Source organism: Nicotiana tabacum, chromosome 9 (assembly GCF_000715075.1).
Source record: "Nicotiana tabacum cultivar K326 chromosome 9, ASM71507v2, whole genome shotgun sequence".
NCBI lineage: Eukaryota > Viridiplantae > Streptophyta > Magnoliopsida > Solanales > Solanaceae > Nicotiana > Nicotiana tabacum.
The window spans coordinates 123,297,938-123,358,885 of record NC_134088.1 but is presented as its reverse complement, the minus strand read 5'-3'; the positions used below and the strand labels follow the sequence as shown (position 1 = coordinate 123,358,885).

The following is a 60,948-nucleotide window of genomic DNA, read 5'->3' as shown; positions in this document are numbered from 1 at the left end:
ACTAATAATACCAAACCTAATAAATATATTATTTTTCCTCTTTCACCATATCAAACAACCCCTAAGTATATTCTTAATAATAAGAAACTCACCTTCATCTTTAGTAGTACTATAAAACAAAGGTATGTGGAAAAAAAAATCCAAATGACATATAAGATGATTTTTAATACCACAAATCTAAAAGCTTTTCTTAGTAGGTCCTACAAAAGATTTTCTGCAACCTAAACTTTTCTATATAACATCCAAACTCTAACCTCCATCACTCCCTTCAACCAATTTTCCCTTTTTTAAACCTTCTTTCCCTTTACTCTTCTTTATTTTAAGTAATTTGCTTCCATTTCTCACTACACTTTTCAGATACAAAACCTGCAAAAACTGACAGTGGCAGTTAGTATAAAACATTTTAAGGTAGTTAAACTTTTGTGTGAATGAAGCTAAGAAAGAAAATACTCAATTATATATAACTAGTCAAATATCTGAAGTAGTTTGAGTAAAGTTAAAAGAGTTTTGGAAAATGAAGGAGAGTGGTAGAAAACAAAGTGCAGCTTCTCCTTGTGCAGCTTGTAAATTGCTAAGGAGGAGATGTGCACAAGATTGTGTTTTTGCACCTTATTTTCCAGCTGATGAGCCACAGAAATTTGCTAGTGTGCATAAAGTTTTTGGTGCTAGCAATGTCAACAAGATGCTTCAGGTAAGAGAGCCAATTCTAGCAATTTTAATTTTATTTTATTCCTTCCTGCATTATGTCTAATTAAGCGAAGGGGAGCATTGGAACAACGATAAAGTTGACATTGTTTCGTTTGACTTATATATAGGTTACAGGTTCGTGTCACGAAACTAGCTAGTGATTGTATCAGGATAGACTGTCTACATTACACCTCCTTGGAATGCTGTCCTTCCCCGAAACTATATGCGAATAATTTTAATTTAATTTCCTTCCTGCATCATGGCTAATTAAGGATGGAAACCTTGGAACAACGATAAAGTTACATTGTTTCTTTTGACCTATATATTGGTTACGGGTTCGTACCATGAAACTAGCTAATTTATTAGAGTATACTGCCTATATTACACCATCTTAAAATGTGACATTTTTCCGAGACCTTAAGTAAACGGGGATGCTCTTTTTTTATTTATTTTTAATAATGTCTAAAAGCCTATTCATGCATTTTACCTTGCTTATTAAAGAATGTCGTTATTGGAAGTGAGATATAGTTATTGTTAGTATTGTACGGAAAAATGTATTTATAAAAAATCTAAGTACGAAATATAACTTAGATTTTAGGACAAAGTGTCAACTGCTAAAAGAAGGCCATTTTTTATAGATTTGTATTTATGTGCACCAGTATAAAAATATGTTTAAAATATTTATGAAGTTTTATCTGTGATAGCATATTATTTATTTTGTTTTTCAGTTTTCTAGTAATAGAGACTCACCTAAAGTTTATTATAAAACTTATGATTATATGAATTGGCTAGTCTAAATTTACACAGCACGTTAATTGCATAACTTTTTGGCATTTTATCATAGAACACTATTTCAAATGCTAACTCTCGTCATTTCGCTTTTAATATCATGATTTTTGGCATGATTTACCTCTAATTTTGTATCTTCCTTATTTTAAGTGGGCCATTCTTTATTAACACGTTGAGTATCCCCTTTATATTTATGAAAAAATGGATTTCTGACCCACAAAGATTTGTTTGTTTTGCATTTGAGAACCCAATTTAACGTTATATCACACCCCAAGTATGACTACTAGTATGAAAATTTTGACCCAAAAAACTTTAACGTGATAAAAGTAAAATACACCGATAAGATTACTGTAAATATTTTTCTTTTCTCTTATTTGCGGGAACAGTATTTTTTTAAATTTTAATATTCTCCATTATTGGCTCTATAACGGCTGAAAACGGTCCAAACAAAGACAAGCTATGTGTGGCTAAAATTGGTCAACTGAACATCCACCGTCGAAAACTTATACTGTATATAGGGTAAACTATTACTTGTTATTGATTTTATAGACTTTGAATATCCTAATTAAATTTTCTAGCTTCGCCACCGGATCCAAAGACCCCACTTTTATTACATTTAGGTAACATCATGCCTTTCATTTTATTTATTATATACAGATATATTAAATCTAAAAATTTACTGAAATTTTTGACGTTGTCTCTGTCTTGACACATCTTTGAGTCTAATACATTATATTATTTTAACTTAATTAATTTGTTAAAATAAGTCAAGAACGTGTTCCAAATAATTAATTAGGAACAGAAGAGATAGAAATTGGAAGAAGAATAAAGAAAAGTGAGTCTTTGTAAACAGTCTTTTAACATTTGTCTTATTTTTCTCTTGTGGTACATAAGCATAAGAATATAGTCAAAGAAAGATTTGTTATTCCAAAGTAATTTTAGAAAAGTACTTAGATCACTTTGCGTTTTTTCATCGCTTTAATAGGGTGAGTTCACACTTAAAAGACAGAAATTCTATGTTAAAAGTTCAGGTTTTTACTTTACTCTTTTCTTTGAGGGGTTAAACAAAATTTCTTTAGGTGTAATTATGACATCGCTATTGCGTATATTATTTATCAAGTTTTGGGGCCCTAGTGTGATGACAATACTTGGTGCAACTAGAAATTAAATATATGCCAAGCAAAAAATAAGTTCCATCCATGTTATTTCTGACTAATAGCCAGTTTGGCCAAGTTTTTTTGTCGGCCAGAAGTACTTTTTTGGGTAAAAAGTATTTTTTTCTTTCAAAATTAAGGTATTTGACCAAACTTTCAGAAAAAAAAAATTCTTTTGAGTAAAAGTAGAAGCAGAGGCATTATTTGAGAAGCAAAGAAAAAGTAGCTTCTTCCCAAAATTACTTTTTTGAAGAGAATTTTTGAGAAAAATATACTTAGAAATAATTTTTAAAATCTTGGTCAAACACTAATTATTAGTTCAAAAGTGTTTTTCAAATTAATTATCCAAACACAAACTTGTGAGAAAAACATACATGTTATAAAATTCCTTAAGCTTACCCTTTTTGATTGGGGAGGCATATTAATAGAAAAGAGAATACAAAATAAAATAATTAATTAAGTTTCTACCATGGATGTTGATTGTACAACATTATATGGACAAACTATGGTATATTGCCGAAAACATTGAATCCTTACATTAAATAAATGGTTAAGTGATATGTATGGTCAGTTTAATTTGCAATAAAGAGTCAAATTGCTTGAATTGATATAAATATTATGACTAATTGTTTTTAATGTTTTTGCAGGAATTACCGGAGCATCAACGGGGCGATGCCGTAAGTTCAATGGTGTATGAAGCTAATGCTAGAGTTAGGGATCCAGTTTATGGTTGTGTTGGAGCTATATCATCTTTGCAACAACAAATTGATCATCTCCAAACACAATTGGCAATTGCACAAGCTGAGGTTGTACACATGAGGATGCGACAATTTTCGTCGATGTCTAGCGGTGGCGGAACGGCCGGAAACTCACCGGAAAATGTGTCGCCGTCGTCCCGACACACTCAAACTCAACCAATCATGTCCCTTTTTACCATGGACATTCTACACCAAAAAAGTAAGTGACATTGTCCTTTCTCACTCACTCTTAACCTATATTGTTCGGACTTTTCAAATATATATGTTACTGTAGGTGTGCAACCATATTGGATCCTCCATTTTTAAAGAATCCGATACAAGCGTGACAATATTTTTGAAGAGTACGACAACATATCTGGTAACTATTTAGCGAGTTGCTTGACTAGCATGCTTGCCTAGTCTTTTCTAATATTTGCTATCAAGATCTTACTTTATTGTCTGCTTCTTTTTTTTCTTCTCTTTTTTCTTACTATACATCTTTATTTAGCACATCTCTACCTGACCCCTCAAGAGATGATGATGACCATTATTAACCATATTGTAAATGTCTAAACATATAATTATTATGAGCTATAATTATGATATGTAGTTATGTATGCTGAGTTGACTACTTTATAATTAGTTTCCTCTTTTGCCTTTGTTGTGGCGTGGAGAATCAGTTCAAGATTTTTGTATCTAATGCTTTTAATGTTTGTACCTTACTTTTGAGGAAACTGCAAGAACATTTTTAACATAATGTTTGTCCTTTTTTTTTTTTTTTTTCATTTTTCTTGTTTCCTTTTGGCCCCCATGTTGGAATATGGTGTTATCATTAAGGCAAAGTATCAAATATGAAGTGACTATAATTATAGGCCATGGCTTTTTAAAATATCAAGTTCCTTTTTTTTTAAATGGCTTCTCCACTATTATATTTTTTTTCATTACTGTTATGATTATACTTTTCTTGAGCCGATAATCTATCGGAAATAACATCTCTATCTTTATAAGGTCGGAGTAAGATCTGTATTCGCACTACCCTCCTCAAAACTCACTTATTGGATTACATCGAGTTTGTTGTTATTGTTGTATAATTATAGGCCATAACACTTTAAATGACATTCTCAATATCCTCTACATCATGAAAAGATGTCATGTCTCTGAAGCTATTTTATTTCCATCAACCCAAATGGTATCCTTAGAGACAAAAGCCAGAGAAACAGATCTAATTATAGGGGGTGGCAAAATTTGATTTTTCAAGATTACTTCATTCCACACTCTTTCATGAACAATGTGAATTGAAATTGCAAATTTAATACCTTTTGGAACTATGCTCAAGTTGTAAGGTAGTTGAGACTTGCTTTTCATGTGTCTATGCTCAAGTGTGTGGTTGTGTAGGTATGTGTTCTAAGACTTTCATAGAAAGACAGAATTGTATAAGGGGACTCTCCAATAGTTTTCGAGGATCTATCAGAAATAATTTCTCAACCTTCACAAATTATGACTAGTATCTGCATACACATTACCCTCTTCATATTTCGTTTGTGAGAATATACGGGGTATATTATTGTTGTTGTAAACTGATGTAAAAGAAGATTCTATATTAAATTTTATTAATTTTGGCCAAGATCATATTTTAGAGCTCAAGTTCAAACATATGGACTTATTTTCAAGAAGTGCAAGAAGTTCAAGAAGCTCAAGATTGATTTCAAGAATGTAAAAGAAGAATCTATATTAAATTTTATTAATTTTGGCCAAGATCATGTTTTAGAGCTCAAGTTCAAACATATGGACTTATTTTCAAGAAGGGCAAGAAGTTCAAGAAGTCAAGATTCTTTCCTTCTTAAAATAGGATTTATTTAATTCCTTTTAGAATAAGGATTTTCCTTTTAGTAGGGTTCTAGTTTCTTTTTACTGTAGAATAGGGATTTTGCTTTCGTCGTCTTTAGTTATTTTATTTCCTTATTAGAATAGGAATTTTAGTCGTGAAAGAAGAGACTTTAGGCTTATATAAAGGGTTCCCTTGCCTTGTAGAAAGAATCCACGTTTTTAGGCTTGCCTTAGTTTTATAATAGAGTATTTTCCTCTATTTTGTCTTCTTTATCCTTGTTTTTGGTTCCAAGCAAGGCGATGATAGTCTTTATCTTGTTTTCAATTGCGTGTGGTATTTCTTTATCACGTTAATTGATTTCAAGTGGTGACTTTATAAACTTGTTTAGTTCTTGATCTTTCAAGAACACGTTTCTTGATCTAAATTCATTCTTTTGATATCATAGAATCATAACTTTCATTGAACTGACGCATTATCAATATTTACTTGTTTTGAATGATTAAATGGTTTTTCTTATAGTTTAGATTGTCATCTTTCACCTTATTTTTGAATAATTAAATTCCGAGTCCTAAAATTTGAGATACGTTGTTTATTGAAATCGACCCACAAATCACATTTTCGTTTCAAGATCTTGATCCTGGTCGGTTGGTTCTTTGTTAACTCGAAGAATCACATCATTTCCTTAACATGTAAATCCTTATTTAAACCACAATCTACACATGCATTTTGGATTTAAGGAAAGAGGAGGAACAAGAAAGGAAAAGAAAAGGTGAGAAGGGTGAGTTTTGTAATGGCTCAAGTAAATAAAGATCATAATCAGAAGTAATTTTCAAAAACATGATTGTTGTGGAGTTGCAATATTTGATAACAACAGGTCTACTATACTAACACAGCATCAATAGCTCAAATTGAAAATATTTACATCTATATGCCTTTGTGTTAAAGGTTACCTGTCAGTTAATTAAGTACAACATGCTTGATTCAAACATTGCCCTATCATTATTATTATCATGCTTTAATTTTTAGTTCTTTTTTCACATTAATCTTGCTGTCAAATATTCTATATTCCATATGAAATAGCTGGAATCAGGTCTTTTTTTTGGTATAATTGGTGTTGGCTCTATTATAGAGGTCAACTTAAAAAAGGGCAGTCCGGTGCATTAAGCTCCCGCTATGCGCGGGGAAGGGGAAGAGTCGAACCACAAAGGTGTATTGTACGCGGTTTTACTTTGCATTTTTGCAAGAGGTTGTTTCCACGGCTCGAACCCGCGACCTCCTGGTCACATGACAACAACTTTACCAGTTACGCCAAAGCTCCCCTTCATACGAGTCAACTTTGATATCGGCAATTTCCTTTGGTAAATATGAAATGGTGATATGAGTTCATATAGCATCTTTCATTGTAACAAATCTTTGGCTTCTCCTTAATTTGCATGTAAGTTATTACTTTCTGCAAATTTCAATAGCCATAGGCAGATTATAGCCAGATGCTAATCTACTTTTGTTTGTCCTATAAAGACCTTACATCTTTATTGGTATACCAGAAAATTGGTAGAAGCATACATTGTGTTGTGTGCTACAAATATAGTTATTAAATGGTTAGCACAGCATAAAAAGCCAATTAAGCTAATTTATTTAACACTAAAAATTCTCTATATTTGCTGATAACATATAAATCTCTAATAAGTTAAATTTTTTTATTAACAAACAATAGACCTAAATAAAGGCACTAAGATAACTAAAATTCAATCCTAACTAATTAAGATATCACCACACACACATATGTTTTCCTTATATTGGATCATTTTATATTCTAAGTCTATTGATACTAACAGCTTTTTTGGATTGTTGTTACGTATCGTTTCATAATGAATCGTACTGTATTATAATGCACAGTACTATAATGTTTGATGATACAATGTTTGAATATATTATATCGTTTATCATCATTTTATGATGTCACACGCCAACAATATGAAAAATAAACTTGTAACACTACTAAGAAAAAATAGGATACATAGTAGAATTATTTATATAAAAAAGTAAGGTAAAGTATAAAATATGATTATTTAAAAATAAGAAAAAGCAAGATAGAGAAAAAAGTAAGATAACGATGACACTACATCAAATCTATCGTTCCATAAAGTGACATTTTTCGTCTTTACGTAATAATGAATTTAACGATACGATATCATAAAATTAACAATCGAAATAAGAATTATATTTAAAGTACAATATAATACAATGCAATAGGTAACGATCCGGAGAAGAAGCCACAAGAGATTGTAAGTCTTTCAGTGTACAAAAAATTAAATAATAATAATAGATAAAATATATTTCTATCATATTCAAATTTGGAGCGAATAGTAAAAAAGAAATTTAATTTATAATAAAGAAAATATTTATTTCAGTCTACTACTGTTTTCTCTCTCTTTTTCTCTTGCGGGAAAAGAATCAGTCAAAATCATGAATATTCTCTTGATCTCTTCTCCTTCCTTACACCTTCCTCACAACTGCTCCATCTTCTACTCTTCTACTCCTCACTGATTTTGGATTTCATATTAGAAGCAAAATTAAAGCTGAATTAAATACTTGGGCTACAGTGAAAATGGCAGGTGCAAATAAAGCTTTCAAAATATGTAGTAGTGTATCTGAAGCACTGAGTTACATGCCATTTTCGCTGCAATACACTGAGCCTAACACTAAGAATGACCTCTGGGTATTTTGGAGCCAACACAATAACGAGTTTCCTACTGTCTTCCCCAGCAGTAAGTGTCTTTTCCCCTTTATGTCTATGGTCTATGGATTGGTATTTACACTATATAACATCCAGATTATATGATACTAGGGTTGCAAACTGGCGGGTCGGGCCAGATATGGGCGGGTAAAAAAAAAACGTATAATGCAAAAAACGGATAAATTATTTGACCCATATTTAATACGGATAAGAAACAGGTTAACCGGTGGATGAGATCGATCATGTGGTGATTTCTTGAATATGATCACTTTTGGGAGAATTTCTAATCTCACAAACTTGAGGAACCCCAATTTGAAGATTAGTTATCTGAATAATATGCTTATTATCCATATCTGACATGTTTTTAAAAAGTACATTATCCAACCCAGATGGATAACTATATTTTTAATCCATTTTGCCACCACTATACTCAACTCACTTATTTGGAGAATGATGCCTATGGCCTATGGGTTCTCACTTTGTCCCTTCTTTTAGTTTTACCCCTGGCTAGATTCTTGTGTTTGGTTAATGAATAGGAGTAGTGACACTCATTGTGTTTATTGGGTACCTTTTTTGCTTACGGAGGTCAATTTGACAGATTTTGATACTAAATTGGACTATATTAATTTATTTTGGACTAAAATTTGGAAATTATGTTATGATATGGAACTTAAGCCTAATTAAATCTCAAAAGCTAGTTCACAAGATAACGATTGTGCAAGACCATATAAGAAGTCCAAGTCCCCCATCCACTACCAATTTGGGAATCTAACACGTGAAACGTACCATAAATATATGTACCCAACGGTGTGGCCTAGTAGTCAATAAAGTGGGTGCAAATCAATCTCAGGGTTCAAATCCTAGCAGTGACAAAATATGTGCTAGACGATTTCTTCCCATTTGTCTAAGCTTTGGTTGGTAGAGTTACCTGGGAGATATCATGTAGCGGATGGAATAGTTGAGGTGTATGCAGGCTGACCCGAACACCAATGTCATAAAAAAAAGTTCCATGAAGACAAATTTCTTCATATCAGATGGCAAAACGTTGAATTTTCCTCTTACTCAATGTTCACTTAGTTGAATCAGAGGAGCAGAAAAGTGACAAACCTTTTGCCACATAGGTTGTAGTACTCTCTAAAATCTTAATAATGTTGGACTTCAATCTTATCAAAGTAAGTGATTAAAGTAGTAGTCAATCAATGCATCTAGCTTAGAGATTATTTTCTGGTACTTCTCTTGATCTGACTTATGGAACTTTAAGGGATGCCTAGGACTTGATATACTCCAACCATCCTAATACTTCAAAACAGTCAGTTTGCACAATTTATGAAGATTGGTTCATGTCATTGTTAGATTTTAATCAAGTTTTAGTGATATAATAGTTAGAGCAGTTAAAGTAAAAATTCAGGCTTGTATGTTTAGAACACTAAATAATAGTTTCAAATCATGGTGCAAAAGCTCTCTGAATCAGAGAAAGGAAAATACCAGAGCAAAGTGAAGCCAGTAAAGCGAACAAGGGGAGGTAGTAGCTAACTTGCAACTCTCATTCATGTTACTCTGCGGAGCACTGCATAACAGAGGCGGACCTACTCTATAGGTTGAGGGGTCACCGGCAACCGGAATATTCGGCAAAAACTCCATATATACTTGCAAATCTCTTTCAAAATATAGTCAGATATTAGCATAAGCCCCTGTACCAATCTACATGAGCATTAATAAATTTATATTGAACGCCATAGTGCCCCCGCCACCACCGAATCCTGGGTCCGCTCCTGCTGCATAAGTATTCTTAAGTGTAAACTTGGGCTTGTTATTCACTCCTATAACTAATGCAATCATGTTGAAGTTCTAATATTGTTCTTTTTAGGAGTGCACCATTGGTGGAGCTGCTTATTTGTTTCATCTGTTATCTGTTAATCTAAATTCCCAAGGATTTGATTATGATAACTTTTGTTACTCGATAAATGAGCGACTTTTAAATGAGTTGGGTTTAGATTGGGGAATATGAAGTCTTTGAGCTTATGGATTAAGTCTTGAATATTGAGGAGTTTGAATTGTATATTTAACCAGTTTTTCAATATGATTGTTACGTATCCATCTTTCTGAATGAGTCAAGTGACTAATATCATAAATAACTTCTTACAGCTGCTTACACTACTATCTATCATGATACCATCAAGGAGAAAATCACATCCGCTCTCAAGAATGCCTACATTTCTGACAACTTCGGATGCTGGTTGGTTCAATTTTGGGCACCTATAACCACTAACGATCAGATTTTTCTAACAACTTGTGACCTACCTTTTGGTCTTACGAAACTCCATGAAGGACTTTGTTTTTATAGGTCAGAGTGTCTGAAATTTAGAATTCCTATTATAACTGATTGTTCTGAGAATGAGTATCGACTTGGTCCTGCTGGACGCGTGTTCCAACATGGTTTGCCTGAAATGAGTCCAGATGTTTCTCGTCATTCTGCCAATGATTATCCTCAGCATGACTTGGCTGCAGCTGCTGGTTTAGGGAACTACTTGGCTGTACCGATTTTTGAGCCTCTTAGTAATCAGTGCATTGGAGTACTTGAGATCATAGGGGATAAGAAGGGAAGCTTCTCTCAAGATTTTGTTCAAATGGTCTATGAGATGCTCAATGTATGGCTTTCCTCTCTACTTTTCTTGCCATTTCTCTCTCGCTCGCTCTCTCTTTCAGTTTGTTTGAGTTAGTTTTACTGTAGAGAAAGGAAAGGTTGTTCGAAACTTTGCTTGATTTTAGTGTGGTAGCTAAAGTATAAAAAAACATGAATTTAGTGAAGAGTTTGGTCATTTTTAAATGTCACAATTACCACTTCAATTTTCTAGAGATAGATTAAAAGACGTTTTCTCTTCAGGAGATATGCCTAGTAGCCTACTAGTTTCTCATAACCTCTATATATTTCTCTGAGCATGGCATCTTGTTCTTAACAGAAGGTGGACTTGAGATCATCAAACATGTATGGCCACCCCGACAAGAAGGTATGTTCATGAAGATGCTCTATGCCTGAATCCCCCAAGCCAGGAAAAGAATATATTTACTAAACTACAGTGTACCTCTTTAAATGAAATAAACTAAAGCACCTGTATCAACTGTCTGTTTTTAGCAGGGCCTTAGAGGGCTAGAACGCGCCCTAAAAGAGATCGAGGAGCAGTTGAGTTTTATATGCAGAACACATCAATTACCTCTAGCTCAGACATGGCTACCTATCCTTGACGGAAGCAATGTTGAAAGATTCACGACCACAGAGGAACAGTTCTGCATATGCACGTCAGCTGGCTACGAGTTCAGAGCTGCTTGTGATATGTTTCACTTAGGGAAGAGTCAGGGGGTTGTTAGTAAGGCCTTTTTAACCCGTAGTTCATGCTTCTGCAGTGACATCACACAGTTAAGCATGACTGAGTACCCCTTGGCACATGTGGCACACAGAGTTGGATTACATAGCTCGTTTGCTATATGTTTGCAAAGTTCCTACACAGGGGACTATGTATACCTATTGGAGTTCTTTTTACCCCAAGATAACAAGTCAGATTGCAGGAGTCCACAAACCATATTGAATATGCTATTGGCCTCGATGAAGCGACAATTTCGAAGTTTCAAGCTTGCTTCTGGACAAAAACTGGGAGAGAAATTATCTGTTGAAATTATACCTGTTCCTTCAGATGATGGACTCAACTCTTTTGAGATATGCCATAGTGTGAAACCTTTATCTGATATTGAGGCAGTAGCACATCCGGGAAAAATAGAGTGGTTTGACCCATTAAACAGATTACTGAAATGTGGAAATACAGTAAATATCTGTCCTAAAAATATTGATCTAACAACATCATCAAGAACTGCTAACACTACAACAAAACTAACAAATGTGAGGGTGCTAACTAATAGAGCTGTTTCCAATAGCTCTGAGGAAGAAAGCATGATGAAAATATCCGAAGGACACCACAGAATTAACAGTGTAGTGCTTCAACAATTAGTTGGCGCAAAAGTTGGCACTGAAACCACTCTTGGTAATAAAAATAAATTCTTTTAAACAGATCTATTGCATCTCTGATTGTATGCAGTAATATTTTCACGTATGTTGATGTTATTCTAAGTAATTTCTTACTATATTTGCAGCCAGCCAATCTGCTCCAAATAGTCTTGGCACAAAGCATCTTGAAATTAACGGCATGAATTGCTCCAGTGATCATCTTGAATCTGCCAAGGTTGCTGATAGACATTGTGAAGAATCCAGTGGAGGTGACCAGTCATGTCGCGACACCACAACTTCCTTGACTCATGCTGCAAAGCCTACCACACAAGCTGCAGGAGTGCAGAACGAAAGCATCATTCCAAGAAAATGTCCAAATTTTCTACTCTCTGGGGTTCGTGCTGATGATCTAGAAAGGTTAGCCAAGGTGTCTAAGCTTTATGATCGTGAGGAGCTCCAGGTTTGAGCTCTTTCCAAACAATTACTGATTTTCTAACAGTATCATTAAGTCAAAATTGTTGATTGATGCACATGATTTACGTTGATTTGATTTGATTACTCTAAGTCAGCCATTTGTTAGTGGACAGGTTGTGTTCGTACTATTTTTCCGTTCCGGTTTCCTAGTACCTGCCACTGTACTGATTATTGATATTGCTTTTTCCATTTATTTTTTCTGATTCTTAGCTCGCTGGTACTATCTTTTTGGTATATGTTGTTTTTACTGTTATATCGTCTCATTTCATCTTCTTCTGCCTAGGATCTATCGAAAAGAACCTCTCTACCCCCAGGGTAGGGGTAAGGGTTGCGTACACTCTACCCTCCCTAGACCCCACTTGTAGGATTATACTGGGTTGTTGTTGTTGTTGTTGTTGTTGTTGTACTCTAAGTCAGACATAGATTTGGAGATATTGATATCCTAGGTGAAAAGTTCAAATATGGTGAACTTTGGCAACCATTGGTTTATAGATTTGAGAGATGATTGGAGGGATGGATGACGATACTTGTCAAAAAGGGGAAGAATCATGCTATAAGTTCTTACATTACCTTATCAAAAAAAAAATCATGCTATAAAATTGCAATTCCATTTTCGGTGGGTAAGTTTGAAAGCTAATGAGAGACTTCTGACAAGAGTGGGTTGCTCAAGTGGTGAGCACCCTCCACTTCCAACCAATAGGTTGTGAGTTCGAGTCACCCCAAGAGCAAGGTGGGGAGCAGTGTTTTTAAGAGCGAGAAGCGCAAAAAAGCGACAAGGGCTCGCAGCGCTTCAAAAGCGAAGCGCAAAGCGAAGCGTACGCTTTATTAAAGTGAAGCGCAATTCTTAAAAAACATAATGTAAACCTTGCAAAGACACAATATAAAATTATAAATAATCAAAAAGTTCAAATTGTCAAAATCAAAGCTACTAAATTACTAGAATCAACCTCTTATTTTTCTACTCTTCTTGTTCTTCTTCAAGATTGTCAAAATCTTGAATTCCTCTATTATCTTCATATTGCTCGTCATCTTCCTCCTCCCCCTCCTCTTCCTCTTCATGATCACTTTCATCTTCATCAATTAGGGATAGGGATCGACTTGTAGTAGCCATACTTTTTCCCTTCCTAATCGAGCTTGAACTTGAAGTATTCCCCCTTAAACCATAAGGATTCTCCCCAACTCCACTAGCAACCGCAACATCACCCCAAGTGAAATTAGAATCGCCTTCAAATACTTCTTCATCTTCACAATTTTCGGGGACTCCGGTTAGCCACTCATTAGCCTCATCAATATTGTCCAAAAGAATTGGATCAATTAGATTGCGGTGGTTGTAGCGACGCCTCAATGCTCTATTGTATTTTATGAACACTAGATTATGGAGGCGCTTCAAGGTTAGTCGATTCCTCTTCTTTGTATGAATCTGCAAACAAGATGTGTCAACTAATTAGTAGGAGTTGGGACAATTGAGATATAATTTACTTTATCTCAAAACACGAAATAATTCTTTTTATTTCTCACGTGTTCAAAAACGCTCCAGTTCCTTTCACATCCGGATGAGCTACAAGTTAAACTTAGAACTCTGATGGCGAAAGTCTGTAAATCCGGAGTCTCTACACCATATTGGTCCCACCAATCAACTATAGAAGTGAAAAAAAAAATTCAAGAGTTAATAAGTATAAAAAATACATTAAAGTTAGAGCTATAAAATATAGAAGCACTTGGTCACCTGGCGATTTCGTCTTTCTTTTTGTTTAATAGCAAGTCGGAGCTTAAAAAGTCCCTCAGTTGCCTTGTAAATAGCAAGCTGATCTACTATCTTTTCTTGCATGTCTTCATCTGGGGTCAACTTGATAACAACCTCATGGAATCCTGTCCACACTTCTCTAGCCAATGAATTATTCTCATGCTGATCATAAAAGAGTGACGGGTTCAGAATAAGTCCAGCTGCATGCAAAGGTCTATGAAGTTGCTCACTCCATCTTGCATCAATGATCTGAAAGACCTTTGCATATTTCTGCTCATCAGTGAATGATGCTTGAATAGCCTCCTTGGCCTTATCCATAGCTTCGTAGAGGTAGCCCATTGGTGGTTTTTGCTCCCCATCCACCAAACGGAGTACTTTAACCAAAGGGCCACCAATTTTAAGAGCATGAAGGACATTATTCCAAAAAGAATAAGAAAGAATAATGCGTGCAACATCTTTCCCTGCACTTTCCTTTGCAAATTTACTCTTGCTCCATTCCTCTGAAGTGAACAACTTTCTCAAATTGGATTTTTGCAAGTGGATACTATGTAAAGTCAAGAAAGCAGTGGCGAACCTTGTCTTGCCCGGTTTCACCAAATTTTTTTGTCCGGTGAATCTTCTCATCATATTCAATAACAAGGGCCGCTGAGAAATATAAGAATGTACCCTAACGCCCTGGCCAAAAACTGTAGAGAAGGGTTTTTCCTTGAAAATGTCCCCGAAGATTAAGTTGATACAATGAGCCGCACATGGAGTCCAATCGACATTCTTGTACGCTCCTTCCACCATGCCACCCGCTTTCACATTTTCACTCGCATTATCAGTGACCACTTGAACAACTTTGCTTGGGCCAATCTTTTCAATGGTGTTCTGAAACAAGGTGAACATTTTGATGTGGTCAGTGGATGAGTCGCTAGCATCAATGGACTCAAGAAACAAACTTCCCTTGGGAGAATTCACCAACACGTTAATAATCATTTTCCCAGTTCTTGCCGTCCACTTATCCATCATAATGGAGCAGCCATACTTGTTCCACGCAACTTTATGTTCCTCCACAATTTTATTAGTCTCCTCCACTTCCTTATTTAGATAAGGACCTCTGATTTCATGATAAGTGGGAGGCTTCATTCCAGGTCCGTATTGACCAACGGCCTCAATAAAGTCTCCAAAAGTGTCAGTATAGTTGACACAATTGAAGGGGAACCCAACATCATAGACCCATCGTGCAAAAGCTCTAACTGCACGATCCCTCAAAATGTCCTTAGCAATTTTTTGTACATCTTTTCCACCGCTCTTTCCTTCCGGCTTCTTTGGGAAATAGCAATCTATAGGACCTTTAGTCCTACTCGTACCCGTCGATCCATGGCTTGAAGAGATTGCATCTCTTCCCCGTTTTGTTGGAAGTGACAATTCTTCAATATCATCATCACCATCATCATCAAGATTGGTCACCAATGGTTGATGACTCATTTGATTTTTTTGCTCCTTCTTCTTCTCAACAAAATTCTTTATTTCATCCCTCACCTCCGATGGATATTTCGGATAACTTGTGACGTTTCTATCGCCACCAATAAGATGGAATTTAAAGCGATAAATTCCACCCGTTGTAATCTTGTTACAAAACTTGCATACAATATTTGTATTCTTCTCATTAACTCTATCGCCATATCGCCAAGCCGGGTCTTTATCTTTCGATCTTTGAGACATTTTGAAATCCCTATTAAGATATAAGAAAATACATAATCAAATAAACTGAAAATACATATAATATATATAATAATTAATTTTATAAACCGAAATACACATTAAAAAAATCAAATAAACTAAAATATAACATATATAATTTTCTAAAATGAAATACATATAAAATTAATCAAATAAACTGAAAACATAACATATATATAATAATTAATTTTATATACTGAAAAATACATTAAGAAAATCAAATAAACTGAAAAATATAACATATATAAATAATAATTAACTTTATATACTGAAATATACATTAAAAAATCAAATAAACTAAAATATAACATATATATATAATAATTAATTTTCTAAAATGAAATACATATAAAATTAATCAAATAAACTGAAAATATAACATATATAAATAATAATTAATATTATATACTGAAATATACATTAAAAAATCAAATAAACTGAAAAATATAACATATATAAATAATAATTAATTTTATATGCTGAAATATACATTAAAAAAATCAAATAAACTGAAAAATATAACATATATAAATAATAATTAATTTTATAAACTAAAATACATATTAAAAGTAATAAATAAGAAGAATAAAAGGGGGAAAAAAACAAAATGGGTTAGAGATAAAAGGAAGAAGAAGACGCTGAAGTTTGAACAGTGCAAACTGGACTGTCAGAGTCTCAGAGATAAACAAAGAAGAAGAAGGAAGAAAGAAGGAAAAAGAAAGAAAAAAAAGCAGAATCTGACGGGACCAAGAAGAAGAAAGAAAGAAGAAAGAAAAAAAAGAGAAGAAGAAAATTACCTGGACTGGTCAGCAATGTCAATGAAGTTGAACCCTAGGCTTTGGTCGACCTCGATCGAAGAAGAGAGAAGAAGAAATGGCCAATTTTTGTCAATTTAGGGTCTGTTTTGTATAATAGAAAAACAGACCCAAAGTTTTTTTTTTTAAAAAAAGGGCCCTCTGCGCTTTTTTAACAAAAGCGATCGCTTCGTCGCTTTACTCGCTTCGTCGCTTCCTCCGTTGAAGCGTGCGCTTCCCTCGGTCGAGTCGCCTCAGGCAGCTAGAAGCGACACTGAGTCGCGTCGCTTCGCGCTTAAAGCGACGAAGCGATCGCTTTTCTAAACACTGGTGGGGAGCTCTTGGAGAGGGAATAAAAATAAAAATAAAAATGAGAGACTTCTCGTGGGATGGAAAAAATGGGAAAAGAGATGCCACTTTGTCCGGTAGGAGAAGGCATCAAGCTATATATTCAAGGGCTAGTCATTTTAATATACATTTCCGCATTAAAAATGGTTATCGAGATTCAGATACAAAGAAGAGATTTTATTGATGTAGGCAATTAGCACAAAGTACAGATGCAGTCAATATGGCTAGTTTTCTAAAGATGTCAAATTATTGTGTGGGACGGGTCTACAAAAAGGTCGTGTAAAAGAAAGAGTGAACTTCTCAAAGTTCATGGGGTCTTTGATTGGAACTAGTAGTCGAATAAGATTTTGGCTAGATTTTATGGTGTTTGTGATGCTTAGTTAATAGTTGCCATACATTTTCTTGGTGCCTTATAATTAAAATTACATTTCTATTAGGTAGCCGAGTGTCGTCCTTGCTTGTAACAGTAGCTTTGATTCACCAGTGGGTGTTTTTTTTCATATCCCTAGACTTTTGTTGCTACTTGCTGTTGTCTTTGTTTCGGTTTTCTGATTGCATTACCTATTGCTATTTTTGTATCTTCACTTCGGTTGTCAGATCGGTTTGTTTGTTATTGCCCCTCCCTTTTTCACCTTCCGATGATCTTTCGGAAACAGACTCTCTGCCTTCTTGAAGGCAGGGGTAAGGTCTGCGTATGCTCTACCCTTCCCAGACCCCACTTGTGAGATTACACTGGGTTGTTGTTGTTATTATTGTACATTTCTATTATTTAAAAAAAATGGAAAAGGCAAAGACCATTTTCGCAAATAATTCGTTAGGATTCTAAGCAGAGAATGGAAGTTGGAAGAAGTGTAAAGAGAATTATGCCAAGAGTCAAGTTTTTTGGGAAGAAAGTCATATCATCTGTCTTTTTCATGGTGTGGTGCATAAGAATTTATTCAAAAATTTGTTCCATAGTAATTCTAGAGAAATGTTCCGATCATTTGTGTTGTCTAGGTGAGTTTACACACAAACAACAGAAATTTTAAGGTTAAGTACTTTACTCTTTCTTGATAGTTAAACCAGCTTTGTGTTGGTATAATAATGACATCTCTATAGTATTTTTTGTCAAGGCTTAGGGCTTTAATCATGACATCTCTATAGTTCATTGTTGTTTTACATAAGAATACCATAACTACTAGGGCAGCCCGTTGCACTAATCTCCCGCTACGCGCGGGGTCCGGGGAAGGGCCAGACCACTAGGATCTATTGTAAGCAACCTTACCCTGCATCTCTGCAAGAGGCTGTTTTTAGGCTCGAACCCGTGATCTCCTGGTCACATGACATCTCTATAGTATTATTTGCATTTTGTTTGTTTGTTCGAGTAGATTTCTACAATTTTAGGTTCGGATTTCATTGTTTTTGCAGGAACTTTTGCAGAAGTTACCAGAGAATCAACGGAGCGATGCCGTGAGTTCAATGGTGTATGAAGCTAATGCTAGAGTTAGGGATCCAGTTTATGGTTGTGTTGGAGCTATATCGTATTTGCAGAACCAAATTAGCTTTCTCCAAATGCAACTGGCAGTTGCTCAAGCTGAAGTGGTGTGCATGCAGGTGACTATGGACATGGAAGATCCACTAAAACTGCAGGAGCCCTTGTGGTCATGATAGTAATTTTGTTGCTTGTCTAGGATGCCTTCCCAGTATTGTTTGCTATCAAGGTCTTTCTCTATTTTTCCTCTTTTTTTCAGGGGCGGAGGTAGGGTATTCTTTACTGGTTCGGCCGAATCCACTGGCTTTTGTGTAGACCCTGTAACTAAAATATGCTATGGGTTCGATGTCAAGTTCAGAACCCACAAACTTCAGATCCTAGCTCTATCTCTGCTTTGTTTTTCGTCCTTATCCGTACTATACATCTTTATATCACATCTCTACCTGCCCCCTAAGAGATGATGTGAACCATTGTTAACCAGATTGTAATTGTCTGAACATATAGTTATGAGCTATTATGACATGCAGTTATGTATGGGGTAGTGACTTGATTAAATGTGTTTTATGAACTCTCTATTTAGTGCATTGATGTTTGTACCTTTCTTTTATGGAAACTACTCCACCATGATTGATTAATATGTTTTTCTTTCTATTTTTTGTTCTTTTCTCTCTTGTTTATTTTGGCCTCCATGCTGGAGAAACAAATGTAATTGTGGGGTGGGGGGAGTTTAGACTTATCAAACTGACTTTCTTCCCCAATTACATCAGAAGTACTTTATCCTAAATCTCATCTGCAAGCTATCATTTGTTGAATTATTACCTTATATTTTAGAAGCACAAAACTTTCCTTCACTAAACTCTTCCTTCCTTGCCTCTTGCAAGGGTAAGTACCCTTGTGGTCTGGTTCTTTCCTAGACTCCGCACATAACGGGAGTTTGAGTCCTTTAGGCTTCCTTCTCCCTTACTCACGGCACTACACTTGCTTGAGTCGTTTAGGCTACCTGCTATTGTTTATGTTTGGTTGGTGCTTTTACTTCGCTTGGTGTTTTTACTTATGGATATAGACAGTTTTGGATAACAAACTTTTTTTTAATCCAACTTAAACTAATTTTCACTAGTTTATAAAATGCTTTCGATGCCTTTTATACATATGAAAACATATTTCTTGAAAAAAGAGTTCAAAGCTATCTCAATACACTGATGAGATATGGTTCAAAATTGCAAACTTTTTCAAGGCCCTAAGTTGCTCTTTGCCGTTGAAAAAGATTAGAAGAACCCCTTAATAAAAAAAGAAAAAAGAAAAGACAATAACCCCTTGAAATTTTTTTGAATTAAAATTTCAAGTCTCATTGCACAAGGAGGTGGTCATTCTCCTTCAAAAGGTGGAGAGCATAGAGAGATTAAATCCTTAAAGAGTGCGAAATATCCGTGCCTCAACTTACGGATGTGTTCTTTCCACCATGTAGGCTTTTTACCCTAAATTTTGTCAATTTTTGACCTTAGTTCAATTAATATATGTGGTTATTAAAAAAGTAGCAACCAATGCAGCTTCTCCAATTATTTGAAGTGCAATTGTATTTCTCTCAGATTTCATCAAGTTTAAACAGCCAAAGGAAAATAGGAACTTGAAAATAGAAAGAATCTGGTCAAGTGGAAACATTGTAAGACTATCTTGCTCTGTAGAAATTTGGAAGATTACTTTGACATTATACTTCCACTAGGACTGAAGTATACCTCTTCCAGCTGTAAAATAAGGTTTGTGCTCATCTGTATGTGAACTGACATATATCATCAACAAAAGAACTACCAACCTCATTTGGAGAGAAAAGGATTCAAAGGCTAACCAACTACATATACTAGAAAGAAAGAAAGAAAGAAAGACTTGCATAATTTAAGACTTTGGGGTGATGAACATCTTAACAGTCGCGTTTTCTGAAGATCTACAATGTAGAAAACATTCCGTCAAATCCTCATCACATTTTATCAATATCGTATCACCCTCTTTATCTACATACGTGAAATCAAAACTTTCAATCGATGACTCGACCCTCTTTGCCACTTCCTCTTCTAAATCCTTCATCATAGAAGAAAGAGTTAGCTGCAATTTTAGCATCCTATCTCCATATTTCACCTTTGTAATCACAGCTGTACCATCTCGGATTTCTGTAACATGTGCTCCAACTTTAGCTCCATTAATTGTGTCTTCCTTGTTAGGAGAATCAGAAGATTGCTGGAATTTTGTACTAGCATTGACATCTTCCTCAGCAGGGAGGATTGATTTCATTTTACGAGAGTGGGAGCATTTTCTTTTCTTCTCCTTATTCTTGGGTGGCCATCTAGTTATACCGTATAATCTACATATACGCTTCAGTGTTGATTTGCCAACTGCATTAGAATAATCCCAGGTACAAAAATGTCTTCAGTGAATCTTAAACTACAATACACACATGATTTGGACTAAAGGAAAGGAGAAGATAAAGAAATCATTCAATTGATCAACTACGTCCCAATACTAGCTAGTTAGAGACCGCTAGGTGAATCCTCTGCATCCATTCACTTAATTTGGGTCCATTTCATTCCAATTACTGGTAAACAATTTACCTTTTAAGACAAATTTGGGATAATCTAATCTAGAATTTCTTTAGATCTTACACATTACCTTAAAATGACATAGGAGCTTCTAACTAGATTAAAAGGTTAAAAGGACTCTTCGCAAACATGGTGTAATACTCGGACCCCTCGAGCATATCTTAGAAATGACTTGGAACATGTTGTGAACTTGATATTGTAATGAGTTGTATAGGTGCTGAAGTAGAGACGGAGTGTTTCATTGGTGAGCCCCACTTATTGTTCTATGCTTAGATATGCTTTCCTTTTTTGTCCTCAGCAAGAACTAAGCTAGACAGTTGTAATGACTCTAGAATATGATGGACTTGGAACTACATTAAGTGTTGGATCCTCAATTGTTATGTCTTAATTTGCTTATGTTAATCCTTGGTCCATACTAGCGTTATGAGACAGATTAATGGATGTGGATATATTGTGGGCGGGCAAGGTGACTCACGCTTAGAGTTTGGGTTGTGATACACTGGATCTTATATAAATATAACAACAATAACTAAACCTTAGTCCAATTAGTTAGTATCATTTATATGGAACATTTGCTTCATGTGTACTATTCTTAAAGAAAGAAGAAAGATACAAGCAGAAGAGTTTTGGAAAGAGTTTATGATACCTCCCAAATCATCGGCAGCAGCATCTTGAGTCATTGACGAGCGGTCTTCAATTTTTTTGAGGTTGATGTTATGATCTCGTTCTATCCTCTCTCTTTCTTTCTGAATCTCTGACTCAGAGGTTAATGTCCGTTTACCGTTTTTTCTTTTGTTCACAGCATTTGCTCCCTGCTTTGCCTGTCGTGTTGATAATTCCAGCTGCAGTTTTCTTTCTTTGTTTTGTGAGGTTTCAGCGCTAGTTGAAGATCCAGCGGAATTGCACAGTTCTTCACTTACAGCTATGCTATCCCTTGCAGCATTTATCTCATCAATATCCAAACTCAGTTGCTGATTTGTTTCGGAAGAAAAAGACTGCTGATTTGGTGTGTCAAGCAACATCAACTCTCCTCCATTTGGCAATGGCTCAACATTATGCAGTTCTTTAGTAGTTTGACAGATATCAAAAGAATCAAGTTCATCGTCAGAAGAAATCTTGATGACTTCAACAGGTAACTTCTCTCCAAAATCATGTCCAACTGCAACCTTAAAGCGGTGCAACTGTTGTTTCACCGTGTCCAAAACCAACTTCACGAAGTCTTGTAGATTCCTATGCAGAAGCTCATTTGGGGGCAAGAAGAACTCTAGTATGTAAATATTATCATCATTACCCAGAGCACTTAAACAGATTGCAAAACAACCAGTTAAACCAGCTTCGCGAGCACAAGTTACCAAGGGGTATTCTATTATGCTCAACTGTGTTACATCTCGGCAAAAGCATGAAGATTTTGATGAGAAAGCCCTGCCTACAACACCGTATCCTTCTAATATGTACTGAAGACCACTTGCATATTTGAATAAACTTAAGTTTTGGTTATCATTGATTGCAATGTGTCGTTGTCTAACAGTGATAGCTTTTCCCGTGCACCATGAATCAGCAACACTGACCCAAATCTGAGCAAAGAGAAATTGATGTTTTTGACATACCACTTCGATTGCCTTGTATAATCCACCAAGAGCACATTGCCGGTCATCCAAAACCTGTCTTGAGTCTGTCTTTGTTAATATGAATTCAAGATAGAGATATCGCTGAAGCTTAAACAAAAAGAGCCAAAGGAAATAAATATGGTCCGAAGGGAGACATTACTGACAAAAGCTTGATCTACTGGACAACTTACTTTCAAATTAAGCGGACAATATGAATCCGGAGATTTCAAATCCACCACCTAAAAAAAGAAGTCAAAAGTGGAAAAGAATAAACAGCGGTTGAATAATACAGTGTACAGTTTCATTTCCTCTTTTCTTGGCACCTCTTCTTATTCTATTCAGAAATGGTGAAAGGAAAACAGTGCATTAAAAGGGATCATGGATGCCAAACAAGATGAGCTCTAGGTTCAACATTTAAGGTTGGAAAAAGTTGAAGATATGTGTAAAAACCTGGAGCATCTTGAAAATGGGCAAGACAGAGTTTTGAAATATCCATTTGTTTGTTTGGTGACTGGTGACCAACTCAAGGACCCCGACAAAGGTGTCTCGAGATGAATCAAAGACAGGGACAGTATAGCACCATTGTATGCCCCAGGCTACAGCATCATCCCGTAAAGGGAACTCTTGTTGGCTGTAATTCTTCACGTCTGTACACAGTTCAGGCAACCTATGTTTGAACACACGCCCGGGGGGACCAAAGTCATTTTCACATTGGGTACCATTCTTCAGCTCAACAGGAATTGCATGGCTCAGGCACTTCTTCCTGTACGAACATAGTCCGTATTCAAGTCTGGTAAGACCAAAAGGCTGATCTGAAGTTGTTAGGAAAGTTTGGCCATCAATTACAATACTAGCCCAGTATTGAATAAGATAATTGCAGGATAATTTCTCTACATGTTGTAGTGCAATCTTAACTCTTTCCTTGATTGCCATGCGTTTAGTAACAACATCTGCAGCTGTGGCATACACAAATATTGTATTAGTACTTGTAGCCTAAAGCAACATTTAGGTAGTACAAAGAATATTACTCCCAGGTTTTGTAAAAGGCTTGTAGCAATAATTTTACTGATGGCCAAAGCAATTAAGTTACCTTTTTCTAATTTAAGGAATTTCCTTGAATTCAAATCCGTGATACAGTACTACTAATGATAATCCCAAAGAAGAAACAAAAAGAAACTAATTTTGAAGCAATGGGAGTGAAACTTGCAATGTATTTTAGAAAATTCTTAGCTGATTCCCATCTCATCTATAAAGATCAACATTTTTTTTAATATTTGATAGTTGTGGTGCCCTAGCGAGCTTAAATGCATCTCGACTAATTACACGTGGTACCTGCTATCTCCCACCAGCACAGGTATTGGGTAACGTTGTCCGCCAAGGGTTGGACAGATATGAAGAAATCATCTGATGTTTTTGCTTCTGATAGAACAAGATAATTTAACCCACCAAAGCAAAAAATTTCTCCTCATTCATGGGCAAATAGGAAGTCCAACAGTTCTTAAGGAAATGATTGTCAAAATGGATACAAAAAAGGGCAGCCGGTGCACTAAACTACCGCTATGCGCGGGTCCGGGCAAAGGCCGGACCATAAGGGTCTATACGCAGCCTTATCCTGCATTTGTGCAAGAGGCTGTTTCCACGGCTCGAACATGTGACATATTGGTCACATGGCAATAACTTTACCATTTAGGCTAAGAATCCTTCTCAAAACGGATACAAATTGCTAGAATATCCCAAAAGTATAAAAAAAGAAGAAATTTTTGAAGTAATGAAGCTGAATTTGGCAGTGTATCTCAGAAAATACTTGGCTGACTCTCATCCCATCCCATGTATAAAGATCAAAATAATTTCAACCCCACCAAAAACCAAAAATTCTTCTTCCCTCATTCATGAGCAAATAGAAAGTCCAAAAATTTATGAGAAAAAAGTCCAAAAATTTATGAGAAAATCAAATATAGTAAGTTCTTACTGAAGGAGAAGTGATTCTGAAGCTGCTCTACATCATCACGTTCACTCCAAAAAACCCATATACCATTGGGTTGGCGGGACCAGGCTTGTTCACTGAACACACTCTCCATTCTTGAAATCAAATGACTTCTTTTTCTTTCTTTTTGAGGTTACTGTTGTTGTTGGTTGCAGGCCAAACCGGTCTCTCTTATAGCCTGGGTTCTTTCCAAATGTTCACATTGACTTTCTATATTTTGTGGCAAAGTTATTTTCAAAAAAGTGTTTGCCTTGAATTACAATTTTCATCGAGCGGCTGGTAGACTAGCTTTGGTGCTGAGATTCAGCCTTCTGTGCCCTCAAATTTTGATATAAGGAGTGTTCAAACGGTTGTTTTAGGCCAAAAAGACCAAAAGGTTGTTTACACCAAAAGTGTTGAAGGAGTTGTTTTAGGTGAAAAGAACCAAAAGGTTTGCTCCAATTTTCTTTCTTTTTTTGTTTATTTAACCTTGCCAGTTGGGCCCACAATTCCACTAACTCATTTTTTTGTTCTTTGTATAATTTAATCTAATGTAATTAATAACTCTCAGAATATTCTCTGCTCCTTCCTTCCATTCACCTTCTTTCTTTTGTTTTGCACAATTTCTTAAAAGAATATTGTGATAAGTATTTTGATTTTGGATTTCATCTCTCACAAAAGCAAAGGAGTAACTACAGCTAGTCCAGGAGTAACTACAGTTAGTCTAGGAATGGCATGTGAAAATGAAGCATTCAGAATATGTAGTAATGTATCTGAAGCATTGAGTTACATGCCATGTCCCCTGCAATACACTGAGCCTAACACTCAAAATGAGCTGTGGATATTCTGGAGCCAATACAATAACGAGTTCCCTACTGTATTTCCCATCAGTAAGTGCCTTTTTTCCTTTATGCTCCAATTGGATTGGTATTTACACTATTTAATAGTATCCAGATTATATGATACTCAGAAATTACCTGAAATCAGATGGTGGAAGGTTAAACTTTTAAACGTTAATCAAAGTTAGGGGGTGTCAAATGAGCGGATTTGGGCTAATTTGGCCGGGTCAAAATGCCCAAATGTTACTTGGGCTAAGATGGGTTGTGTCAAGATGGACTAAAATTTGGGTCGCCCAACCCGTTTGTCAAGTTTTACTTAATGTTTTTTTTTTATGAATTGTATAATTACTAAATACGATTTTTTTTTAATTTGTTATGGTCATATACAACATATCAAACAAAAAACAAATTATTTCTAAGATATTTTGGCAAATTTGCCGGATCAATTTGGGCTAGAATCAGCCCAACTTTAAATTGAGATGGGTTGGGTCAAGATGAGCTGAGATCAATAAATGGGCGGATCAATAACCAGCCCAACCTTGGACGGGTTGGGGGTTCATTTGGGCTTGGGTTAAATTTGACAGTCCTAATCAAAGTTCACTTAGTTTAAATCACGAGGGCAGAAAAGTGACAAACCTTTTGGGACATAGGGTTTAGTATGTTGAGTACAAAACTAGTAATTCATGTATATGTTATTGTACTCTCTAAAATCTCATTACTTTTTGGACTTTAATGTTATCAAAATAAGAAATTAGACTAATAATCAATTAAAGCTCTAGCTCAGAGCTTCTTTTTTAGGACTTTTTCTTCATCGACTTGTTGGAACTTTAACTGCTGCCAAGTCTTAGAATGTAAGAATATATGATTAGAGCAGTGAAACTACAAAACTTTAGACATTTATGTTTAAATAGTAGTAACAAACTTGCCATTCTTATTCATGTTGTTTTTAGAGCACTCCATGAGTATTCTTAATTGTAAACTTGAACTTGTGTTTATTAGTCCTATAACTAATGCAATCATGTTGAAGTTCTACTGTTGTTCTTTTATGTATACAACAAGTGCAGAATTGGTCGAGCTGCCTATTTATTTCATCTATTATCTCTTAATTTATTTTCCGCAGGATTCGATAATGATAATATTTGGTTACTCAGATAAGATGAATGACTTTTTAAACGATTCGGAATGAGAAAAGGGCCGCGATGTCTTTGAACTTATGTAACCGCTTCCGCTTTTAAGTTGAACATCCAAGGAGTTTCAATTGAGAAACTTAACCAGTTTTTCAATATGATTGCTATATATCTATCTTTATGAACGAGTCAAGCGACTAATATCATAAACAACCTTTTTACAGCTGCTGCTACTACTATCTATCATGATACCATTAAGGAGAAAATCGCATCTGCTCTTAAGAATGCCTACATTTCTGACAACTTCGGATGCTGGTTGGTTCAATTTTGGGCACCTGTAACTTCTAAAGATCATATTTTTCTAACAACTTGTGACCTACCTTTTGGTCTTACGAAACTCCATGAAGGACTTTGTTTTTATAGATCAGAGTGTCTGAAAGTTAGAATTCCTATTGTAACTGATAGTTCTGAGAATGAGTATCGACTTGGCCCTACTGGACGCGTGTTCAAACATGGTTTGCCTGAAATGAGTCCGGATGTTTCGCGCTATTCTGTTGCTGATTTTCCTCAGCATGGCTCGGCTTTAACTGCTGGTTTAGGGAACTATTTGGCTGTACCGGTTTTTGAGCCTCTTAGTAATGAATGCGCTGGAGTACTCGAGATCATAGGGGATAAGAAGGGAAGCTTCTCTCAAGACCTTGTTCAAATGGTCTATGAGATGCTCAATGTATGGCTTTCCTCTCTACTTTTCTTGCCATCTCTCTCTCTCTCTCTCTCTCTCTCTCTCTCTCTCTCTCTCTCTCTCTCTCTCTCTCTCTCTCTCTCAGTTTGTTTGAGTTAGTTTTGCAGTAGAGGAAGGCAAGGTTGTACTACTGGAGAAAGAAACTTTGCTTGATTTTAGTGTGGAAATATTTTTAAGAGCATGAATTCTGGTGATGAAATTGGTGTGTTTAAAATGTTACAGTCATGCCTACAATTTTCTAGTGATTAGTTGAAACAACTTTTCTCTTCATAGGAAACTACAGCTAGTAAATTATTCTTATTCATTCATTTCACGTGCTTTTCTTGTAAATTGTCCTCAAGTAGACATTCAAGCCTACTTGCTGTGGCGCCTCTTGTTGAATTGTGTGAACCACATCATCTAAAAGTTCAAACTGTTAGACAGAGACACTTTTATTTGTTAGACAGAGACGCTTTTATTTACTTTTAAAATCAGGATGTAATATTCTCCTTCACGTGCGGGTTTAATTCTTTTTTGTTAAGCCACACAGCTGGTTTTTTCTTTTGGTTTAAGGATGGCAATGAGACTAGGAGATGAGGCTATTACCATGTTGAATTGTGCGACTGCCTTACCAAAAAGATTAACTTGTTAGAGAGGAAATACATTTATTTATTTAATTAGGTCCATAACACCTCATGTGCATGACTGCATATGCAGATACCTTTCCTTTTCCTTGTTTCTTATAGCAGTGGTGTCTTTGCCAGTTTATATACGCACCTCAACTATACCACTGTGTATCGGTTTTCTTTTCTCTTGAGGTGATTTAACATGTATTCATGATTTCTAGCTACGGGAAACATGTGATTGAAACCTTATCCTTCAATCAGGCATGTGACATCGCTCTAAATAAGAAGCAGAAGAGAATCCGTAAGAAGTAGGCTCCATTTGTTTCAAGGTATAAGACAAAGTCAAAAGCAGTTTGGTGTTTCTTTCAAATGATCCGTTGACATCCATCCTGTAGCACAACTGTTAGTTTTTCTCACTCTACCGTAGGAAGTGGAAATGAGAATTTAACCTCTAAGGAGACTTAGGGGAGTGAAAAGAAAATTAAAAAGAATTTCTGTTCTTTTCTCCCTTTCTTCGGTCTTTAGGACTTTGTTTGGCTTATGTTCTTTAAATCCTTATAACCTCTTCAATTTCTCTGAGCATGGCATCTTGTTCTTAACAGAAGACGGGCTTCAGATCATCAAACATGTATGACCAACCAGACAAGAAGGTATGTTCAGGACAATCCAAAACCGGGAAACAAAACATCTGGGACTAAAATGTATCTCTTTTAAAGGAAATAAACTAAAGTTCTTCATCAACTTTCTGTTTTTAGCAGGGCCTTAGAGGGCTAGAACGCGCCCTAAAAGAGATCGAGGAGCAGTTGAATTTTATATGCAGAACACATCAATTACCTCTAGCTCAGACATGGCTACCTATCCTTGACAGAAGCAATGTTGAAAGATTCACGACCGCAGAGGAACAATTTTGCATATGTACTTCAGCAGGCTATGAGTTCAGAGCTGCTTGTGATATGGTTCACTTAGGGAAGAGTCAGGGGGTTGTTGGTAGGGCCTTTTTATCCCGTAGTTCATGCTTCTGCAGTGACATCACAGAGTTACGGATGAGTGAGTACCCATTGGCACATGTGGCACACAGAGTTGGATTACGTAGCTCTTTTGCTATATGTTTGCAGAGTTCCTATACCGGGGACTGTGTATACATATTGGAGTTCTTTTTACCCCAAGATAACAAGTCAGATTGTCGAAGTCCACAAACCATGTTGAATATGCTATTGATCTCGATGAGGAGACAATTTCGAAGTTTCAAGCTTGCTTCTGGACAAAAATTAGGAGAGGAATTATCGGTTGAAGTTATACCTGTTCCTTCAGATGATGGACTCGAGTCTTTTGAGATGTGCCATAGTGGGAAACCTATATCTGATATTGAAGCGGTAGCACGCCCGGAAAAAATATTGTGGTTTAACCCATTGAATAGATTGCTGAAAAGTGGAAATACAGTAAATCTCTGTCCAGAAAATGTTGATCTAACTACATCATCAAGAACTACTAACACCACAACAAATCTAACTAATAATGTGAGGCTCCAAACAAATAGAGCTGTTGAGGAAGAAAGCATGATGAAGATATCCGAAAGGCAATACAGAATTAACAGTACAGTGCTTCAGCAATCAGTCGGTGCAAAAGTTTATGGCTCTGAAACCACTCTTGGTAATAAAACTAAATTCTTTCTAACAGATCAATCACATCTCTGATGGAATGCAGTAATATTTTTCATGTATGATTATGTTATTCTAATTAAATTTTAGTATACTTGCAGCAAGCCAATCTGCTCGAAATAATCTTGGCACGGAGCATCTTGAAGTTAATGACATGAGTTGCTCCAGTGATCAGCTTGAATACGCTAAAGGTGCTGATATATATTTTAAAGAAACCAGTGGAGGTGACCAGTTCTGTCATGTCGCCACAACTTTCTTGACTCATGCCGCAAGGCCTAACACACAAGCTGCGGGAGTGCACAAAGAAAGCACCATTCCAAGAAAGCGTTCAGATTTTGTAAACTCTTGTTTTCCAGCTGACGAGCTAGAAAGGTCAGCCAAGGTGCCTAAGTTATCTGAATATGAGGAGCAACAGGTTTGAGCTCTTTCTAAACAATCATTGTTTTCTTACAGAATCATTAAGCCAAAATTGTTGATTGATACTCATGATTTGTATTGATTCCATAGAGTCTATGACTTGCCATATTGTAAGACATGTAACTAGTATAAATTCCTAATGACCCTTAATAAGCGGCCAAAAAGACTTTAAATAGAAGCTTCTAATTTTGTGTTATAATATCAATGGGATAAAAGCGTAATGTCAATGATGGATGCTATTCCATTTACTCAGACATGTACATTCAAATGCATTTGAAAGGACTACGAATGGGTATTTTCAGTAGTTCATAGGAATCATTAAATGGACATAAATATTATCACCTTGAGGACAAGGATGATGTTGTGGGGCAGAGGAGTATTCATGCACCAAGAATAGAGTTGGACAGAGTTAAACATATGTTGTCCTATGGAATAGCATAAGTTTCCTACTTCGCATTTTGCATTTTTTAGTGGTCTCTACAAAAATGGTAGAATGATGTGTTACCAAGTGATACAAGAAGCCTGAATCTACTTGAGAATTACTAACTACCTTTCCCCCTGTTGTCAACCTGCAGATTATAAGCAAGGAAGGTGGTTCCCTTCTAAAAGATAACTTTGAAGGAGGAGCAACATGGGCATTTGAAGTTGGTTCAAAGTCTATGGTCTGCCCTATAATAGTTGAGGATCTGAATCGGCCTCGTCAAATGCGTGTGGAGGTTGGAATATGTATAGATTACCAAGTTCTGACGCTTTTGTGAACTTGTTTATGGTTCTAGCATAGCAGACACAAGACCTCATTATTGTAATATGTCTGTTTTATGCAGATGCTTTGTGAAGAACCAGTTCTGTTTGTGGAAATAGCAAACATAATAATAGGAATTGGCTTGACCATCTTACAATGGGTTATGGAAACGAGGAATGACAAAACATGGGCGACGTTCGTTGTAGAGGTATCTACTTATCAAGAATCGGATGCTTATTGCAGTACAACAATATTGCTTGTACTTTTGTCATCTTCAACACTACCTAAAATTTGTATGTTTAAAATCAGGCAAACAGAGATGTGACAAGGATAGAGATATTGTACTCACTTGTTCGCCTCTTGGAGCATATAGCAAAGGTGGAGGAGAATCTGCAAATGTCATTAAGTATGACATAATGATGGTACATTCCTTTCACCTAGCAGCTTCGCGTGGGCAGAATGTCTTATTTATCTACTATTGTCATGTTTTCTTTTATACTCTTAGAGTTGCTTCATTAGTCAATTCGTTAATATTTTAATTATTGTGAAAATATCTTATCTAAAAGCTTAAACTGTTAGAACAGTAAAGTTTTCATTGCTTGATATGTCTTCTTCACCTCACTCTTTTTCTTGGAACCTTTCACTTAAGGGGCGGGTGAAATTGCGAGTGATACTATAACTTCAATCCCTAAGAAATAAGTTATTTATAGTATAAACAGCGGCTCCCTCTTTTGTTTAAAGCAAAGTAATTCTGTATTAAATAGTAGTGAAAATAAGCATGAATTGATATGTATTTGTAATAGCGTATGGAGTAGTTTGTATATGATCAACAAATAATTAAAACTTCTAATTCTTGCCTGTTCTTTATGTTTTTTGTATTCTTTTGTTACTATATATACAGAGAATGGTTGAAACTTGATAGCAGAATGCCCTTTAAGTCGATCATCACCATTAATTACAAAACTTTCTATCTTTATGTACATAAAACAACATTAGAGGAAAATTAATATACCCAGTTATTTGGCAGAGAAAAATCATGGAACCTGAGAGAAAATTTTCTTTCTCCAGCAGTGTCCCTATCAAGCCTTAGCGCCGATTCAGCACTATGGTTTCCTCTCTCATCTTCAACTTCCGGAGGCAGTCGTATCACCTGATTCTCGTTCGGTTGGCGTGCCAACCGAACTTCAGGTGGCAACGGTGACAGCATGGTCGGGGAAATAGGCCTCGACCGATTAATGCTGTCACCGCTTGGCACAGGGACAGAACGGTCCCAAAGAAAGACGTGCATGAGAATGGGAACCTTTGTGTGGCGATGCAATGAGAGTTTTTGGCTGAGAGAGACCATGTCTCTAAAGCTATTTTATTTGCATCTTTCATATGGTAACCTTATGGAGACAAAAGCTAGAGAAACAAATCTAATAGGGGGTGGCAAAATTAGATTTTTCAAGATTATTTATTTCCACTCTCTCAATGTACAATCAGATTTGAACTTGCAAAATAATACCTTTTGGAACTATGCTCAAGTTGTAAGGTAGTTGAAACTTTACTTTCATGTGTTTGTGTTATTTGGTGTGCGATCAAATTAGAAATTGATAAGAAAAAGAAGTTATATATAAGATGTAAGGATAGTTTTAATGGTGTAAGACGTTTACAAAAAATCATGCGGGATTAGTCCAAATCAGACAATATCGCACTATGTTTGGCATATCTTTGGGTTGGCTTAGCTTAACTCAACAACTGATATCAGAGACAATGATTCGGCACAAATGTATAGTGATTGCATCGAGTTTGGCCTGTTTAAGTGATTAATTCAGCTGCTTTTTTCCTTCTTTGTTCAGTGAGGTTTCTTAGCTAGGTGACATTCCAGCAGTTTTTGCTCTGTTGTACCCCGAAAACAACACTCCCCTTTGCAGTATTCATCTCAATTATGCCCATAGTCTGTTGCTAATTTGGTGAGTTTTGCAATGGCTCAACATTCTTCAATACTCCAGCAGTTTGGCTCAAAAAAATCAAGATCATAATCAGAAGAAATTTCGATGACTTTGACTAAAAAGTTAGCCCCAAAATTATGTGCAGTAACTCAAAGAACATTTACATTTATCTGCTTTCTCTCAGATGTGTTAGCTTTTAATTAAGTCCTAACATGACGGGTATGTAACTTTACTACCTTAGTACTAACTCTAATATTTCTCAAGACACTTTATTGTGTGCTCCTATTTATACATGAAGGTAGTGATAAATCACCAGAAAGCACTAGAAAATCGTTCCATATCAGTATCAGAATCGTAACTTTCCTAATAAGGTGGTGGGAAAAATTTCAGCGAGGATGTCAAGTCCTTAAGGGGGTGATTATAATGGAAGGGAAAGTTCATATAAGACGGGATCAGGAATTCAACTGTCGAGACGCTTTTTGAGTAATAATATCAAAGGAAAACATGATTGTTTTGGACTTGCAATAACTGGTCTACTATACCAACAAAGCCTCAATAACTCATAAAACATTTACATCTATTTGTTTTGTGTCAAATGTTAGCTTTCAATTAAGTACAACATCCTTGACTCAAGCATTGCCATCTCACTGTTACATCAAAACTTAAATAACTTCCCTATGTACATCAAATAACATTAATAGAATATTACTACACCCAATTATTTGGTAGAGAGAAATCATGGAAACGAAAAGAAGATTCCCCTGCAGTGTCCCTATCAAGCCTAAGTTCCGATCCATCACTATTGTTTCCTCTCTCATCCTCAACTTCCGGAGGCAATGGCATCACCTGATTCTCGTTCGGTTGGCGTGCCAACCGAACTTCAGGTGGCAATGGTGGCAGCATGGTCGGGGAAATAGTCCTCGACCGAATAATGCTGCCACCGTTTGGCACAGGGACTGATCGGTCCCAAAGAAAGACGTGCATGAGAATGGGAACCTTTGCGTGGCGATGCAACGAGAGTTTTTGGCTGAGAGAGACAGTGTCGAAGCATCGGACCGCCCCGGTTGGAGAAACAATCCATGGAAGGACCTTTTGGTTGGAAATTCTTGATACAACTAAAAGTTTGCACTCTTTGGTTGCTTCTTTGTATAGATTGCTAAGGCCTGATCTTGAGGATGGTGCATCCTCATCACCTTCAATGACTGATGATATGTGAATGAACCCCTATAGAAAAAAATTAGTCAATAGATAAGAGGTAGAATAATATGAAGAGCAAAAAGTAGAAACTTAATATGGTTCAGTGAAGTTTTCACATAAAGTAAATGTCATGTGAATCTATGCATATGTTCTATTATTTATATCAGAATTAAAAGACTTTCACTTGAACTGTCAAGACTCCGTTTTTTGAGAATTACAGACTAGTGCTATAATGACTAGTGATGTTACGAAACAACCACGCGAACGAGTGGTAATAAGGACAATTACAGTAGGTTTGACTGTAGCATTAGGACGACCAGTTCTCGTAGTTGTATTGCCCTAACGCAACGACTCAAAACTAAGAAGCTTGTATAAGTGATGGAAAAAATAAGTAAATTTACCTCTTCAGTTCTGCTGATGGCAAAGCCAAGTTTGACATCAGTTTCTTTGATTTTGATCTCAATAGGAATCTCTCCACCAAGAGGGGAAAACCAAAGACGAACGGCTCGGACAACACCAATATCAACTCCATGGTAATCTTCAAAGCCATACAAACTTGCATTTGCAAGGTTTGTCAAATCAGACAGTGATCCTGCATTTACTGTGCAAGAAGCTGTTTCCCCAGATATCTAATAGAAAACAGAGAAGAAGAAAGTTAATTGTCATTAGTTGATTTTACATAGAAAATCATTGTATTTCACATTTTTAGCAAAGTATTAAACATCAAGTTATGAGAACTGGACTCCACTACCAGTATGTATTCAGTAGGGTTGTGCATTTAAAAGATAACTACATATAAATTATGCACAAATAATGAGATCAGTAACGTGAAAAATAAGACGGGTTCTTGCTTCGATAGGTTAAAATATACCGATAGTACAAAAAATAATTCTATATTATCGGTGCATATAAGGTGGATTGCCTACTATGACAAGTTACAATGCACTGATAGTGTAAAAGAGTTTTACGCTATCAGTGCATGTAAGTTCAAGAATACATCGACTACGTTAAAAAAAAATTAATTTTGACCTGTCGTTCAGGAAACTTGACTTACTTTAAAAGTTACTAATCTCGCTTTTTATAGACAGTTATCTATAATTATCATTTAGATGACCTGACAGAGTGTTAAAAATTTTGTAAAAAATGATAGTAAAACAAAAACACATCATATTTACCTTGGTAAGTAGAGACTCAGTCTGGATATTCATGAACACAATGGGAACACCAGAGGCTTGAGAAGCATTGAGCCAAGCATTAGCTCTAGAAAGGGTGTCTTCTAAATCATTATAATGAATAGAAACTTTGTCTGAGGCTTTTGGCAAGAGAAGCAAAGAGTAAAAACTACTTGAATTTGGAACTGCTAGCAATTCATTCATTCTCTTCTCCCATGGATAACTAACATATCCTTCTTGAAGTGGAGTCCTTGTTAATGCTGTCACCATTCTTGATTTCCTTGAAGCTGCATTTATACAATAAGATTTGTTATATTAGTTAGAGTTGCAACGATAAAGTTGTCTTCGTATGCAGATGCGGATCTAGGATTTAAACTATAAGGGTTTAGCCTCTAAGATTTTTAGCATTGAAATTATTATATTGTTAAAGTTATGGGCTCATATCTATTATTTGTTACAATTTTACTAGATTTTGTACATAAACTTATGCTCTGCATCGAAAGTTATGGATTCAGTTCAATCCGTTACGTATATACTACATATGTCTCTGTCTGTATGGCCTACAGGTCACGGGTTCGAGCTGTGGAAACAACCACTAATGCTTGCATTAGGGTAAGTTGTCTACATCACACCCCTTGAAGTGCGTCCCTTCCTCGAACCCTGTATGAATGCAGAATATTGTGTACATCGAGCTGCCCCTTTTTTTAGATGTGAATAATAATGTGTGCGATATTCACAAATAATTGTTTTGGATTATAACCTTTTCTCCATTTTTTTCCTTTGATTAACTTGTACTTGATTTTGACTTTAGCAACAACTTTTGCTTCCAAATAAAAAATATAAATTCTCACTGATGAATCCATTTGAGAATTTTAATATCCTAATCTTAGAAATATTCGATTAAAGTTTGTAAAATAACCCTTTAAAATTATTAGTCTGGCCTCCTTAAGCTGTTCATTTAATAATGGCACTAGAATAGACTTGTAATTTTCTACGAACTATTTGCGAATCGTATCATATAAATTGGTGTATTGAGTTCTATGGACACATCATAGCCCCTCCTCTCCCACGTCCCATTAACCTTAACTCAAAGGAAACTTTTTGATAGGAGAAATTTACTCGCACTTGTATTTAATTATAAATGCATATGATATGTATATATACATATATTTTTATCATGTAGACATGGTCAAACTCGATATATTCTCATCTCATTGTATTATTTAATCGCGATAAGTTAATATAATTCGTTGTAATGATCACTTATTGATTTTTTAAACCCTGAGATCCTTTATTTTCCATTATTTAATCTGATTTTGAAGCTATTAGTTAGCTATCAAATTTGGACAAAGAAACTAGGTCAGGCCATGTAGACAAATTAAGTTAGTTTAATGCATAAATCTTTGTCAGTGTGACAAGGTACCAATTACCAATTAAAAAATATATCATTGAGAGGTTAGAAAATACCTAGTCAAAAGGCATGCATGACAACAACCTTAATAATATTTTCTGAAAAATATAACTTACCAATAAAAAGAAAAAGGCCTCGAAAGTGATATAGGATTAAATAATTCCAACTTGGATTTTTAAATTATTTTGTCAAACATTTGAAAACTTTGTGTATTCTAACAAGTTTGTTCATTTGCAATTTTCGAAATGGTAGACAAGATATTAGTAGCTTGTATTATAGGAAACCATTCAATGACTATTTCTAAGATTGAAGATATAAAGCATGTATTAGAAGATAAGATAATTAAGTGCAAGATATATCATTGCATACTTCATATTCTTGGATATTTGTTCAGAAAGATAAATGCTTCAAATATATTCAGCAATTAAATGGAGAGTTTAACTTTTATATACGGATAGTTTTTAAAAAGCAATTACAACTACACATAACAAGTGGAATTATTAGTAATCAGAAAAATTACACGATTGACTATTTACAACAGCTTAATTTCATTAATGGTCTAAAAATTTCTTTACACTATCGATGAATTTAACTAAATTGAATCATTAAGTAATGTGTTTTACATTGTCTTTCTATTTGAATTCCAAGTTTCGGCATAATATGAACATTTGACCTAAGTAAGACGAAATTAAGTTTCTTGAGAAATGGTATATTGTTCAATAAAAGAACATAATAAGGACAAATAAGTTCTTTCTTTTGCTGAAATAAAATTTCTCAACTTCTGATAGTTCGTCAAATTAAAATCAACAACTCCTATATCTTAGGAACACGTAATAGTATGTAATAATTCAGTTCAATAATACGATGTTTTATGCTAAGTTGTTACTCCTATGATTTTGTTAAAATTCGATAATTCCGAATTTCTCAAGAATCAACTTAATTTGCTTAGTTCTCATCTCAAATATTATATATATGATCATCACGACTAATCTATCAAGTAAATATCGAGAAATATCGAATAACTCTATTCACAAAAACTTAAAAAACAACACCAACATACTCAGTATTATCCTACATAATTGGATCTGGGGAGAGTAGTGTGTACGCAGACCTTACTCCTACCTTGTGAGGACAGAGAGATTAACTCGGCTCTGGAACCAAAACTTAGAAAAATGATAAGAAAATGTGTCTTATTACACAACACAACTAGAAAAATACGAGTTAAATCGAATCTTGAATACAAAGATAATGGTCACTAATCTAATGCTATTTTAAGCTTTTCTTTAAAAAAAGATTAGAAACATTTCAAAATAAATGCAAAATAGGGAGACAAAGTCCACTAAAACGTGTGAAACCAAGCAACTTGTACCAGCAAACAAAGGAATAGTAAGCAAACTACTACTGTAGAAAGAACCAGAAAGTCAAAGACAAAGAAAAGTCAACCACAAAAACATACCTTGTAATTCCAAACACTCCATTTCCGTCCGATCAACAAAACCAACGGCATAGTTTGGATCATCAATAGCTCTAAGCATATATTGTTTCCTTCCGGCAAACTCGTTCGGAACGATACATGCCTGTCGAGACATAATATAAATAAAATTGTATTTTCTCTAATATGGTATCAAAGCAGACAGAAATACTGCGAATTTTCAGTACCTGTAACTCGGTGAATGACTCATCAGATCCACGTCTAACTCGAACACATATTGAAGTCTCCTTAGCTTTATAAGAAGTATGCATGATCTTTTGAATCCCATTTTTGCCATTCTTGAATGGTGATTTGAGAAACATGTTCCCTAACCGAAGCGACTCCACAATATCGCCCGTTTGTAGCATGTTTTCAGTCCATTCATCGGATTTTGAGCTTCCTTTTAAGCATTGTATAGACAAAACTGAAGAGGAAGAACTTACTCTTGATGTTGTTGAGAAAGAAGAGTTTGTGCTTCTTGATGAGTTTGAACGTTCCATGGGCATTTCTTTTGTAAATTGGACAATATATATATAGTTGTGTTTTTTGTTGTGAAAACTTTATAGATCAAAAATGGGGTTTTGAGTAAAAAGACATATAGGGGTTGGTTATGTTGAGGTTTTCTTGGAGAAGTTTAGGGGGGAAAATAATAAAGAAAGGAGAGGGGAGAATAAGGTTATGAAGATCTAAGTTGGGTTTTTTATTGGAAACCTAAATCACTTCATTTCTTGAAAAAACACATTAAAAAGGGGGTGTTTTTCTTGTGAAAACTTAATAGATCAAAGTGGCTTTTTTTAAACGGGGTATTTTAAAGAAAAAGAGGATGTTGTGTTGAGGGTTTCTTGGAGATGTTTAGGGGGAAAACAGAAAGAGAAGAGAATATTAATGGGAAAAAGAGAGAAGAAAAAATAGGAAGATGAAGAATGGAAGTCAAATATGGAGGAGTTGGGAAATTTAAATACGCAAAGATATCTAATACCAATAAAAGAGTGGTAAGTACTACTTCATCTTTAACTAAAGGTTACGGGTTTGAGCCCTGAGTATGAAATTGTCTTTGTTATGAAGCGTTTTACCCCTAATATGGGACTTCCCATGGCGAATTCAGATTTTGTCGAACCCCAATGTAAGTACCAGTCACCGGGCGGGAAGTACTCCCTCATTTCATGGAAGTTGTATTTTGTTTTTACATCATTACATTGAATTATTTGAAGTGAGAACTCATTAATTTTGCTGGTTTTAATACTTCAATTCACTAGATTATTAAATAGCCCTTGACTTCATCTTTGTCGTTCTGATGCTAGCAAAGACTTCATAATTTCTATAAGTCAATAGCAGACATTAAGGTTACAAATGCTGAAAAAAAGAACATTAGGCTTAAAAATTATAATCTATACTATTATCTTAGTCATTTAAATCATTTCTCTGGAAATTTATTTTAATAAAATTTAAAAAATGTAGAACTTTCACTTTTGAAAAGTTTTTTTAATATTTTTAAGATCTTGCAGAATAATAAACTTATTTTTTCTAAGAAAGGTTTTCGAGAAGCTTAGAACAGTCGTATTTTATCATTGTTGTGGAAGTTTCAAATTTCAAGAACAATAATTCTATTAATTAGGTGCAAGTTGGTTGCCATTGGTTTACAAAAATGCCTACGATGACGGAAGAATATAATATACTCTCTCCGGTCCACAATAAGTGATCATTTTATCTTTGGCACACTCATTAAGGAAATACGAATTCTTAGAGAAAAAAAAAGATGTATTTACTAAATTAACATTAATTAATTATTACTTTGACACATTGGAATATGTAAATAAGGGCAAATTTTGAAAAAATAAAATTAATTTCTTCTTGATTATGTAAATGGACACTAATTTTAGACCAAAATAAAAAAGTAAAATGGTCACTTATTGTGGACGGGAGGAAATAATAACCTACGACGAGGGAAGAATATACTTAATTGAAGAATTCAAGTGTCTTATTCAAAAAAAATCTTGAATCTTGAATAGTGATTTTCTTTTAACTATTCTTGAATAGTGATTAGGTCTGCACATCTTTTTGGTTTTGAGGTGAAGCTTAAGAATACATGCAAATTAAGAAAAAACTCAACGGCCCTGAACTTTATCTTTTGTTTTTTGGTTTTTCATTGATGTCCGTTATCCACATTGGAGCATTGATTAATTCGAATTCAATTGGGTAAGACCTATAAAGTGGAAGCGGTCTCTACCATAATTAGCATGCAGTAAGGAATACTAATTGTATATATTGATATAATATGTTGGTGAAACCATGAAAATTCAATTTATACCTACATATTATAAAGAAATTTTTTAGGATAGAGCGCGGATATCTAGTCCTCTTTTAAAAAGATTCAATTTCATTAGTGTCAAATTTATTGATGGTCGATATAACATTTTTAACTTATTGCTCCGATACAACGAGCTGACAATATCGTATGAACAAAAAACAAATACTCTAAGCTAATTTCAGTCTAAATTTCCATAACACAAGGAGGAACAATTCCTATCAATATGTATAGTCTGCTACACTATATAGAAAACTAGTGGATAATAAAATTTACGAAAACAGGAAATACCTAAGTAATTTAATTGGCACTTAGTGGAGTACTAGACAATATAATGTGTCATAGGTATAGGTGTTCCCATCAAATGACAAAGTTTTTTTTTATTTAATCAATATAGCCAACAAGATGTATCCAAGTGTCCTACTTACAACAAACAATTTCTTTTTGGAATATGGTAAAGATTTTCTAATTGACGTGCGCGATTAATAGCATGCCATAAATAATAATGTAAAAAATTTTATACACTGAATAATAGTATTTGACACGCGTGAATACTACTAATTCACGTATTTTTATTCCTTATTATGTTCCGTGTAAATAATAGGTAATTTACTCAGTTTAATACCGGAAACTAAATATTGAATTAATTATGCAGAATTTAATAGCAGAAATTAAACATGTATTAGTTATGCAAAAATTAAATTGGTAATGCAGAGTTTTGTATTGAAAACCAAATGATGTATGTTGATGTCCATGTATAAGTACAAGCAATGTTCTATAACAACAAACCAATATATTCCAACAAAATTGCCATATAAAGACTTGGGAAGAAGCAAAACGCATCTCATAACAGACTTGTGAGATTGTCCTGAAACAACCACTGGGACAGTACATAGATAGCATAATAGCCAATTCATGAAACAGTTCTTCTTTCTACAATATATAGTAACAAGTTTAACTAAATGTAAGACTAGTTACATCACTTTTTATGTCCAAATTCATGTACTCTTACTATTACTACCTACATATAATGCTGTCAAGTTGACATCTTCGTTGAAGGAAACAATGGAGGTGGCAGAAGCAGCGATAGAGTTGGATGAAGCAGCATTGAAGCGCTTTCAGGTCCACACCAGGCCAGGAACTTCTTTTACTTCAGAATACCTATACTACTTGTCAAATGCTCGTTCGATAGCCTGAAGAATGGAACAAAAGTTAACCACAATAAGAAAAACAATAAAAGGCTAATGTTAGGTGTTCTGTGTTTAAACTGTGTTGTTGTGCGTCTATGTTCTTTACATACTAACTCATATTTCTAGCTACATAGGTTTCTGTCCTCACTCGTTCAAGATTTATATGAACTTATGGTGAAGAGAGATTCAATGTAACGGAACAAACACGATACAAGGTTTTCTTCTGTCATGATTCGGTAAAGCTTTTGGTAATGCTATATCCACTAGAATGTAAACCAAGGGTTTGAAAGTAAATCTAGTAATTGTATTCTCTTGAGTTAGAAAGAGAAATACTTACTAAAGCCAACGTTTTTCTGTAACAGCATACTTCGACTTAGCAACAGGGGGTCGCCTCCTCCTAGATTCTGCGCTAACAGATGATACCTGCTTTGGTTTCAATTTGGAGACTGAATCATGAGTCTGATTCAAGGATTTCTCCTTCAATGGGCTTACTGGTCGTGACTTTGGATGTCTATCTGTTGGTTTCACCAATACAGGTATGCTTTCTACCTGCTGCTCTTTCTGGTTTTCCCTTAAAGCACTCTCACACTGCTCAATGAGGATGTCTTGACTTTTGGCAGTAATAGCTTGAGCCATTCTCCTCGGGGAGCTATCTGAATCTGAAGACGAAGGGCTCGTAGTACTGTCCATGCCATAAAGAATGTTATCTGTCAATGGAGGAAGCTGCACCACCTTTGAGCTTGTTGAAGAGAAAGATGGTCTTCTAAGTCTTGTTAGATTCACGACCTGTTAAAAGCCAATTTCCATCACAATGCATGAAATTTGATACTAAGCCGATGGCATATATTGTTCAAGCTTTGCTTTGACTTAATAAGTCATGTTACTAGACTAAGTAGAAATAACGTGTAGTGGAAACATAAGGTTTGGACATTCTGTTTCAAGAAATTCAACTGTGCTCAAGCAAATATACTGTTAGGCATTTGCTTCCATAATCCAGTTTACAGGAAGACATTTTTTCAGTAATCAAAAGGTAATTAGTATCAATGTAGATTTACAAAAAATAGTTCTTTAAATCTTGGGAACAAACAGTTACTACTATTTTGTATATTAGCTTGACAACATCTTGCTGCAACAATTCCAATGACATATACGGAACATCACACAAATGCTAGCATCTGTTACGAGGCATCATTACCTTCTGTTCTAAGATCAAAATATCTTTCTTGAGCTTAGTTATAATCGTATTCTTTCTGCGGATGATATCTTCCAGCTCACCAATCCTCTGTTAGACCAAACAGATGGAACAAAATTATAAGTAATAATAAGGATGGTTTTTACCAATTTTTGTTTACAAAGAACACCACAAGTTTCTCTTCTTTAATAATGTACAAAGAACAATACAGTACCTTTGCACCAAAAGCTTCTGATGACTGAAGAAAAGTGGATAACTCCTTGATTGCGGCATCTTTCTCTTCACATTCCTTTCGGAGATTATGAAAATCTTGTTCAACTGCTAAAGTATTCAGCTGAAAGGAATAACATATGTTGCAAATTAGACCACAATGCTCAGGGAAATATTTCGTGTTTCTCTAAATAAGTTCAATGCGTTAACTTTTTTAGGTAAAATCTCTCAGAATCTATTTGTTGAAACACCACAATTCGTGCATAAGGCAATCGATTAATAATGCATTATAGCAATTTAGGCCTCTTCAATGTGGTAGAAGCAAATACCATCAAAACATAAAAGCAAAAAACAACATAAATAATATTTGATGGAGGGTACCAAGACCTTACTCTTGAGTTTTCATGCTCACTATTGAATGATTAAACAAGAGCAACAAATACATGTCCATATCATGTTCCTCAAGAAACAGTTATATAACTTCTATGTCTCATATCAGTAAAGATCTAAAAGAAAGAGTTATCATGGCATCTAAATGGTGGTTACATCAGTGATTAGCTATTTAACTTTGACTTCTAGGAGGGAAGTGGGAACAAGGACCAAACTAACTAACGAATTAATTTTGGAACTACAGCTTGCAAATTTTGTCCGCTACATCAACTAAACTACAAGCTGCCAAATCATAAAAGCAATTTAGGCCTTTTCAATGTGGTAGAAGCAAATACCATCAAAACATAAAAGCAAAAAAAAACATAAATAATATTTGATGGAGGGTACCAAGACCTTACTCTTGAGTTTTCATGCTCACTATTGAATGATTAAACAAGAGCAACAAATACATGTCCATATCATGTTCCTCAAGAAACAGTTATATAACTTCTATGTCTCATATCAGTAAAGATCTAAAAGAAAGAGTTATCATGGCATCTAAATGGTGGTTACATCAGTGATTAGCTATTTAACTTTGACTTCTAGGAGGGAAGTGGGAACAAGGAACAAACTAACTAACGAATTAATTTTGGAACTACAGCTTGCAAATTTTGTCCGCTACATCAACTAAACTACAAGCTGCCAAATCTGAAATCCATCTGCACAAAGAAGCTGTGTCTCTAAGTTTTGTGTACATAAACTACTGAAATGTCAATACATCCCTACAATCCCATGAAGTGCATACTTATCCCTTTACAACCAAATTTTCTTTTCCCCTTGGAAAGCATGCTCCTCTAATTTCTTAGACATGAGAATGCATAGAGAAAAAATGTGGACTTGGGGTCACTGTTGGAAAATAAAAGGAGAACTCTAATATTAGTCAAAGTTTTGAAAGTTGAATTTAGACGTTGTGTTTACCTGAATGTCTACAGAGGAAGTGACACTACCAGCCCAATCGGACAAATCAGACATACGACGTTCTTCTTGTTCAGCCTGATTTGCTGCTGGAGGCGTTTCATACTTAAACACCTCCACACCCTTCATCATATTCCTCTGAGTAAGATAATAAATTGGTAAGCCCGGGATTCATGTTCCATAGGAGTACCAACGACTAAATTAGCTAAAAAGAGAGAATTGACTTGCAGTGGCATAACACAAGGACCTAACTGAGAATGTCAGGATAGGATACCTCATAAAAATTGTTAGACTGATTCATGTGTTGGTCACAAAGAAAACAGCCATTTGCATCAGCTGCAATTTCTGGCTGATCCTTGAAATAGTTAACTTGTTCACATAAAGTGTCTAGCTTTTGTTGCATGCCTAAGAGCACTTGATCCTGGACATAATAGAAGAAGAAATTAATAACCTCAAAAAGACTAAACTCATGCAAATACAGTTACTGACATAAAGGAAAACAAAAAACATGTACTTGTATCACAAATATGTTTCTCAATTAATAATACTTCATTTAAAACAAACTTTCAAAAAATGCAAATTTTAAATATTTAAATGTAAAATAGGATATGATATTTACTCTTATGAAACAAAATTACCAACTATTACATAATATAAGTCAATCAACACCTTAAACTCCATATCCAATTAACACAATATGATCTAATCTTCGACAAAAGGAGCATTTTGTTTCACTAAACAACTTACATTTTTTAAACTAATTTTAGGAAGCAAAACAAAAACAATAAAATTGGTACAAATAAAAGCCTAACTCAAAAGGAAATGGGGAAAAGCAGGATTTTTCACAGTAGAAATGCTTAAATAAAATTCGAAAAAAAAATGCTTAAATAAAACCCAAAATCCCTACTAAATACCTAATCAGAATAAAAATCCCACAAATCAAATCAAATTACTATTAATTAAGTACTCCAAGTCGTAACGTAACGTAACTGCAGCATTAAAAAGTTAACACTATCAACAATAAATTGAACTAAACTAAACTTATACTTTACGCAATAAAAGAAGTACACAAACAAAACCCATTTACCAAAAATAACAAAACTTTACCCTAAGTTCAACAGATTTCTTCAGCCTCAAAATCTCCTTATTCTTCTTCGAATTCGCCGCAGCAACAGAAACAACAGCAACAATAAGAATCCTATGAATGGGACTAAACAGTTCCCATACAACAGCTTCTTTAGGATTTAACCCGCCGCCGATTTTTTTCGCTGAGCTAGCTTCTTCAGCGCCGACAAGCCTTCCTTGTAAAGACACCCACGCTAGTTGTCTCTTCACTTTTATGGGTTGGTTTGGCTGAGAATAACAGCTCGAAAGCCGCCGAGGTGACGGCGGAACTGACGGCGTGAATGGTGATAACGACACTAAATTCGGCGGTTGAGTAAAAAAAGCCGATGCTGGTATAAAATCTTCTTCTGTGGGTGATGATTCCATTGGAGGCGAAGATACAGGGGAAAAAAGGAAGAAGAAGGGGGCGAGATTGAAGCTGATAGTGTAATTTTTTTTAAAATCTATATTTTTTTGTTTATTTGAATATATATATATATATTTGGGAGGGAATAGTAAGAAAGTGTTGTTTTAATGTTTGGAGAGTGGTACACGTGGCACTTTGATTGCCAAGCTGGATAGCCGTTGGGGATTTTGAATTTTCTTTTTTGAATTTTGAATATTTTGGCATTTTGTTAAAGTCCTTTTGTGGGTTGATATTAGGGGTGGGCATAAAATCCGAAAAATCGAATTCCGAACCGAATCGAATTAATTTGGTATTTCGGTACAGAAATTTCGATAATTCGGTAATTCGGTACGGTATACGGTATTGGATTTTTGATATTTCGGTATACCGAAATATCGAAATAGTTTATAAATTGAGACAGTAATTGATGCTTGCTACAGTTATGTTTATTTAAAAATATTATGATCTTTTCTTTGTACTCATTTTGTTTGGTCTTCCTTAATAGGACTAGTACACAATATTACTCATCTTTTAACAAGTACCAAAATTTAAATAATGTATTGATTGAGTAATAATAAGAGCAGTAAAACTAATATATTAATTGCGAAATACAAGTAGGAAAAAATCGCCCTTGAAAAATTTAAAAAATAAAAATACATGCTTAAACTTTCATTTTCACTAGTTTAAAGGCAAATGATCAAGCAAAAAGTGGATCAACCATATCAGCAAAGGTTCTAACAGTTACCAAAAGCATTACAACACAAACTAAACGTTCTACTTACTGAACACTACTGTAGCTACACCAGACAAAACCTATACCTTTGTTGTGGTCCATGAAGCAGAAAATGGTTTAAACCGAAACCGTACCGAAACAAAAATAAGAAATATCGAACCGTACCGAAATACTTTGGTACGGTATTTGGTATACACAATTGATAAATCGAATACCGAAATACCGAACCGAAATTCTTACATACCGAATCGAAGTACCGAATGTCCACCCCTAGTTGATATCTAAAAGGAACTAGTAGAGATAGCCCGGGCTTCGTCTGGGCCCAAGGTGAACAAAGCTAAATGTAGAGTGCATCATAGTGTAAAAATTTATTTCATTGCTTTTGTCAAGTACAGGATATGCAACAATATCACGACATATTCCACAGCATGTCAAACAAGCTAAATGGGGAATTCGCTTTGAGTAAAGTGGATTCGAAAAAATATAAATAGTGTGCAAAATTTACCTGGATAAGGCTCTGATAGACTGGGGCAGAACCAAGGGTGCAATTAAACCCCCTTCGTCAAAAAATTATACAGAATCCTAATTCCGCCACTGTCGATAGAACATATGAAAACTGGACCAAGCACTATATTGCATGTATTGTATTTTTCCCTGTTGTTCGTGAGATGTTAAATTTACTTTTATAAAAGAAAACAGTCACTTATATTAACTATTTCACAAAATATTATATAAGAATTTTACTAAACATATGGTACAATATTCAATACCCCGCCAACACATAGTGGCTTTTATTAAAAAGAATATGGTATGATATTCATATAAAGAGTTTTTAAAATTAAAGTTACCAACTTTTATTGCACTAACTTGCATTTAGTGTCTAATGGAACATCTTCATAAGAGAATGCTTGTAGGTTTTCTGATTACCTAGCCATTATTTTAGATGCACTTCAATTGCAGCCAAATACATTCCACTCCTCCCATGAAATCCCATCACTTTATTAACTGCTGTTGTTGATGTAAAATATGTCCCTAGTTCTTCCCCGAAGGGACCAAACTTCCTTCTAGTTATGCAAAAACTCGGCGAATTTATCATTTTCAATCCGCGTACACGCTACTCTTCGTAGATTTTACTTGTGAGATTAAACTGAATCTGTTGTTGTTGTAATCTCATATCCTTGCTTGTAGGACCATAGAATCCAGTAATACATGTTGGTACTTCATGAGGATACTCTAAGTAACATTTAAGGATTAGCTTTATGTAATTAATTTATGGTGTAGAATATTTTTAGTGACTTGGTTATAATAGTTAATATTCTCTTTTTTCCTATTTTTAAATCAAATAAGAAATTAAAAGAAAAAATAGTTACACACTTCAAAAAATATTAAAACAAAAATTTGCTTACAAACTTCATTATATATTTAGTAAAATATAGAACTTTTACTTTACATTTAGCATTGTAAATTATTGCATTATTAAGATTTTTAAAACTATTATTAGCCTTAGTTTTCTCTACCATTTTTATCTGATATTCTATTTTTTATTTTTAGAACTATCTTGTAATACATCTTGCGATGTAAGTAAAATATAAAGCTCCTCTCTTCCCCAAATAAAATTTGATTGACAAAAAATATAATAACAAATAAATGATATTATGAGAGTACATACATATTCAAAAGTTACATAAAATGAAACTATAAAATACAACTTGTAAGAACTCAAAAATAAAGTGTTTGTAATATGATATCATCAGTGAAATAAGTAGAGCAATAAGAATTTAGTAGGCCCACCATAATCAATATAGAACTTTAAACTAAAGAAGCAAATGAAGTTTCACGGGGCAACCTGTATCTTGGACCTTAAAAATGCCTCAAAGTTCCACTTATTCACTAAAATATGTGCTGGCAATTGATGTAATAAGTTACAAAAGCGGGGGCAACAAATATGTTGATTAAAGCCGTTACACTATGTGCGTTCCAAAGTGGCGTATAATGAATATGAGACTTATTAATCATGATTTAAATGATTTTAAAGTCATAATATATCTATATATGATGTTTGAATAAAAAATATGAAGTTTGGAAAAAATCGGATTAAAATTGCGGAAACACCAACTAAGGATTTGCCCTGTAACAATATTTTTTGATAAATATATTTCGTACGATATATGAGGTCTTTTTGGGACATATTATATACCAAATTGAAGGTCTTGGAATATAGTTTTCAACGCTCTTAACCGTTCGTTCATACGATATCCGGATAAAAAGATATTAGTGTCGGAAGATGGGTGAATCAGAGGATGCCAAGCTAGCACCTTTTGACTTTTCAAAAGTTAATATATATTTTGTTAACTCGTCTCTCTCTTCATTTTTACATAGCATCTAATCAGAGAACTCCATAAAAACAGTGCTTGAGCTCTCTAATAGTGCTTCAAACAAGACTATCATCTCGGACACGAAATCAAGAAGCGATAACATTAAAACGATCCCTACGATGTAAGTATCACTATATTGCCTCTCTTTTTCTTTGTAGTTTGAGTTTTGGAATGTATTTAATAGTTAATAAATTTTTTAATTTCTGTATTTAAGCTTTAAAATATCAAGAAAAGTTCATAAATTCGTTTTCTAATAGTTAGAACTCACAGGACGGTGATCGGAAGCCGTGAGTTCGAGTTATTTGACTTGTAGTGGACTGTTTTGTGGGATGTTTCGTGTTGCCTTTGGGCTGTCTATTTTTCTAATGTTTAATGGAGTTTTGGAGGACAAATAGTGTGGAGAAACACCACATAATGATGGAATGGTGGGCTGGTCATTCGTCGTTATATTTTTTTAAGTTGTTTGACACTACTTTGGTTGTCGTTTTATATATGAAGTGATTATGGTGTGTGGGCTATTTTGTGGTATATTGTGATAGAGATAAGGTTGGAAAATGTTACTTACATATTGTTATTATTATGTTCTTGTTGTTGTTGGTATATGGTATTGGAGGAGGGGGGTCTAGTTACAGGGGAGATGTTGCCCAAATTTACGTAATCGAGCTACTAGTTTAAGTTGAGGACTTAGCCTTTACTCAGCACTGATTTTGAATCTCCTTATGATGTGGTAGATTAGATTGAGTTGTTTGAAAAATTTCTTGGAAGGTATTAAGGACTCAACAGAGTTAAGATATGTTAAGGTTGTCCCTTCTTTCTTTTTGGCACGATCCAAATGATACAAACGAAACGAGCAAATACGCAACTTTCATAAATGACTCTATTCATAGAAATACTAGGGATGTCTATATTCTTGATTCTCCATGTGAATTATTATTATATCATCTGTTCATTGGTCTCAGAAAAATACGTATTTGATAAAGTTTGTCCGAAAGACATATTGATTTTATGATATTCGAGAAATCTTATTAACGTATTTCTTATGCATTTCATGCATTTATACATGTATATTGACTCATGACCAGAAGGCGTTATATACACGTATATTATATGTATATGGGATATGGAAAAAGGTTAAGGCGTTATATATGCACCACCACTTGATCAGCTGGTATATGTTGATGATTTGCCCACAGTGGCTGAGATGATATGATGGGATGCCCTCACAGGCTTGATGATGTTATGAACGCATATACCTATTCATGGTATGAAATTTATATGCACATGTATGACATTATAATATTAAATGATTCACATATCTATTCAGACTTATATGTCGAGTATTTTACTCCATGTTTCTCTCATGTCTATGATTTACTGATTTTTACTCCTTACATACTCGGTACTTTATTTGTATTGACGGCCCTTTTGCCTGGGGACGCTGTGTTTCATGCCCGCAGGTCCCAATAGACAGGTTGAGAGTTCTCCTAGTAGGCTGTCAGCTCAGCAGAAGGTGTTTGTGCACTCCACTTGCTCCAGAGTTGCCTATTTGGTCAGTATGATTTGAATATGTATTGTTTGGTATGGCGGGGCTCTGTCCCGACCTTTATGATATTTATGTACTCTTAGAGGCTTGTAGACAGATGTCATGTATACGGATACTAGTATGGCCTTATAGGCCAGTACGCCATATGTATAAGTTAGTATATCAAGTTAGGTCACCCTATATTGAGTATTTCCTCATGTTTTATTCTACTTATCTCACGACAACCTCTCTGACTCAATTACCTATGATAGTATGATACGAAAGATACGTTACGTTGGTACTCGGTTAAGTAAGGTACCGGGTGCCCGTCGCGGCCCATCGGTTTGGGTCGTGACAGAAGTAGTATCAGAGCAGTTCTGTCCCAGAGAGTCTACAAGCTGTGTCTAGTAGAGTCTTATTTATGGGTGTGTTGTACACCACACTTATAAGCAGGAGGCTACAGGGCATTTAGGATTGTCACTCTTTCTTCTTACTCTAGATCGTGTGGTAGAGCTCAGCTGTAAGAAATTCAAATTCCTAAATTCTATTTTATTCGTTATATAATGACATCTTCATCCAGAAAGACAGTTGGTAAGAGATTGAATGTGGTTGTGGAAGAGTTGAGTCAGAGGAACTCGATTTTGCGTCATGCTTATGATGAATAAATGTAAGGCCTTCGGTAGATATGTGTGTATTACGAATTGTGAGCCTCTTGATAAGGATCCCTAAGGCATGAATATCTATCTACCCCTATGGTAAAAAGCAATTAGAGAATCGGAAGGTAGATACAAGTTTTAACAAGTAAAAGAAGTTAGGTGAAGAAGGACACGAGGTACGCAGTTAATGAAGATTATGTGTATTTACAATTCAGGCAGAGAAATATAAGCATTTTGAGTTACTTTCAACAATAACAAAGATATATTCACTTGACAACACCCATTTCAGTTATGCCCTGTGGGAGCTAAAATTTATAATTTAAGAGAAGGATGGGATATCAACATCCAGCTGGGGTTAGAGTAACCCAAAATTATGGATAGATTGTTATCATTAGCTCGCATTTCCGAGGGATATTGCAAACGTGGTAATAGTTCTCCTTGTGAGACACCCAGATGGTACACTCTAGAATAGTACAATCAGATATGAATACTAAAATATTCAAAAATTTCAGAAGATTGGCATTGGAATCCTAGAAGGGATAAATATTTACTTTTGTATGGATCTCGTCCCTAGTAAAGAAAGAGTGTTAGGCGACCCGAAGAGCCAGTGAATTGAATCAAGGGGGGCTAAAAGTGAAATAATATTTTGAAGAAGTTTTCATAATAAGGTGATAGACAGAAATATTAGCATGAGAATAAGGAGAAAGTAAATGACCCATTATGAGTAAGATGTGATAAATGGATTATAACGATAAATCAAAATATGACAGGACTACAGATTCTATAGTCAAGTGAAGGAAAAGACAAGAAGTTACATGCCTTGAGACAATAAAAGAGTATAAGCCAAAAAGTCATGTCCCCATTTTGAGAAATGAGTTGGTAACTCAAACGTGATTACCAGAAAGAAAGGTTAGACCCCTGGAGTAATAGAAATTAGTATGGGCTAGTGAATAAGATAAACTGAACATGAATTCGGGACCGAAGGATTTGATAATAGTTGATATCGTGAGAATTTCAGAGATCGTGTTCCGGCGATAATTGAATGGACAATAGAAGAATAACCTTTAAAGGTCATTCAGGAAGACGTTTCCCTAAAACAAGCGCTGTGAGCAAAGTTAAGCTTAAGAGACTAAGTGTGTTAGTTACACTAGATGTCACCTTTGTGTGTAAGAAATTAAATTATCCCTGGTACAGAAGGGTTACCGCAAGGCAAGTAAGAGTTCCTGAAGATGTGAAAAGACGCCAGATATAAAGAGGTGAAACATTTATAGGTAAATCTTCATAGCAATAAATGTTAGTACTCCCCTAAAGGGGGGAAGATGGTGTGATATGGTATTAAGTCGGAGTTATGTGGTTATGGTAACTATGGTATAGTAAAGGAAGAATGTGGTAGAAAGGTGAAAGGAATGAGATTGCATTTATTCAGATCCTACACATATGATACGACTCCAGAACATTATGTAAGCATGACGACGGGGAGAGGCAGAAAGGGTTCCATCACTAGATGTTATTGATAAATAAGTACAAATGAACATTTGATACATAAGGAGCCAGTGTACGGGGTAGGTTAAGACAAAGGATATAACCCACGAGAGATTACGCAGAATATAGATATGATAATGGACTAATGTGTAATTAGTAGTTGATTCAGGAAGAGCCTAGCCATAGCTAAATAAGAGGATACATACAAATCAGCAGGTTGTGCAAGATAAACATAGTGAAACCCAACACAGGGAATTCAGTCTCGCAAATATGATGACATCGTAATCCTTGAGAAATATTCAGATAGGAGTTGGGATTATTAAAGGTACCATATAAGTGTTACGAAAATAAAAGAAAATGGTGCCACTGAGAAGGCAGTCAAAAATTTTAGTTAAGAATCAACCTTACGAGAACAAGGGCATGGAGGTAAGTAATTAAGGATAATTATAGGCGAGTAAGAATATAAAAAATTCTTTCGGGTATACGATGTAATAAGCTCGTAACTTTACAGAAGTCAAAAGGTCTCTCTTAAGTACTACAAAGAAAGACTAGCTGGGGGAATAAGGAAGAAGGCTTCAACTTAAGCATAGTGACATGAGGAAGAAATGGTCTTGTAACAACAGTGTTACAACAACATTGTATGCGTACCATAAGAAAGTGGCACCTATCGTGGCTAATGAACGTGAAGAAAAAAACAATCAAAAGATTATATTTGAGATCATATGAGTTAGAGGAAATTTCAGTATTTGTGGGCAATGAGATAAGCCATGTATTCATGCAACAAGTGTCAGAACGACCATGAAAAGTAATCGCTTATGTTTAAAGACAACTAAGAAAGCACGGGAAGAATTATCCGACCCACGATTTAGAGTTAGCGGTGATTCATGCACTAAATATATGGATGCACTATTTGTATGGCATTCATGTTGATATCTATACGGATCATAAGAGCTTTAAATATATCTTCAATCAAAAGGAATTTAATTTTCGCCAAAGGAGATGGTTGGACCTACTGAAAGACTATGGCGTTGATATTTTATACCATCCAGGAAAGGCGAATGTAGTAGCTGATGTCCTCAACCATAGATCTATGGGTAGCATGTCATATTTACAGCCAGAGAAGTGTGGGATAGCCCATGAGATTCATCAGCTAGCTAGTCTTAGAATTTAATTACTGGACTCAGGTGATACCAGAGTTACTATTCAGGACACGACAACATCCTCTTTAGTAACTGAAGTGAAGGAACGCCAGTATGAGGATAATATGCTAGCTCATTACAGAGATACATCCCCTCAAAAGGAGAAGACACCATTGGAGATTACAGGAGATGGAGTCCTCAGATATCGAGGTCGATTATGTGTTCTAATGTGGCAGGGTTGTGCCAGCAGGTTATGGGAGAAGCTCACTATTCTCGTTATTCTATTTATCCAGGAGCTACGAAGATGTATCATGATATCATGGGAATATATCGGTGGGACGAAATGAAAAAGGATATAACAGAGTTTGTTGCTCAGTACCCAAATTGTCAGCAGGTTAAGATTGAGCATCATAAACCCTGTGGATTATTACAGGCTATAGAGATTCCGACTTGGAAATGGGAAATGATTAATATGGATTTCATCATAGGCTTACCTCATACCCAACGTAAGTTCAATGCTATATGGGTTATTGTCGATAGACTTACAAAATCAGCCCATTTTCTACCAGTCAGGACTACGTATTCAGCAGAGGATTATGCAAGGATTTACATTAAGGAGATAGTAAGACTTCATGGTGTCCCTATATCTATTATTTCAGATAGAGGTGCTCAGTTTACAGTTAATTTCTGGAGGTCCTTCCAAAAAGGATTGGGGACTCAGGTAAGTCTTAGTATAGTATTTCATCCCCAAACAGACGGTCAGGCTGAGCATACTATTCATACACTGGAGGATATGCTACGGGCTTGTGTGATGGACTTCAGGGGTAACTGGGATAACGATCTTCCACTTATTGAGTTCGCATATAATAATAATTATCATTCCAGGATTCAGATGGCTCCATACGAAGCTCTTTACGGACGAAAGTGTAGGTCTCCTATAGGATGGTTCGAGGTTGGGGAAACTAAGTTAGTAGGACCAGAGTTGGTACAATAGGCAGTTGAGAAAATTAAGCTTATACTGGAAAGGCTATTAGCAGCTCAAAGTCGTCAGAAGTCCTATACAGATAATCGACGACGAGACTTAGAGTTTCAGGTAGATGACTAGGTATTCCTAAAGGTATCACCGATGAAAGGCGTTATGAGATTCGGTAAGAAAGGAAAGCTTAGACCTCGGTACATTGGACCTTATAAGATTATACACAGAGTAGGCTAAGTAGCATATGCGTTAGACTTGCCTTCCAAATTAGAGTCTGTACATCCAGTTTTTCTTGTATCTATGCTCCGTAGGTGTATTGGAGATCCCTCTAAAGTCATTCCAGTTGATGATGTTCAGGTTACAGAGCAACTATTATATGAGGAAGCTCCCATTGCTATACTAGATAGACAAGTTTGGAGATTAAGAACTAAGGATGTAGCTTCGATTAAAGTACTTTGGATTAATAATAATGTGGAGGAGATGACTTGGGAAGCTGAAGAAGACATGAAGTCTAGGTATCCTCACTTGTTTCCGCTTCCGGAGGAGGATCGGACTGAGACATCACAACCTTAGGTACGTATATGGTACTTGATTCTTATGTTAGTTAATGTCATTGGTCGTGTAAGACCATTGGTGTTATTGTTGATTGTGGCCTTGTGTGGCTTTGTATTGTTGGGTTTTCTGTCTGACAGGTTGAAAGTGGCACCATTACAGAGGAGACTCTGCCAAAAATTTCTATAAATATCTGAGAGTTTAACATTCGAGGACGAATGTTTCTAAGGGGGAAAGATTGTTACACCATGTGCGTCCCAAGGTGACGTATAATGAATATGAGACTTGTTAATCATGATTTAAATAATTTTAAAGTCATAATATATCTATATATGATGTTTGTATAGAAAATATAAAGTTTGGTAAAAATCATATTAAAGTTGCGGAAACACCAACTAAGGATTTGCACTATAACAGTGCTTTTTGAGAAATGTATTTCGTGTGATATATTAGGTATTTTTGGGACATATTACATACTAAATGGAAGGTCTTGGAATATAGTTTTCAACTCTCTTAACCGTTCGTTCATACGATATCCGGATAAAAAGATATAAGTATCGGAAGATGGGCGAATGAGAGGGTGCCAAGCTAGCACCTTTTGACTTTTCAAAAGTTGATATATATTTTGTTAACTCGTCTCTCTCTATATATTCATTTTTACATATAATCTGACCATATAACTCCATAAAAACGGTGCTTGATCTCTCTAATAGTGCTTCAAACAAGACTATCATCTCGGACACGAAATCAAGAAGCGATAACTTTAAAACGATCCCTACAACGTAAGTATCACTATATCGCCTCTCTTTTTCTTTGTAGTTTGAGTTTTGGAATGTATTTAATAGTTAATAAAATTTCTAATTTCTGTATTTAAGCTTTAAAATATCAAGAAAAGTTCATAAATTCGTTTCCTAATAGTTAGAACTCACGGGACAGTGATCGGAAGCCGTGAGTTCGAGTTATTTGACTTGTAGTGGACTGTTTTGTGGGATGTTTCGTGTTGCCTTTGGGCTGTATATTTTTCTACTATTTAATGGAGTTTTGGAGGACAAATAGTGTGGAGAAAAATCACATAATGATGGAATGGTGGGCTGGTCATTCGCCGTTACATTTTTTTAAGTTGTTTGATACTACTTTGATTGTCGTTTTATATATGAAGTGATTATGGTGTGTGGGCTGTTTTGTGGTATATTGTGATGGAGATAAGGTTGAAAAATGATGCTTACATGTTGTTATTATTATGTTCTTGTTGTTGTTGGTATATGATATTGGAGGAGGAGGGCCTAGTTACAGGGGAGATGCTGCCCAAATTTACGTAAACGAGCTACTAGTTTAAGTTGAGGACTTAGCCTTTACTCAGCACTAATTTTGAATCTCCTTATGATGTGGTAGATTGGATTGAGTTGTTTGAAAAATTTCTTGGAAGGTATTAAGGACTCAACGGAGTTATGGTATGTTAAGGCTATCCCTTCTTTCTTTTTGGCATGATCTAAATGATACAAACGAAACGAGCAAATACGCAACTTTCATAAATGACTCTATTCATATAAATACTAGGGATATCTATATTCTTGATTCCCCATGTGAATTGTTATTATATCCTCTGTTCATGGGTCTAAGAAAAATACGTATTTGATAAAGTTTGTCCGAAAGACATATTGATTTTATGATATTCGAGAAATCTTATTAACGTATTTCTTATGCATTTCATGCATTTATACATGTACATTGACCCATGACCAGAAAGCGTTATATACGCGTATATTATATGTATATGGGATATGGAAAAGGTTAAGGCGTTATATACGCACCACCACCTGATCAGTTGGTATGCGTTGATAATTTTGCCCACAGTGGCTGAGATGATATGATGGGATGCCTTCACAGGCTTGATGATGTTATGAACGCATATACCTATGCATGGTATGACATTTATATGCAAATGTATGACATTATAATATTAAATGATTCACATATCTATTCAGACTTATATGTCAAGTCTTTTACTCCATATTTCTCTCATATCTATGATTTACTGATTTTTATTCCTTACATACTCGGTACTTTATTTGTATTGACGTCCCTTTTGCTTGGGGACGCTGCGTTTTATGCCCGCAGGTCCCGATAGACAGGTTGAGAGTTCTCCTAGTAGGCTGTCAGCTCAGCAGAAGGTGTTTGTGCACTCCACTTGCTCCGGAGTTGTCTATTTGGTCAGTATGATTTGAATATGTATTGTTTGGTATGTCGGGGTTCTGTCCCGACCTTTATGATATTTATGTACTCTTAGAGGCTTGTAGACAGATGTCATGTATACGGATACTAGTATGGCCTTATAGGACAATACGTCATATGTATAAGTCAGTATATCAAGTTAGGTCACACTATATTGAGTATTTCCTCATGTTTTATTCTACTTATCTCACGCAGCCTCTCCGGCTCAATTACCTATGATAGTATGATACGAAAGATACGTTACATTGGTACTCAGTTGAGTAAGGTACCGGGTGCCCGTCGCGGCCCATCGGTTTGGGTCGTGACAAAAGCAGACATGGCATGACAATTGGGCTTTGAAAATGCGTCAAAAGTTGGGCGATGTGCACAGATAGCCAGTAATAACATATGAATTTACTTTTAAGCCATTATTTTAAATGTATTTAGTCTTTAGCCACTGCTTTAATAAACTTTTACCCGCCCTGACGAAAATACTCTTCTGCTATATAGGATTTCGCTGATACATACGCTACTTATTCACGATCAGCAGCAGCTCAAACTTACGTGCAAACTTACGTGCAGAGAATTATTGTGATCGTCCAAAATTGCAGAAGCTTCTCTTCCGATTTCAAACCTTTTGTCTAAGTTCAGAATTCAACTTTCTCGTCCAAAATTCACCATAAAATTACAGTAAGTTCTAAAGTTTCAGATATCTCTATATGCTTTTGTGTGTTTGTGTGGATATTTATTTCGTTACTGAAGAATAAGATGCTAGGAATTTGATTTTTTTTTCTTTTCTGTATTGATAATGTTAAGGACATCGCGTACTTAACTCTGTGATTGTTCTGTAAATATTAAGGACATAATGTTAAGGATTTGTTTTCCTTAATATGGCTGTTGTTCTAAAAAATATTAAGGATAAATTGTCCTGTGTTTTGAAACTTGTATTAATAAAGTTAAGGACATGATGTCCTTAACTTCATGAATGTTGTTCTAAATATTAAGGACATAGTGTCCTGTATTTGCAAATTGTATTAATAAAGTTAAGGACACGATGTCCTTAACTTCATGACTGTTGTTCTAAATATTAAGGACACTATGTCCTTAATATTTTCACTGCACACATCAAAGTGAAGGACACCATGTACTTAACATTTTCACGACAACTTGTCCTTAACTTTTACAATGCACACATCGAAGTTAAGGACATCATGTCCTTAACTTTTACAATGCACACATCCAAGTTAAGGACACCATGTCCTTAACATTTTGACTGCACACATCAAAGTTAAGGACATAGTGTCCTGTTTTTGCAACTTGTACTGATAAAGTTTAGGACATGATGTCCTTAACTTCATGACTACTGTATAAAAACTAAGGACATAGTGTCCTGTTTTTGCAACCTATACTAATAAAGTTTAGGACATGATGTCCTTAACTTCATGATTATTGTGTAAATATTAAAGACATAGTGTCCTATATTTGCAACTTGTATTGATAAAATTAGGACATGATATCCTTAACTTCATGGCTGTTGTTCTAAATATTAAGGACATAGTGTCCTGTGTTTTGCAACTTGGATTGATAAAGTTTAGGACATCTTGTCCTTAACTTTACGATTGTTGTATAAATATGTCCTGAATTTCCCATTTTCTTGACTTGCAGGATGGATACAATATGTATTATAGTTGCTCTTAATGGTAGATGGACTGCAGACTATAAGTATCTTGATCATCAAACAAAGCTTGTTCTAGTACCTGAGGCAATTTGATTTGAAGATTTCATTAATTAGGTCTTTGAAGTTATTGAATTAGATAGAGACAAGTTTGAAGCAATGATATGGTTTGATATCAATCTGGGAACAAGCAAGGGAATGCTTGTATCCAAAGATTTAGATCTTTACACATGTATAGAGTAACTAAAAAGTCATTCACTCTTCAAGGGCTGTCGTTTCATTGTTGATATTTCGGAAAGAGTTTTTGATTCTACAAGCACCTTTGAACATGTCAATACAAAAACTCAGCAAGACAATCAAGACAAATGCCAACAGATAATGGAAATAGATGTGGTTGAAGCTCAACCAATAACTGAAGAGGTGCTTCAAACATTTGATTCTATTCAAGTAGAAGGACAAAGCATTATAGAGATTGACAACGAACAAGCTTTGGGTATTCAAGTCTTAGAGAGTGCACCGGTAATAGAAGAAGTTGCTGAAAAAACCTTTACTCAACTAACTAGACAAAGCTCAAATTCGAAACAAAAAGAATCCCCAACTACGATATTAAGAGAAAATGCTTCGTTGGATGAAATAAAGGTGGGATCAATATTTGACAAAAAGAAGAGTATAATTAACTGTTTTTCCAATATAGTAATTAAAGGACATTTTGAATTCAAGGTTGTTAGATCAAGCTCAACAAGATATTCATTGAAATGCAATGATGATAGGTGTGGGTGGTGTGTGCATGCTTACAGAATTAAAGATTCAACACTATTCAAGATAGTAAAGATTGAGAAAAATCATGACTGCTCAGTTAACACTATGAAAGCTGATCAAAGGCATGCAACTTCAAAGTTGATTAGTGGTTACATTATCGACAATCTTCGAGACCCAAGGTTTGAAGTTACACCGGCCTTTGTCATGGCAGAAATGCAAAAATTGCATGGACTAAACATTGGTTATCACAAGGCGTGGCGTGCTATTCAACGTGCTTCAGCTTTAATAAGAGGAACTCCTGAAGAGAATTATGAATTATAGTCTTCATACTTGTATATGATGAAAAGTAAAAATCCGGGAACATAACTAACATAAAGATAGACGACAACAACAGGTAAACAATCAAAAAGAGTTTATTAGTCTGTTTTATAAACTTTAGGATATGGTGTACTTAACTTGGATGTGTGCAATGAAAATGTTAAGGACATGGTGTCCTTAACTTTGATGTGTCTAGTGAAAAAGCTAAGGACATGGTGTCCTTAACTTGGATGTGTACAATGAAAAAATTAAGGACATGGTGTCCTTAACTTTGATGTGTGCAGTGAAAATGTTAAGGACATGGTGTCCTTAACTTTGATGTGTGCAGTAAAAATATTAAGGACATGGTGTCCTTAACTTGGATGTGTGTAGTGAAAAACTTAAGGACATGGTGTCCTTAACTTTGATGTGTGCATTGTAAAAGTTAAGGACATGGTGTCCTTAACTTTGATGTGTGCAGTGAAAAAGTTAAGGACATTGTGTCCTTAACTTTGCTGTGTGCAGTGAAAATATTAAGGACATGGTGTCCTTAACTTTGATGTGTGCAGTGAAAGAGTTAACGAGATGGTGTTCTTAACTTTGATGTGTGCAGTGAAAAAGTTAAGGACATGGTGTCCTTAACTTTGATGTGTGCAGTGAAAAGGTTAAGGACATTGTGTCCTTAACTTTGCTGTGTGTAGTGAAAATATTAAGGACATGGTGTTCTTAACTTTGATGTGTGCAGTGAAACACTTAACGAGATGGTGTCCTTAACTTTGATGTGTGCAGTGAAAATGTTAAGGACGTGGTGTCCTTAACTTTGATGTGTGCAGTAAAAATATTAAGGACATGGTGTCCTTAACTT

The 60,948-nt window shown here is 35.2% G+C and overlaps 6 protein-coding genes across 14 annotated transcripts; 3 read left to right on the top strand and 3 right to left on the bottom strand.

The window, feature by feature from the left end:
• Positions 1-365: 365 nt before the first annotated feature.
• On the top strand, positions 366-3,595 carry LOC107796066 (LOB domain-containing protein 4-like). Its single transcript, XM_016618788.2, has 2 exons — positions 366-691; positions 3,278-3,595. Exons 1-2 carry the CDS (start codon positions 515-517, stop codon positions 3,593-3,595), a joined length of 495 nt encoding a protein of 164 aa, XP_016474274.2. The 5' UTR covers positions 366-514.
• A 4,041-nt stretch (positions 3,596-7,636) lies between these two features.
• LOC107796083 (protein NLP7) lies at positions 7,637-19,069 on the top strand. 4 transcript variants are annotated; one of them, XM_075222200.1, is made up of 6 exons: positions 7,637-7,963; positions 10,078-10,580; positions 10,893-10,940; positions 11,069-11,966; positions 12,076-12,389; positions 18,422-19,069. In XM_075222200.1, exons 1-6 carry the CDS (start codon positions 7,804-7,806, stop codon positions 18,659-18,661), a joined length of 2,163 nt encoding a protein of 720 aa, XP_075078301.1. In that variant the 5' UTR covers positions 7,637-7,803; the 3' UTR covers positions 18,662-19,069. The 4 variants fall into 4 exon arrangements, with proteins under 4 accessions (XP_075078301.1, XP_075078303.1, XP_075078302.1 ...); XM_075222202.1 differs by having other exon boundaries at positions 7,638-7,963; positions 12,076-12,346; XM_075222201.1 differs by having other exon boundaries at positions 7,638-7,963; positions 11,066-11,966; positions 12,076-12,346.
• Positions 19,070-20,349: 1,280 nt separating this feature from the next.
• Positions 20,350-25,103, bottom strand: LOC107806749 (protein NLP3-like). Of its 2 annotated transcripts, XM_016630978.2 has the most exons (5): positions 24,650-25,103; positions 23,131-23,636; positions 22,872-22,919; positions 21,720-22,734; positions 20,350-20,869 (listed from the first exon to the last, which is right to left on the bottom strand). In XM_016630978.2, exons 1-5 carry the CDS (start codon positions 24,756-24,758, stop codon positions 20,376-20,378), a joined length of 2,172 nt encoding a protein of 723 aa, XP_016486464.2. In that variant the 5' UTR covers positions 24,759-25,103; the 3' UTR covers positions 20,350-20,375. The 2 variants fall into 2 exon arrangements, with proteins under 2 accessions (XP_016486464.2, XP_016486465.2); XM_016630979.2 differs by lacking the exon at positions 22,872-22,919 and having other exon boundaries at positions 24,650-24,970.
• Positions 25,104-25,194: 91 nt separating this feature from the next.
• On the top strand, positions 25,195-34,638 carry LOC107806747 (protein NLP7). 5 transcript variants are annotated; one of them, XR_012695067.1, is made up of 10 exons: positions 25,195-25,533; positions 26,834-27,336; positions 28,559-28,606; positions 28,715-29,606; positions 29,716-30,029; positions 30,607-30,747; positions 30,856-30,981; positions 31,083-31,195; positions 32,612-32,725; positions 34,368-34,490. XR_012695067.1 is itself a non-coding variant. In XM_075222198.1 (9 exons), exons 1-8 carry the CDS (start codon positions 25,374-25,376, stop codon positions 31,188-31,190), a joined length of 2,292 nt encoding a protein of 763 aa, XP_075078299.1. In that variant the 5' UTR covers positions 25,195-25,373; the 3' UTR covers positions 31,191-31,195; positions 34,368-34,638. The 5 variants fall into 5 exon arrangements, 2 of the variants coding, with proteins under 2 accessions (XP_075078299.1, XP_016486461.2); XR_001652758.2 differs by having other exon boundaries at positions 28,712-29,606; XM_075222198.1 differs by lacking the exon at positions 32,612-32,725 and having other exon boundaries at positions 34,368-34,638.
• Positions 33,242-38,894, bottom strand: LOC107806750 (uncharacterized). Its single transcript, XM_016630981.2, has 5 exons — positions 38,144-38,894; positions 37,941-38,061; positions 35,077-35,360; positions 34,303-34,530; positions 33,242-33,928 (listed from the first exon to the last, which is right to left on the bottom strand). The coding sequence occupies exons 1-5, from the start codon at positions 38,459-38,461 to the stop codon at positions 33,413-33,415; spliced, it is 1,467 nt and encodes a 488-aa protein (XP_016486467.1). The 5' UTR covers positions 38,462-38,894; the 3' UTR covers positions 33,242-33,412.
• Positions 38,895-41,102: 2,208 nt separating this feature from the next.
• LOC107806746 (uncharacterized) lies at positions 41,103-45,776 on the bottom strand. The gene is made up of 7 exons (XM_016630972.2): positions 45,304-45,776; positions 44,471-44,617; positions 44,200-44,334; positions 42,857-42,976; positions 42,646-42,732; positions 41,788-42,236; positions 41,103-41,453 (listed from the first exon to the last, which is right to left on the bottom strand). Coding segments are annotated over exons 1-7 (1,323 nt in total). The 5' UTR covers positions 45,688-45,776; the 3' UTR covers positions 41,103-41,452.
• Between the last annotated feature and the right edge of the window lie 15,172 nt (positions 45,777-60,948).

What these genes read in the sequence shown, in the direction of transcription:
- LOC107806747 (XM_016630975.2), top strand. Translation starts at nt 25,374, where the DNA reads ATGGCATGTGAAAATGAAGCATTCAGAATATGTAGTAATGTATCTGAA. An exon ending in TGGTCTATGAGATGCTCAAT is followed by an intron (nt 27,337 to 28,558) that starts GTATGGCTTTCC and finishes TGTTCTTAACAG; the next exon opens with AAGACGGGCTTCAGATCATC. An exon ending in CTGAATATGAGGAGCAACAG is followed by an intron (nt 30,030 to 30,606) that starts GTTTGAGCTCTT and finishes GTCAACCTGCAG; the next exon opens with ATTATAAGCAAGGAAGGTGG.
- LOC107806749 (XM_016630978.2), bottom strand. Translation starts at nt 24,758, where the DNA reads ATGGAGAGTGTGTTCAGTGAACAAGCCTGGTCCCGCCAACCCAATGGT. An exon ending in TCAGAATCACTTCTCCTTCA is followed by an intron (nt 23,637 to 24,649) that starts GTAAGAACTTAC and finishes TGTATGCCACAG; the next exon opens with CTGCAGATGTTGTTACTAAA. An exon ending in TGCTGCCGATGATTTGGGAG is followed by an intron (nt 20,870 to 21,719) that starts GTATCATAAACT and finishes ATTCTAATGCAG; the next exon opens with TTGGCAAATCAACACTGAAG.
- LOC107806750 (XM_016630981.2), bottom strand. Translation starts at nt 38,461, where the DNA reads ATGCCCATGGAACGTTCAAACTCATCAAGAAGCACAAACTCTTCTTTC. An exon ending in AGTCATTCACCGAGTTACAG is followed by an intron (nt 38,062 to 38,143) that starts GTACTGAAAATT and finishes ATGTCTCGACAG; the next exon opens with GCATGTATCGTTCCGAACGA. An exon ending in CCATCAGCAGAACTGAAGAG is followed by an intron (nt 33,929 to 34,302) that starts GTAAATTTACTT and finishes TTTTTTCTATAG; the next exon opens with GGGTTCATTCACATATCATC.
- LOC107796066 (XM_016618788.2), top strand. Translation starts at nt 515, where the DNA reads ATGAAGGAGAGTGGTAGAAAACAAAGTGCAGCTTCTCCTTGTGCAGCT. An exon ending in ATGTCAACAAGATGCTTCAG is followed by an intron (nt 692 to 3,277) that starts GTAAGAGAGCCA and finishes ATGTTTTTGCAG; the next exon opens with GAATTACCGGAGCATCAACG.
- LOC107796083 (XM_075222199.1), top strand. Translation starts at nt 7,804, where the DNA reads ATGGCAGGTGCAAATAAAGCTTTCAAAATATGTAGTAGTGTATCTGAA. An exon ending in TCCTACTGTCTTCCCCAGCA is followed by an intron (nt 7,964 to 10,077) that starts GTAAGTGTCTTT and finishes AACTTCTTACAG; the next exon opens with CTGCTTACACTACTATCTAT. An exon ending in TGGTCTATGAGATGCTCAAT is followed by an intron (nt 10,581 to 10,892) that starts GTATGGCTTTCC and finishes TGTTCTTAACAG; the next exon opens with AAGGTGGACTTGAGATCATC.
- LOC107806746 (XM_016630972.2), bottom strand. Translation starts at nt 45,687, where the DNA reads ATGGAATCATCACCCACAGAAGAAGATTTTATACCAGCATCGGCTTTT. An exon ending in AGAAATCTGTTGAACTTAGG is followed by an intron (nt 44,618 to 45,303) that starts GTAAAGTTTTGT and finishes TATTATGTCCAG; the next exon opens with GATCAAGTGCTCTTAGGCAT. An exon ending in AGTCTAACAATTTTTATGAG is followed by an intron (nt 44,335 to 44,470) that starts GTATCCTATCCT and finishes TATCTTACTCAG; the next exon opens with AGGAATATGATGAAGGGTGT.